At 41.4% G+C, this 56900-nt stretch overlaps 1 protein-coding gene across 1 annotated transcript; it reads left to right on the forward strand.

Annotated features, from left to right (window-relative positions):
• The first annotated feature begins 441 nt into the window (after window positions 1-441).
• Window positions 442-49952, forward strand: VPS33B (VPS33B late endosome and lysosome associated). The gene is made up of 24 exons (XM_056572025.1): window positions 442-505; window positions 3404-3520; window positions 8021-8101; window positions 8186-8247; window positions 11171-11220; window positions 12579-12646; window positions 12749-12794; window positions 13130-13224; window positions 15064-15168; window positions 16128-16224; window positions 17486-17563; window positions 19968-20041; window positions 30830-30916; window positions 31685-31775; window positions 32850-32924; window positions 37801-37865; window positions 37957-38011; window positions 39634-39680; window positions 40991-41123; window positions 41455-41528; window positions 41671-41772; window positions 46071-46140; window positions 46235-46351; window positions 48813-49952. Exons 2-24 carry the CDS (start codon window positions 3428-3430, stop codon window positions 48890-48892), a joined length of 1845 nt encoding a protein of 614 aa, XP_056428000.1. The 5' UTR covers window positions 442-505; window positions 3404-3427; the 3' UTR covers window positions 48893-49952.
• The last annotated feature ends 6948 nt before the right edge of the window (window positions 49953-56900 follow it).

A 56900-nucleotide genomic window follows, 5' to 3' on the forward strand; every position in this document is an offset into this window, starting at 1 on the left:
TCAGCAGGGACACCTTTCTTGTTGGTCTGATTCGTGGTAAGTAGCTGTGTCCCAGTGTAAGCAGCACAAGAAGCCAACTTGTTCGATCCCTGTAGGGCTGGGGTCAGAGTTCATCAACCTAATGGCTCCTGGCTGGGGTAAAACTACAATTCCCACCATGTCCTGAGCTCTGTAAGCTGTCCGGGCATGCTGGGAGTTGTAGTTTTGCAACAGCTGGAGGCACCCTGTTCGGGAACCATGGTACTGCATATAGTTACTCCCAGTCTGCGATATCACGGCTGACTTCTGAAGAGAAGCCAGGGGACAGTTAACTGACGGGCGAACTTCCGCTTCCTTCCGTTTCTATGGTGATTCACACCTTCCTGGAACGCTTTACTGAACCGGAAGATGTTCATGCTTTTTTTCCTTCCCCCATAGTATCGTGTGAATTTAGTTCCTGGCGGAGACTTTCCCCCCCCCCCCCCCCTTGTGGCTTATACATACACCTACGGAGGCTACCGAGTAGGTGAGTGCAGGGGCTGTAGTCCGGGACTAGCAGTGTTCTGTGAATGGAAGAATTGGGGGAAGGGTCCTATGGGTTATGGAGCTGGAGCACAGCCGGAAGTCATGTAGCGCTGTCAGATCTGTCACCTAGTCGGCACTACAATATACTTATGTACCCAGAGATTTGTGCTGTATACAATGGTGTATATGCTAGGGCAGTGGTCTCCAAACTATCGACCCCCATATGTTGCACGACTACAACTATCAGCATTCTAGGAGTAGTAGTTTTGCAACATCTGGAGGCCCACAGTTTGGAAACCACTGTCTTATAGGATGCGCCCTGACTTTTAAGGACAGTAGTCTACATCTGTTGCCAAACTACAACTCCCAGCATGCCCGGACAGGCAACGCCTGTCCGGGCATGCTGGGAGTTGTAGTTTGGCAACATGTGGAGGTCCACAGTTCGGAGACCACTGTACTAGGGCAACCAAGAAAATGTGATTGTTATAGATGACTGCTCAGTTTATAGTTTGTTATATTTTTGCTATGTTTTTTTTTTTTGTTAGTTTTTTTTAAAAATTATTCAGCTTTCTTATTAAATTGTAAAGCACATGCAGAATCCAGCATATTGTTAAAGAGACTAAGAAATAAATCAGCTGACTGGATTCTCTAGTAGTAATAATGAATGAAATCGCTATGTGTATTGTGTAAATGGCATCTATGAGAGATGTACAGTGACCTGTGGTGGATCTATTAGACTACTAACCATTCACAACAAAGGGGAAGTAATGGGGAAGATAGGCTACAGGGGTCTGACGTGAAGGGATGCAGTGCAGCGTACATTTTGCATATCGTTTTTTTACCCTGAAGAAAATGTCCCAGAAAATGTCCTTTTTTTGCCCTCCATGATGCAGTTATTCTGTCCCTTTTTCCCAAAATATTGTGCAATAGTACATGTGTTTTTGTAGCATTTTTTTCAGTTGCCTTTGTCTCATTAAAAGTCATGGAAGTCTTTGATCATGTGATTTAAAGGAGTATTCCAGATGTTAGAATTTTTCATTTGTTCCTGGGGCCTCAATGAGAAAAAACTAAACAAAAAAAATAAAAAATAAACAGCTGTTATGTCTTCCAGTCCTCTGCTGAACGCTCCTGCTTCCTCTTCTAAGACGAAGGAAGGGAATGTTAACACATTGGAATTTGCATGAGTAATCTGGCTGAAACATTCAGCTTGGAAATTCTGCTACATGAAGTTAACATTGTGGTAAATGGAATTTCCGCTGTCCCATATACATGGCAGATTTTCCGCTGTGGAAATTCTGTATTATGGATTACACAAAAATTATGAACAGTATCAGTGTTATTCTGAATTTCATCCAGAGCAAGAAATTCTGCATAAATTCAGCACAAATTCGGTGCACATTCCTTGCGGAATCAGCAAAACTAAAAAAAATTTGCTGCCAGCTTGGCAGAAAGGAATCTGAGCGGAAGCACAGAAATTCCACCATGTGAACATAGCCTTAGACGGACAATTACTAAAAGCAGAGTACCACTACAGCTGAACTGGCTGAGCGAGTTGTCACTACCAGGAGTTGCAGCTGGAATGCAAGTTATGTGGTTTTTTTTTTCATTGTGGCCCCTGCAACATATAAAATAATTCTAAAATCCGTAATACCCCTTTAAGGTACGTTCACATGTACGGTATCTGCTGCATATTTACCGCAGCTGATTTTGCTATCTATTGACTTCAAAATATGCAGCAGATACTGTACGTGTGAACATACTCTAAAAGGGGTTCTCCGGTGCTTAGACATCTTATCCCCTATCCAAAGGATAGGGGATAAGATGCCTGATCGAGGGAGTCCCGCCGCTGGGGACCCCCAGGATCTTGCACGTGGCACCCCGTTTGTAATCAGTCCCCGGAGCGTGTTCGCTCCGGGACGGATTACCGGCGACTACAGGGCAGGCGGCGTGTGACGTCACGCCTGTGCCCCCATGCAATGTCACGCTCCCCCCCTCAATGCAAGCCTACGGGAGGGGGCGTGATAGCTGTCACGCTCCTTCCCGTAGGTTTGCATTGAGGGGCGGAGCGTGACATCACACGGGGGCGTGGGCGTGACGTCACACGCCGCCCGCCCTGTAGTCACCGGTAATCAGTCCCGGAGCGAACACGCTCCGGGGACTGATTACAAACGGGGTGCCGCGTGCAAGATCCCGGGGGTCCCCAGCGGCGGGACTCCCTCGATCAGGCATCTTATCCCCTATCCTTTGGATAGGGGATAAGATGTCTAAGCACTGGAGAACCCCTTTAAGGATTTATATTCAAGCACACAAAAGCCACAAAAAACATACACATATGCATTTTTAAGGGTCTTTTTTTTTTTTTTTTCTTTAAACCTATGGACGACTATGGGAGAAAAATACAGTGTTTTTGGAAAAACTGCCATTTATCCCAAAAAATGCCACTGAAGAGAGACAAAATGAAAGAAAGTATATTTCTTTTTATATTTCACTATTGACTTCAGCCAATATGCCAGCAGGGTGTGCAAAAAAATAAAAAAATAAACCTCATGCATCATCGGGGCATTTTTAAGAAAGAATGCCATGTGTGAAACCACCATAACCTTTATTTCAGATTTATGTAGCATAATAGAAACAGATTGCAGACATTATCCCATATCGCACGATGAGGACTTGTGCGCTTGAAGTGACTGAAATGATTCTTATGTGGTGATACATATATACTCCTCCCATAACAAGACAGATTACTGTTGTCCATAATGGTCACCTAGATTTCCAGGATTAAAATACATAAGAGATGCAGTTTTAGTACTTGGTATGTTTAGTGTAGTGTGTACATCATAAAATATAAGTGTATTGAAAGAGTGTAAATGTTAACTTATTGTCTGTCTTTCTCTTGTAGGTGGATTTCTAGGAGAGATCAGTAATGGCATCAGAAAGACTGGATGCTCCAGAGCTTCCTGACTTTACAATACTAAAGAGGCTGGCACGGGACCAGCTTATTTATCTTCTAGAGCAGGTAAGTGTCTGTGCAGATCCTATACCTTGAGTAGACCTAAGTCTGTCCATCATTCCTGCTTCACTTAGCCACCCCATAGCCAGGAATTTTTTTTATTTGACTATGCTACAGGGGCTGTAAAGTTAGTGTAGTTCATAATATAGTGTCTGTACCTGTGTGTGACCGTTTTCTCACAATTCTTCTGTGATTTTCACCCAAATATTTATTTTTAACAGCATACAAAATGACTGTTGTCTCAGATTTTTCCCAGGCTGCAATGCGGCCGAGACCTGACTCACTAGTCAGCTGATGACAGGGAGCATGTCTGCTTCAATGGGTGGAGTGATCGCTTGGTGGGAGAGAGATGAACTGCAACAGCTGTAGGCACCCTGATTGAAAACCACACTGATTTGAATGGATGCAGCTCATTTATGTTTCAATGGGTGGGGTGGCTGATGTGTGGGATGGAGGAAAATGGAATTGTGGGATTCGTAGTCAAAAAAAGGAAAGTCAAACAGGAAATACCAGTTCACAAAAAGCTAGCCACAGTATTATGGTAATCTCACAACATAGCCATTTAGACCCAAGACAAGCGCAGATCCTTCCTAAGCATGTCCATTACTGCCTGCCAGGTACATACTAAAATCACCTTATGGTGGATAACCCCTTTAATTAGGAACTGGGAAGTGAAGCACATAACTGCCTGCTTCTCCTCACTGGTTGACCGATCAAAACGTTTGACATGTCTCTGTGAAATGTCAAAAGTTTTTTAAGTTGCAGGGACACTTTAATCCAGGCAACGGTTGTATAGCTGTCCCTAGCCTACACCCAATGAGCAGAGTATAAAGTATTGTACTCACCTATAGCCTACCAATGAGCTGCATCTAAATTACAGGCAGTACATGTGTGTGTATGTCTATATATATATATATATATATATATATATATATATATATATATATACACATACAGTACAGACCAAAAGTTTGGACACACCTTCCCATTCAGAGTTTTCTTTATTTTCATGACTATGAAAATTGTAGCTTCACACTGAAGGCATCAAAACTATGAATTAACACTTGTGGAATTATATACATAACAAAAAAGTGTGAAAAAACTGAAAATATGTCATATTCTAGGTTCTTCAAAGTAGCCACCTTTTGCTTTGATTACTGCTTTGCACACTCATTCTCTTGATGAGATTCAAGAGGTAGTCACCTGAAATGGTCTTCCAACAGTCCTGAAGGAGTTCCCAGAGATGCTTAGCACTTATTGCCACTTTTGCCTTCACTCTGCGGTCCAGCTCACCCCAAACCATCTCGATTGGGTTCAGGTCCGGTGACTGTGGAGGCCAGGTCCTCTGGCGCAGCACCCCATCACTCTCCTTCTTAGTCATATAGCCCTTACATTGACTGATGGTCCAACTAAACGCAAACCGGATGGAATAGCATGCCGCTGCAAGATGCTGTGGTAGACATGCTGGTTCAGTATGCCTTCAATTTTGAACAAATCCCCAACAGTGTCACCAGCAAAACACCTCCATACCATCACACCTCCTCCTCCACACCAGCACACCTGTGAAGTGAAAACCATTTCAGGTGACTACCTCTTGAATCTCAACAAGAGAATGCCAAGAGTGTGCAAAGCAGTAATCAAAGCAAAAGGTGGCTATTTTGAAGAAGAATATGACATATTTTCAGTTGCTTCACACTATATAATTCCACATGTTTTAATTCATAGTTTTGATGCCTTCAGTGTGAATCTACAATTTTCATAGTCATGAAAATAAAGAAAACTCTGAATGAGAAGGTGTGTCCAAACTTTTGGTCTGTACTGTATACATAATCATCTGAGATGCATTTTAAGGTCAGACTTAGCAAAATTTGTTCATATACCAACTTTTATTAACCTACACATTTATGAGTGGATTTCTGCTGCTTGTGAATGAGGTTTAGAAGAACCTCATCCTCATGTATTTAGTGTATTTGCTTCTAGAGTTCATGTAAAAAATCTTAACTTTAAAGGTACATTCACACATACAGGATCAGCTGCATATATAATGCTGTGTTCAATTATTTAGTTACATTGATATTTGCAGCATATTCTGTACGTGTGCATGTGCCCTAAATAGGATGTTTGGTTGTATATTAGTAAAGCTTAGAGGGGTCCTTTTCCATCTTTATTATGGAAAAGATATTATTAGGCCCTAAGCAGTCCTTCACTTCCTCTTTGGTAGAGGTACCTGGAAATGACATTCTGGGTGCATAACATATTTTTAAATATGGCAGTTTTATTTATTTTTTATTTTTTTTGAAAAAATAAAATAAATAAAAAGTCCTTTTCACCTTTCCCGATCACTGGTAGCTCTTGGTCTGATGTCATCCAGACCCCACTCCTCACCCATTCTTCCTGCTTCTGAGATCTCTCAGCAAGAACTTCTTCTCAGCCATTCATGAACTGAGGTGAACATCTAAGAGCCTATGCACACTACAGAAATCCAGTAAGAAATTTTCTTGCTGACTTCCGACAGCAGATCTGCACCGCCTAGAATCAGGGTTAATTTCACTCAGAATTTGCAGTGGAAATTAACCCCTGCAATCCAAAGTCCCATTAACTTTCTGGCAGAATTCTTCATAAAGAATGTGAACAAGTTATAACTTCCATAGTGTGCATTTAGCAGCAAAATCCCATTGAGATCAATGGAGTTATACCTTAAAGGGGTATCCCAGGCAAAAACATCTTATCCCCTAGCGAAAGGATAGGGGATAAGATGTCTGATCGCAGGGGGGGGGGGTCCCGCCGCTGGGACCCCCCGCAATCTCCCTGCAGCAGCCCGCATTCTATGCGTAGCTGCTTCTGAAGTTTTGGAAACCTCCAGGCTTCCGAGATGGGGACGTGACGTCCGCCACGCCCCCTCCATTCATGTCTATGGGAGGGGGCGTTGCGGCCGTTACGCCCCCTCCCATAGAAATGAATGGAGGGGGCATGGTGTGACGTCACGTCCCCGTCTCGGAAGCCAGGTGGTTTCCGAAACTTCAGACGTAGCTACGCATAGAATGCGGGTGCTGCAGGGAGGTCACAGGGGGGTCCCAGCGGCGGGCCCCCCGAGATCAGACATCTTATCCCCTATCCTTTCGATAGGGGATAAGATGTTTTTGCCCGGAATACCCCTTTAAGTGGATTCTGCCCGGGGTTAATCCCCAGGGCAAAATCCGTAGTGTGCATAGGCCCTAAGCAGTCCTCGGTGAGTAATGTATAACAATGGACCCATGTAACTGTATAAATCTGTAATCCATGCTCACGTAGGATAGCACAAATGCTGGAAGGCGGGTCAAGACAAAATCTATATGTGTTACATGTCACCACAGAGTTTACTCTTTAAATTACAATGTATGAAATACAGCGCAAATCAGTAACATTGTGGTGTGGTATAGCTTAGATTTTACTCATCATAGTTTAATTCTGATGAATTTAATAGTAGATTTAGAGCAACGACCCTTTGACAGAGAAAAAAAACTGTATTGATGTCTGTGTTGCATGGCCTTTTTTCAATCAGGAACACGCAGGGCAAAAATATCATAATCCAGTGATGGCAAAAATTTAGGAGGGGTGGAGTTTTGCATTTGCCTCTTTTGTACAGTCCTTTTTATGCTTGTAAGTAATGTACTTACATGCAATAAATTTATCAAAAAGTCACATGTTTAGTGAATTTGTTGTATGGGGCTCACTTCATTATTCAATGTGATCTGTTAAAAATATATAAAGTAGCACATTTTTGAGCAGTGAAGTGATTGCAACAAATTTATGCAAAACACCATTCGTAAACCCTTGATACATTTCTCCCTCAGTTTTTTCTTATCTGATTTAACAGGGACAAGTTATATGGGTATGTACATGTGATCTAAGGAATACAGATAATTGCCTTAACTAACAATAAGGGCTGCAACTAACTATTATTTTAGAAACCGATTAGTTGGCTGATTATTAATCAATTATTTGGATAAAAAAAAAAAAAGCGAGATTAGGGTTAACAGGGGGGGAAAGAGAGAGAGTACCTGAATGGTTAACATCGAAGACAGCACCTAAAGGGTAAACATATGAGTCGGAGCCTCGCTGCTGGGAAGAAGGAGCAGTCCACAGACCGTCATGATGGCATCCTCCTCCCTGTACCAGGAAGATCTGTCACTGCAAGGGGGCTCCTGCGATGTCAGGACCGTAGCCACCTAGGACCAGGAGGCGGCACCAGCTCAGAACTGCACTTCAGGCCATGGTCTCACTTTTGGAGCTAGGCCGCAGGCCAGCAGCATCTTCGGGGAGGCACCAGAGAGCAAGGAGAGGCGGAGGGGAATATGTAGGGGCAGGGAAAGTAGTAAATATAGTTACGTTTTTCATATTTCTAGGACATACCTCGTAACTACAGATTACCGTATTTCGTAACAATACGTTTTTTTCCCTTCTACTGTATGTCTCCATTTATACATAATTTATGCCTCAGTTTTATCTAATATGTTTTATTTACAGCTTCCAGGAAAAAAAGACTTGTTTATTGAACCCGAGTTGATGAGCCCATTAGATCGGATTGCAAACGTCTCGATATTAAAGGTACTATAACATATGTATGGGATGGAGCATGGTGGAATATTAATAAACCAGATTATTGAAATATATATTTCTGTTATGTTTTAGCAACATGATGTGGACAAACTGTATAAATTGGAGAACAAACCCATTTATTCCAATTCTGATCAGTAAGTAATAGACAATTATGTTCTTTTTACATTCTATGACCAATGGGGTAATGTTTTAACTTGAGGAGTCCTATCAGACAGGAGAGAGCACTGAGGAGTGCTATCAGACAGGAGAGAGCATAGAGGAGTACTATCAAACAAGAGAGAGCACAGAGGAGTACTATCAGACAGGAGAGAGCACAGGGGAGTACTATCAGACAGGAGAGAGCACAGAGGAGTGCTATCAGACAAGAGAGAGAACAGAAGAGTACTATCAGACAGGAGAGAGCACATAGGACTACTATCAGACAGAAAAGCACACAAAGAAGTACTATCAAACAGGAGAGAGCACAGAGGAGTGCTATCGACAGGAGAAAGCACAGAAGAGTACTATGAGACAGGTGAGAGCACAGAGGAGTGCTATCAGACAGGAGAGAGCACAGAGGTGTCCTATCAGACAGGAGAGAGCACAGAGGAGTCCTATCAGACAGGAGAGAGCACAGAGGAGTCCTATCAGACAGGAGAGAGCACAGAGGAGTCCTATCAGACAGGAGAGAGCACAGAGAAGTCCTATCAGACAGGAGAGAGCACAGAGAAGTCTTATCAGACAGGAGAGAGCACAGAGGAGTACTATCAGACAGGAGAGAGCACAGAGGAGTCTTATCAGACAGGAGAGAGCACAGAGGAGTACTATCAGACAGGAGAGAGCACAGAGGAGTCCTATCAGACAGGAGAGAGCACAGAGGAGTGCTATCAGACAGGAGAGAGCACAGAGGAGTACTAGCCCACCCTCACTTACTTGGACTTTGTCCATGCCTTTGCTTCAGCTTGGACAAAGCCATGATTTTATAAGCCATGATTTCTATAAAAAGGAAATAACATTTTTTTATGAAGTATATTATAAAGGTTAATGTTTTGTCAAATGTACAACTTATAAAAAGTTTTTGTATTTGACAGTACCCATTTAAAGATAATTCACTTTTCATGAGTCCACCATGACAGCACCCAGGGATGCGGAAATTCGATCGCCCGACGCCCGGGACATGTAGTTCCGGGCGCCGAGCAGGTGAATTTTTCATAGATTTAGCCCTGTATTGGGCAAGCAGGGCCTTCTTTTTTTATTTTTTTTTATGCCGTGTCAGGAGCAGGAACAGATGCAGACTTGCATGGGATGCAAGTCTGCACCTCACACTGGTGCTCGGGGTGTATGGATTGGGCTCCTGACCCGAGCCCGCTCCATACCCGACTAATGCAGGCTGCTATTAACCCTTTAGATCACCGCTGTCAAAGTTGACAGTGGTGTCTAAAGGGACCTTTTAACCATCCCTGGTGGTCTAGCAGGGTAGATCGCCCCCCTCAACCAAATGAACACAGATCAATGGAGTTCAATAGAACTGCATTGATCTGTGTGATCCTAAAAAAGTGTATTTAAAAAAAAAAAGTTTAATTAAAGTTTAAAAACACCCATTAACCCCTTCCATATTAAAGGTTCATATCACCCTCCTTTTCCATATAAAAATATGTAAACATAATAAAAATAAAAATATTTGGTATTGGCACGTGCGTAATTTACCGAACTATTAAAAAATAACATTTTATATCCCGTATGGTAAATGGCGTTAATGTAAAAAAAAAAATATCACAGAATTGCGTTTTTTATGTTTATGTAACATCATATCCCAAGTAAAAAAGTGTTCAAAAAGTCCGATCATTACCAAAAGGATACCGATACAAACAGCATATTACGGCCCAAAAAATTAGCCCTTATACAGCCCAGTATACGAGAAAAAAATGTTTTAGGGGTCAGGGATTTTTTTTTTTATTAAAAAGTTAAAAAAAATTATAATTATTAAAACATGATGGAAACTAAACAAATTTGGTATTGATGTAATCAGGCCGACCTAAAGTACCAAAATAACATGTAAGTTTGACCACAAGGTGAATGGCAAAAAAAAAGAAAACCCCCAAATTTGCTTTTTTTTTCAATTTCAGCTCACCAATAATTTTTTTTGTTTCAGAGCATAAGTTATGGAAAAATGAAAGGTGTCATTACAAAGTATACTTCCCCGCAAAAAAACAAGCCTCATATGGGTCTGTAGATGAAAAAATAAGTGTGAGGCTGGGTTCACACTACGATTTGTAACTACGGTTCCCGTATACGGCTGGGAGGAGGGGGGGAGGGGCTTAATCGCGGTGCCCGCACTCAGCCGTATAGGGGAACCGTATTTAATGCATGTCTATGAGCCGACCGGATTGAACCGCAGCCTCTGGTCGGCTGCGTTTTCGGCCGTATGCGGTTTGCCGACCGCAGGCAAAAACGTGGTCGACCACATTTTTGCCTGCGGTCGAGAAACCGCATACGGCCAAAAAAGCAGCCGACCAGAGGCTGCGGTTCACTCCGGTCGGCTCATAGACATGCATTAAATACGGTTCCCCTATACGGCTGAGTGCGGGAACCGCGATTAAGCCCTGCCCCCCTCCTCCCAGCCGTATACGGGAACCGTAGTTACAAATTGAAGTGTGAACCCAGCCTTATGGTTATTATAGGACGAGGAGGAAAAAACGAAAGTGCAGAAACTAATAAAGACCTTATTTACATGCTATTTTAGTTGAAATTATTTTATCTATCAGGACAAGTGGATTTTCTTGAGAGACAAGTAGATTGTGTTCCGCTTTAGTCCCTTGGACAAGTAGTTTTTTTTATTTTTTATTTCCACACCCCTGCAGCACCTATATATTTATATCTCTTTGATAGTGCTATTATCTTGATATTAATAAAGCATCGAGGATCAGCATTTTTAACCTCTGTGGTTCCTGTTCCTAGCAGAGTCAATAGACATTTGGTGCTGTCATGATGGACTCATGAAAAGTGAATTATCAGTAATTTATAATTCACACTTTCATACAGTTTAATAACTAATTTTATGGTCATATCTGTCTCTAGGTTGTGCTTTCTGATCAGACCACGTGTCAAGCATGTAAAGTATATTGCCAGTAAGTATTTTAACTTCTTCCCCCAGCAGATAACTGATATAATTGCATTCACTTGGATGCTACTTCTTGCCTTCTCATCAGAAACCTTGACCTTCAATAGAGAGATTATTAAAGGTTTTTTTGGGCTTAAGTGATTGGTGGGCGCTGCAGCCGCCTTGAACATCACCTCACCAATAAGTGATTGGTGGCCTATCCCGAGGACAGGCCAATAAATTATTTCTGCCCAGAAAACATCTATAGAAAGCTTGCATGAGAAGAGTATATGGCAGTGTAATGTACAATGTTTGGTACATTTGTAACTTGTGACTGATGAATACAGCATTATATTCACACAAGGACCTTCAGACGGTGACATCACTTTATCATTTTTTTTCAGTACATATGCTCTGCATGTTCTGCTTATTAAGGCTGGGTTTGCATAATGATTTGAGCCTCCGAGACACCGAGCCTCCGAGCAAAATCTCAAAATCGTCTGCTGATGTATCTTTGCTTGGAGTGGCATGGGCCCCATTCATTCCAATGACCAGAACATAGTCAGCTAGTGACTATGTTTGGGTCATTTTCTGAGCATATCTGAGTTTTGGCTCCAACCAAAAATCGTGGTTTGCTGCATTTTTGTTGTGAGCCATAACTTGTATGTGCTGGGAAAATGACCCAAAACGTAGTCCCTAGATGACTATGTTTGGGTCATTGGATTGAATAGGGCCCGTGCTTATTAGAGCACAGATATGTCGGCAGCTGATATTGACATTCTGCCAACGTATCCGTGTGTGGAAGGTTCTAATTGTGATGTCAACCCGGACATTCGGTAGTAAACAAGAAGTTTTAAATGTTGCACAAAGACATTTACAAACATCTCTGTAAATCTTCAGTAACTATAACCTGATGGAGTAGCTCCAATTCACATGCTTCTAGCATACTCCAGCAGGCATTCTTTCCATGAGTCTTACCATTTGTGAGATATCTGCTTTAAGCCTCGTTCACACCAAGTACATCGGGAAAATTCATTTCAATGGCCGAGTGTAGTCAGCTGATGACTACTGTCAGGTCATTTATAAGAGTATACATGTTTTGGCTTGGACTGAGAAACGCAACTTGCAGCAATTTTCAGTCTGAGACAAAAATCGGATACATTGGGAAAGTGACCTGAATGCAGTCATTAGCTGACTCTGTTCGAACCATTCAAAGGAATGGGGCTCGTGCCTGTCTGCACATGGACTCGTCGGCATGTCATCTTGACATTTTCTGATATATCTGTGCCTCAGAGGCCCAAATTGTGGTGTGAACCTAGCCTTGGAAAGGCCATTAAAACTGCGCCTTGTATCACAAATAAAATGTATTTGTTTTTTTCTGTTCAGATCTTGTCAATGCAGATAAAAAAGGGGGTGTGAGCAGGAAGTACAAGATCATCTTTAGTCCTCAGAAGGTATTTGCTGTAACTGGTTACATTATTAAATTGAGACCAGTTGATAATTAGAACTTTAATGGGTAATGTATTCACCAATAATAATGCCATTATTTTCTTTAGTTTTACACATGTGATATGATTTTGGAGCAGGAAGGAGTTTATGGCGGTAAGTGTGACCTGCAGATCATTATTTACACAATTTTTCTTTTATAGTATTTTGGTGATAGTGGGGAAAGTCTGCGGTAATAAACTGATTTTATCAGAACTAGGGCACCTAAAAAGAAAAAATCAATACATTGTCTTGATCAGGGTCCCTGTCACTAGATTTATGCTGCCCTCTAGTGACTGATTCCCTTTAAATCCCTTTACTTGTGTAGACATGAATGTGGCTTGGACAGTATAGCTTTTGGCTACAATAATGAACATTCTTACATATTTACTAATGAGGAGACTAGACTGGAATATCCTGACCAAACCTTTCGTTTTCCTTTTTTTTCATAGACGTAACCAGTGATGAATGGTCTTTTTATCTTCTCCCATTGGATAATGATATCATCAGTATGGAGCTGCCAGAATTTTATCGGGACTACTTTCTTGTGAGTAATACAGGGCTGACACATGTTAAATAACCACAATGCAAATATTTATCAGAAATTGAGAAAATATATCTACATTCGACAGTAAACAAACAGAACAAATGTCCAGTCCAGATAAAGTACAGATGCTTGTGTCCTATTTTGTAAAATTATTAATAGTGAGGTACAAAAAGTCACCTGTTTTTATACGTATTTACTGCTGAGTGCTGCCTAGCACTGTCTGTGATGCGGAGGAGCTTCTTGGTTGAGCTGAGCCTACTTCAGGGACTCATACATATCAGACATTTATGGCATAACCTTGATATGTTGTTAAATGTTTAGATAAAAATCTTGATTATCCTTCAGCACTGCTGGTCTAGTTCTTCCTGCCAGCTTTGCTTACAGGGTTGCAGTTTACATGACCGTATACCCACATCACTCTTGCAGGCTACCACTGGCCTTAGCACATGGTACAAGGCGACTAAGACCATTCATAGGCTACTGAAATCAGTATACAATATATGGGCATGTAAACTGCAGCCACAAAGCCAGGGGAGAGGACTGAGCCACATTGCTGGACACCGCAGATAGTAAACACGCGAGTATGGTTTATTTTAGAAATTTTAGCACAATATCAAGTGTAAGGAAAATTTTTATTGTGTCTGAAAACTCCTGTAAGAAAGGCCCACAAAGACATCACTTTAGAAGCTAAATGTTTCCCAGTTACTAAACAAGAATGATACGGTAAAAGCACAGAGCACAATTCAAAAGAAAATATTATGGATTATTAGTCATAAAAAAATTCATTAAGTACATGTGGAGGTAGAGAACATCCAAGAAGATGCTCAATTATAACTTTTGATTCTCTGCTGGGCCTTTTTTTTTTTTTAACGTTTATTTATTTACTAGCTGAGTACCCGGCGTTGCCCGGTTTTTCCTTCCTAATCCTTGTTGGGGAGGAAGCTTTTGACTTCATATCCCATCCTCCTATGCCGTCCTCCTATGCCGTCCTCCTATGCCATCCTCCTATGCCGTCCTCCTATGCCGTCCTCCTATGCCGTCCTCCTATGCCGTCCTCCTATGCCGTCCTCCTATGCCGTCCTCCTATGCCGTCCTCCTATCCCGTCCTCCTATCCAGACCTCCTATCCCGTCCTCATATTCCGTCCTCATATCTCAACCTTATATCCTGTCCTCCTATCTCGTCCTCATTTCCCGTCCTCCTATCTCAACCTCATTTCCCGTCCTATCTCAACCTCATTTCCCGTCCTCCTATCTCGACCTCATTTCCCGTCCTCCTATCTCGACCTCATGTCCCGACCTCATGTGCCGACCTCATGTCCAACTGATTTGTGATGGAGATATTGTAAGCTGAAAATAGAAGGGGAAGTGGCCTGGCGTTGCCCGTTTTTTCTTCCTAATCCTTGTTGGGGAAGAAAATCAACAAAGGAGGAAGCTTTTGACTTCATATCCCGTCCTCATATATTGTTGTCATATCCCATCCTCATATCCCGTCCTCATATATTGTTGTCATATCCCAACCCCATATCCCGTCCTCATATTCCGTCCTCATATCCCATCCTCATATCTCAACCTCATATCCCGTCCTCATATCCTGTCATCATATCTCGACCTCAAATCCTGACCTCCTATCCCCTCCTCATATCCTGTCATCATATCTCGACCTCAAATCCTGACCTCCTATCCCGTCCTCATATCTCGACCTCATATCCCGTCCTCCTATCCCGTCCCCCTATCTCGACCTCATATCCTGTGAATAATAGTCTTTTGTCTCATTGCTGACTTACTGTGTAGTTTCGTTGATAGCACGCGAAATGCTATTTTCTTATACTTTTTTCAAGGAGGGAGATCAACGATGGGTTGGAACTGTGGCGAAGGCTCTACATTTACTGAATTCTATCTTTGGACCAATGTCAAAAGTGTATGGGATAGGAAGGTGTGCTAAGGTAATCACTTTATTATAATGTTATGCACCGATGTATGGGGGCTTGTGGAGAATTCTAGGGCACACAAAACATATCTATAAAGCTTTATTCACCTGGCAGATGACAAAAGGATGTCCTTTTAATATAGATTGGTACATGCTGGGCATTCCAAGTCCACAATGCATGGTGACATCCGACCTGGATCTTCATAGTTAACACCCTCTTCCCCTGTGCTGATCTTCCTTCCCTGCAAATACAGAGATTTCACTTCATATTGCCTATGGCCGCAGCTGCCCATGTGTAATTGTTGCTGAGATTTCACAGAGGAGAAGGATCAGCCCAGGGGAAGAGGGCATTTACTATGAAGATCCAAGATGGAAATCATGGTGCACTCGGGCTTAGATATGCCTCACATGCACCAATCAGTTTCATTTGCATAATAAGAAAAAAAGGAATACCTGAAGAAAAAAGCCACAGATTAGCAAACAGTAAGTACCATTGTCATCAGCTTCACCCGCACTACAAACCTATACAGATTAGTGCATGTGAGGCTGATAACAGATTCCTTTAAGTGGAAACTTATAGATACATATTTGTATCAGATAGGCGTCAGACAAAAAGTGCGGTGCAAAACAGTTTTAATGTTAAGAAGACTATACAGGTTTTTATGTTAGTCACCAAACAACAACAGGTTTACATTAAAGAAATCAACTGAGAGGTCAGTCTAATCTGTTAAGGAACCTATGTGGGCCCTATTTTAGACAGGACCCCCACTAATTCCACTTTCCTCCCAATGTATTTCTGTCATTGGGTGGTAATGACGTCTCAGGGGAGATATAGAAGTAAAAGGGGCATAATGGAAAATCAAGGCTTTAATTATTGTTTGTTCACCTGGAGAAAGGGGATATTTCCTCTAATGGTAAACTCTTTCTTAAAGTAACAGTCCATTCACTTACCTGTGTTTTATATATTCATTACAGATGGTGTATGAAATGTGGAAAGAGCTCCTTGAAGATGAAGAAGGTGTTCAAAAGGAGAGAAAACCAGATCTGGGACTTGTCTTCATGATTGACCGAGGTTTGGATTGTTTTTTTAATATATTTTCATAGATATAGGCTGTGCAGAGTTCGAAGTGTGATCAGTCAGTGCTAGAGGTTTGTCTTATTAATGACACACTCCAAGAAAAACTGATACCCTGTATTCTGCATGAATTTATAGCCAATTCACTTCAATGGAAATTCTGCTCTGTGAATGGGACAGCGAAGTCCCATTGTATTGGCTATAAATTCATGCAGAATTTGGTGTGACATAGCCTAACACTGGGCTAATGTACAGAATCACTTGCCTACTATACTGACTGCTGCATGTTTTACTGTGCATTTTTTCTTTTTACTTTTTCTTGATTGTTTTTTCTTGATCAGAACACCCTGTGACATCACTTTAGATGCCCTTAAGTATGATTGTGTTCTAGAATTGTCCTTTCATGGGGAATACAAGTATTTACTAAAACACACAGTTCAGGAAAGCTGATAAGTTACCTTAAATTGCTATTATCATCTCTGTATGAGGTACAGAGCTGTACCCAAAAACATTTAAGGCATGAGATGAAATAGAAGGTACCTTTACTTACTGTGGCTGCAGTTTTTAAACTTCTATTGCAGCTGTTTTCTAATCCAGCTGAATAGGTGGAGGGTCTGGCAATGTTTCAGCGACATGCCCTCTCCCCGCCCCTCTCCCAGCATGGAGCCCTAGGCGTCAAGTAGCTATGAGACTGAGACTCAACTTGCCTCTCCGACTGTTCAACTGGATTAGAAAACAGCTGCGATATAAGTTTACAAAGTGACGCCACAGTAGGTAAAGTTACTGTATGTTTACTTATGCCTGAAAGGAAAACTGTCAGCCTGTTCCCCCACACTAAACCCAATATGCTGGGTTATAATGTGGGTGAACAGGAGTCCAATGAGGGGTCACTTACTTAAATATGTCCAGTAGGTCCTGAGATATGTCCCCCAGAAGATCCTCTGCTAAATTCAGTGAATTAAGTGCAGGGGCGGGGATTCGATGGCTCAGTTTACATATTCATTGTCTGTGACGCCACGTCCTAGTAAAGTGGAGTCACAAACAATGAATATGTTGCAGGATTCACTGAATTTAGAAGAGGATCTTCTGGGGGACATATCTCAGGACCACAAGCTGACAGTTTTCCTTTAACTTCTAAGGTGTGCAGCTCTGTACCTTGTACAATTGTGGCAGTCACACATTAAGTTGGCATTTTTGAACTCTACAGCTTCAAGTAATATTCAGATAATGCCAACATGTTGTTATCTTGGTCTTGCAGATGTGGACTACATTACCACCCTGTGCTCTCAGGTTGTATATGAAGGACTTGTTGATGATATCTTCCGAATTAAATGCGGTGAGCTTAATTTTCTGACATTAAGACTAAAAAACTAATTTTATCTACTGTGTTATCTACTGTATACTGACGTTATAAACAGCAGTCATGTTACCATAGTCACGAACATGTACAGCACTAGAGATATTGGAAAATGCTGTCAGATGATTGGGATATAGATTTAAGTTTTGTGGCCCAGCAGGGGGCCAATTGAGCATTTTTGATAAAGATATAATAGTAAGTGTATACCAACACAAACAAACCAACTGTAAAATACTCAATTTATTGAACATATATCAAAAATAGACATACATTTAAAATAGGAAGAAAACATAAAAATAAAGGCACTGAGAAATGACAAGTACAGATAAGTGGAGATAGTACATGTAGCACATATACATGGAATATAGGGCAAGGTAATCTACATAAGTTTAGCAGCTCCTTCACAGATATGAATCCACAATATGGTGGTACAGCAGTGTTACCAATTGTAGCATATAGCATTGGATATTAGCTTGCAAAAAGGGGGAGCAGTAGAAGAGAAGCATCTGGATATACCAAAGGGAAAAAGCCAGCCCACGAGCAAAAGAACATCCTGCCATGCATATTGCCACCTACCAACTCCAATCCCAACGTACGTTTTGCGTTGTGCTTCGTCAGTTGGGATTGGAGTTGGTAGGTGGCAATATGCATGGCAGGATGTTCTTTTGCTCTTAGGCTGTCTTTTTTCTTTTGGTATATCCAGCCGCTTCTCTTCTACTGCTCCCCCTTTTTGCAAGCTAATATCCAATGCTATATGCTACAATTGGTAACACTGCTGTACCACGTTATTGTGGATTCATATCTGTGAAGGAGCTGCTAACCTTATGTAGATTACCTTGCCCTATATTCCATGTATATGTGCTACATGTACCATCTCCACTTATCTGTACTTGTCATTTTCAGTTCCTTTATTTTAATGTTTTCTTCCTATTTTAAATGTATGTCTATTTTTGACATATGTTCAATAAATTGAGTACAGTGACCCCCCGACCTATGATGGCCCCGATATACGATCATTTCAACATACGATGGCCTCTCAGAGGCCATCGCATGTTGAAGGCAGCATCAACATACAATGCTTTTGTATGTTGGGGCCATCGCATAAACGGCTATCCGGCAGCGCAGACTGCTTCAGCTGCCACCGGATAGCCATTTACGGTGCCCCGTGTGGTCCGCTAACGATCACTTTCCTGTCCTCGAGGCTCCGGTGCGTCCTCTTCAGGATACCCTGCATTGTCGGCGCGCTCCTTCATCTTCATCATGTCGCTGCACACGCCGTCCCGTCATCCAATAGGAGCAGCGTGCATAGTGACGTGATGGCTGCGACGGAGAGCGAGGATGCTGGGGAAGCAGAGACCTTGCCGAAGCATTGGGACACTCCGGGGACAGCGATGGAAGGCGACATCCAGGGCAGCGGTGACGGTCCAGAGCGGCGGGGACATGTGAGTATAACCTCCAATGCCAGTGGTCTTCAACCTGCGGTCCCCCAGATGTTGCAAAACTACAACTCCCAGCATGCCCGGACAGCCGTTGGCTGTCCGGGCATGCTGGGTGTTGTAGTTTTGCAACATCTGGAGGTCCGCAGGTTGTAGACCACTGTCCTATACTTTACATTGCACGGATCCCTCAACATACGATGGTTTCAACAAACGATGGTCCATTTGGAACGGATTACCATCGTATGTTGCGGGACCACTGTATTTTGCATAGTTGGTTTGTTTGTGTCGGTGTACATTTCAAAGGTGAACCAACTGTGGCATCATTCTGATAGCCTATATATTGTTGGAGGTATATATATACTTGTAAGTGTCATCATTTACAAATATGTAAACAGCAACATTATTCCCATACAAAACAGTAATGACAAATATATACCGTATGTTTTATTCCTTCTATAAATACTTGAAAATATTTTTACATTTTAGTATGCTCTGAGAAAAAGAAAGGGGGAATTTATCTTCGGTTTTCTAGCTTTTTTTGTGTTAAAATGTTGCAAAATTACTGTGCAAATTATTTAGACTTTTTTAACAAAGCAACTTTAATATAGTGTGGCATGGTTAGCTTTTTGCACTGGTTGTTGATTTGTCAATTGCGACTTTTTAAAAATGCTGCAAAATCTTTGCGCAAACATTAAAATATCTGCGCAATCTCACCCCAGCCCGGACCACACTTAGAAACTTGTCTACATCTAAGTAACTTTGCTATTTTTGAAGAATGTGCACCTCTTACATCAACTTGGGGAAAGCACACATGAGTTACTCCCCAAATGGAAGTAAAATAACTTAGAAACGGACAATAAACAGACAAGATAAATTTCCCCAATATGTCAAACCAAAGATGTATCTCTAGCCTTCTGTGCATGTTATGTTATTCAATGTTTTAGGCAGTGTGGAGTTTGGGCCTGATGTGACCTCATCTGAAAAAAGTGTGAAAATTCTTCTAAATTCTCAGGATAAGGTAACACATTATCTAGTGACGTTTCTTTTTATGTTAAAACAATGCAGCCAAAAGTCTATTGATAATCTTTATATATGAATATCCTTATAAGAAATGTATTATAGCACTGTAATAGCAAATTGTCAGCAGTTCTAACCCTTCTCACCAGGATCACACCCTTCAGTAACCCTCCACAGGAAGTTCTTTTCTTTTTGAATTTCTTTTCTCTCTGACCACAGTGCTCTCTGCTGACATCTCTGTCCATTTTAGGAACTGTCCAGAGTAGGACCAAATCCCCATAGCAAATCTATACTGCTCTGGACAGTTCCTGACATGGACAGAGGTGTCAGCAGAAAGCGCTGTAGTCAGACAGAAAAGAAATTCGGAAAGAAAATAACTTTCTCTGGAGCATACAGCAGCTGATAAGTACTGGAAGGACTAAGATTTTTAAATAGAAGTAATTTACAAATCTGTTTAACTGGTTAATGACCAAGGATGTGTATACAAGTCCTTGTGCCATTAACGGGGTATGACGCGGGCTTCCGATTAGAGCCCGCACCATACCGGCTGGCCCTCAGCGGATGCTTGTAGCTGAGGGCCAGCATTAATAGCCGCGGGCGGCTATTAACCCTTTAGATCGCCGCTGTCAGCTTTAAACACTCCCTGGTGGTCCGCTGTAAATACTCCCTGGTTGTCCAGTGGGGTGGATTGCCCCCCTGCAGCGCGATCTCTTTATCAATCGAGTGCAGAGGAACCACATTGATCTGTATGATGAATCTAATGATTCCTCCTAAAAGTCCCCTAAGGGGACTAACAGTGTAAAAAAAAAAAAAAGTTTAACCCCTTAAGGACCCAGCCCAAATATACCTTAAGGACCCAGCCATTTTTTTTAACATCTGACCACTGTCACTTCAAGCATTAATAACTCTGGGATGCTTTTACCTTTCATTCTGATTCCGAAATTGATTTTTCGTGACATATTCTACTTTATGTTAGCGGTAAAATTGTGTCGATACTTGTATCATTTCTTGGTGAAAAATTCCCAAATTTGATGAAAAAATTTAAAATGTAGCATTTCTTTTTACTTTGAAGCTCTCTGCTTATAAGGAAAATGAATATTCCAAATAAATTATATCTTGATTCACATATACAATGTTTTTACTTTTGAAAGACATCAGAGGGCTTCAAAGTTCAGCAGCAATTTTACAATTTTTCACAAAATTTTCTAAATCGTATTTTTTCAGGGACCAGTTCTGTTTTGAAGTGGATTTGAGGGGCCTTCTTATTAGAAATACCCCATAAATGACACCATTATAAAAACTGCACCCCTCAAAGTATTCAAAATGACATTTAAAAGGTTTGTTAACCCTTTTGGTGTTTCACAGGAATAGCAGCAAGTTGAAGGAGAAAATTCAAAATCTTCATTTTTTACACTCGCATGTTCTTGTAAACCCAGTTTTTGCATTTTTACAAGGGGTAAAAAGAGAATTTTCTTAAAATGTGTAACCCAATTTCTCTCGAGTAAGGAAATACCTCATATGTGTATGTCAAGTGTTCGGCGGGCGCAGTAGAGGGCTCATAAGGGAAGGAGCGACAGTGGGATTTTGGAGAGTGAGTTTTTCTGAAATGGTTTTTGGGGGGTATGTCACATTTAGGAAGCCCCTATGGTGCCAGAACAGCAAAAAAAAAAACACATGGCGTACTATTTTGGAAACTAGACCCCTTGAGGAACGTAACAAGGAATAAAGTGAGCCTTAATACCCCACAGGGGTTTTACGACTTTTACATATGTAAAAAAAGTATAAAAAAATTTCACTAAAATGTGTTTCCCCCCAAAATTCACATTTTTGCAAGGGTTAATAGCAGAAAATACCCCCCAAAATTTGTAACCCCATCTCTTCTGAGTATGGAGGTACCCCATAAGTTGACCTGAAGTGCACTACGGGCGAACTACAATGCTCAGAAGAGAAGGATTCATATTTGGCTTTTTGAGAGCAAACTTTGCTCGGGGAGCATGTCGCATTTAGGAAGCCCCTATGGTGCCAGAACAGCAAAAAAAAATAAAAAATCACATGGCATACCATTTTGGAAACTAGACCCCTTGAGGAACGTAACAAGGAATAAAGTGAGCCTTAATACCCCACAGGGGTTTCACGACTTTTGCATATGTAAAAAAATATATATTTTTTTCACTAAAATGTGTGTTTCCCCCCCAAATTTCACATTTTTGCAAGGGTTAATAGCAGAAAATACCCCCCAAAATTTGTAACCCCATCTCTTCTGAGTATCGAGGTACCCCATAAGTGGACGTCAAATGCACTGCAGGAGCCCTACAATGCTCAGAAGAGAAGGAGTCACATTTGCTAATTTTGCTGAAATGGGGGGGGGGGGGGGGGGGCATGTCGCATTTACTACCAGAAAAGCAAAAAAAAACTTAAATTTGTAAATACATTTCTTTAGAAAAAGGACATACCTCATATCTGGGCGTAAAACGGATCTCCGGGTGCACACTGGTCACGGAGGAACAGGAGTGCAGTCAGGGGCCTTGAGCTTCTGCCTATGGAGCCAGAACAGTGGGACCCCCCCCCTCAAGGGGCATTATATGGGGTACACTAATAACTAACAAGGGGTACAGTGGGACATAAATGGATAAAAGGGGTTATGTTCCCAGAATGATGACCCAGAGCATAGCCAAAACTTAAAAATATGCCCACCCCAAACCCTATGCTCTGAATCATCATTCTGGGAATGTGATGTGTGTGGCCGTCCCTAACCTGTTGCCTCAAATGCGCACCCGCTCAGGTGGAGAGAGAGCGCTGCGCATTTGAGGCAACATAAAAAGTCCCCGATGATAGTGACTCAGTGACCCATGACCCAGAGAAAAAAAATACCACCAGAGGTCTTATCAGTTTTTTTTTTTTTTTTTATGAGAGTTTTTTGGGCAATTTAGTGGTTTTATGGGGTTAAAACTTGGAATGTACTCTGGACTTGGTACATTGGGGTCAAATTATGGAAAATTAAAATTAAAAGGGAAAATTTAGTACTGCATGGAAGTGTGATACTCCCTGAAGCAGTTCTAATGCAGAGGCCCGGATGATCAGGGCAAGTGTCACATTGATAGGTGGTGTCCTTCCGAATCCCCCTCCTGTTACACACTCTGCATTTTTTCTGGGATCGTCCCTTCTTTCCAGTGTTGGGGACCTCACCTGGAAAGTGTAGGCCTGGGATGATCCTGGCACCTATAACTTCAGTCTGGCCTGCTCTTTCCCGGTCAGCAAAGATCAGGACCTTTAGGACTTCTTCTTGGAACGGAAGGTATGTCCCTGTGTTGCCAGCGTTCTGGTACAGTACAAAAGAGTTGTACATGACAACCTGTACCAAGTAGACCGCAACTTTCTTGTACCATACACATGTTTTCCTCATGGCGTTATATGGCTTCAGGATTTGATCAGAAAGATCAACTCCCCCCATATACCGATTGTAGTCCAGAATACAATCGGGCTTGAGGACCGTTGTTGTGGTACCTCGCACAGGGACAGGTGAGCTGCCGTTACCATGAATAGTGGTCAGCATAAGGACATCCCTCTTATCCTTATACTTGACCAGCAACAGGTTTTCATGGGTAAGGGCACGGGACTCACCCTTGGGCATAGGTGTCTGAACAAGATTTAGAGGGAGGCCTCTCTGATTCTTCCGCACGGTCCCACAAGCGGACGTCGATCTGGCGGCAAGGGATGTGAAGAGAGGGATGCTGGTATAAAAGTTGTCCACGTACATGTGCTAACCCTTATCCAGCAATGGGTACATAAGGTCCCAAACGATTTTCCCGCTAACACCCAGAGTGGGGGAACAATCTGGGGGTTCAATACGGGAATCTCGTCCCTCATACACCCTAAACTTGAGAGTGTACCTGGAGGTACTCTCACAAAGTTTATATAGCTTCACGCCATATTGCGCCCGCTTCGAGGGAATATACTGGCGGAAGATGAGTCTCCCCTTAAAACTGATGAGAGACTCAACTACAGAGAGCTCCCTAAGCGGTACATAGGCCTCCAAAAATTTGGAGCCAAAGTGATCGATGACCGGCCTCACTTTGTAAAGCCGGTCATAGGTGGGATCACTTCGGGGTGGACATGCCGCATTATCTGCATAATGTAGGCATTTATGAATGGCCTCAAACCGCTTCCGTGCCATGGCCATACTGTACAGCGGGGTCTGGTATAGGACGTCCCCGCTCCAGTACTGCCTGATACTTGGCTTTTTGACCAGGCCCATGTGCAGCACGAGGCCACAAAATGTCCTTATTTAGTCTGCACTGACGGCGTACCATTCATTGGACCTGGCCGGGGATGTATGTAGTGTGTGTGCTTGGTGTATACTATATATAACGGTGTGTGATTAGAAATCACACACAGTTATATGAACAAAAATAAAAAGCTGCGGCCCAAAAAAAAAAGGGGGGGCCAAATGCAGTGCCCTGAACCCCTAATAGGGCCCGGGTCAAGCTAAAAAAAATCTCAGGCAGACCCTTGGGGACCTATTAGGGGGTCATGGGGGGTAATTTTTATTTTTTTATTTTTATTTTACTGTTTTGCACTATTTTTTCCTACCTTACCATGACCCGAATCGCGGCAGATCGTTAGTGTGAATTCACCAACAATCTGTCGCGATCGCCGACATGAGGGGGTCTGATGACCCCCCTGGGCATTTGCGCGGGATGCCTGCTGAACGATATCAGCAGGCATCCCGGTCCGGTCCCCGCCCAGCGCGCGACGGGGACCGAAATTCCCACGGGCGCATGGATACGCCCTGGGTCCTTAAGTACCAGGACGTCAAGGCGTATCCATACTCCCTAGGTCTTTAAGTGGTTAATAAAAGTTTTTAAAAGGTAGATTTTTTTTTTTTTATACTTACTGCAAAATCTATTTCTCGGCGCCTCGTTGAGGGACACAGGAACGTGGGGACACAGGAACCGTGGGTATATGCTGCTTGCTACTAGGAGGCAACACTAGGCAAAAAAGAAGTCTGCTCCTCCCAGCAGGATGTACCCGCCCACAGGCACAGAGTTAATCAGTTTAGTCCCAAAGCAGTAGGAGAGAGCCAAAAGAGAAAAACAACATTGTCCGGGGAACAAACCAGTCAAAAAAAATACTACTGAGCCCCTCACCGAGAGACCAACCGACCAAAACTTGGAAACCAACAGCTGATGGGTGGGTGCTGTGTCCCCCAATGAGGCTCTGAGAAATAGATTTTACAGTAAGTATAAAAAAAAATCGACTTTTCTCGGTCGCCTACATTGGGGGAACCGTGGGACGTCCTAAAGCAGTCCCTGGGTTGGGAAGAATAAAATCCCAGCATGAAGACGACAGGTCGAAGACTGAGCCACCGCCGCCTGCAGAATCTTGCGACCAAGACTCCCATCAGCAGATACAAACGTGTGTACCTGATAGAACTTGGCAAAAGTGTGCACAGATGACCAAGTGGCCGCCTTGCACACCTGCATAGCAGAAGCCCTGTTCCGGACTGCCCAAGAGGCCCCCACGGAGCAGAATTTCTGTCTGCGCCAGATTTTGCGCCAGAATTGAAAAAACCCCAACTAACTATCTATTTTGCTAAGATGAAAACAAAAAGGGGCGTGGCCAACATATTTACTAAGGTTTCCACATAAAATGTGGTGGATTTGAGCTGAGGAAAACCCGACAGATCAGAGGATGTGTAAAAAAAATTGTAGGGAGTTAAAATCCACAAAGAAACCTACACTCCACTCTTAGTAAATCAGGGCCAAGGTGTCCTTTTTACCGAAAAGTGCACTGTGTAGAAACGGAAGCCCCCAAAATTTATAAAATGTCGGGTTTTATTTTTTCAATTTAGCCCTACAAATATTTTTTTCTTGTTTCGCCGTAGATTTTGTGGTAAAATTATTGATGTCATTACAAAGTAAAATTGGTGGTGCAAAAAACAAGCCCTCATATGGGTCTGTAGGTGGAAAATTGAAAGGGTTATGATTTTTAGAACGTGAGGAGGAAAAAAACGAAAGTGCAAAAATTAAAAAACCTGTGATCCTTAAGGGGTTAACTTTCTGGTACCAGTTGATTTAAAAAAAATTGTTTTCCACCAGAGTACCCCTTTAACCCCTTCCCGACCTATGACATACCTGTACGTCATGGGTGGCAAGGTGTTCCCGACCCATGACATACAGGTACGTCATGGACATTACTGCCGCTACTCGCGGCATCCCGCAGCGCCCGGAAAGATGGTGGCTATCACTGATAGCCAGCCATCTTACCGTGCGACCACGGGGGGTTTCGTCCCCCACCCCCCCAGCGATCGCTGCTATCAGCTGGTCAAATCTGACTAGCTGATAGCAGCGTTTCGCTATCAGAAAACTTAGCAGCGCGGTGTGTGAGTCCCGATCACGGGGATCGGGACACACACCACTCTGCTAAGTGTCCCTGACCCGTCCCCCGGCGTCACTTACCCGTCGGAGCGGTGTCCCGAGCGGTCCCGGCGTCCTCCGTGCGGTCCTGGCTGCGCTGCGTCCCGGAGGTGAGTTTCCGGCAGCAGTGCAGCATCTTCATTGGCAGCAGTGAGATCGCCGTAAAGCGATCTCACTGCTGCCTCTGAGAGTTTCAAAATTGCAACTCCCAGCATGCCCAGACAGCCTTTGGCTTTCTGGGCATGCTGGGAGTTGTAGTTTTGCAACATCTGGAGGTCCACAGTTTGGAGACCACTGTATAATGGTCTCCAATCTGTGCTCTTCCAGATGTTGCAAAACTACAAATCTCAGCATGCTCAGTCTGTCCAGGCATGCTGGGAGTTGTAGTTCTCTAACATCTGGAAGAGCACAGATTGGAGACCATTATACAGTGGTCTCCAAACTGTGGACCTCCAGATGTTGCAAAACTACAACTCCCAGCATGCCCAGACTGCCCAAGCATGCTGGAAGTTGTAGTTCGGCAACATCTGATCCTTCAGATATTGCCGAACTACAACTTCCAGCATGCCTTGGCAGTCTGGGCATGCTGGGAGTTGTAGTTTTGCAACATCTGGAGGCACACTAGTTGGGAAACATTGTCCGTTTCCTACCTCAGTGCCTCCAGCTGTTGCAATTGTTGCAAAACTATAACTCCCAGCATGCACTGACAGACCATGCATGCTGGGAGTTGTAGTTTTGCAACAGCTGGAGGCACACTGGTTTGGAAACACTAAGTTTGGTTGCAAAACTTAGTGTTTCCAAACCAGTGTTCCTCCAGCTGTTGCAAAACTACAACTCCCAGCATGCACGGACAGCCAAAAGGCATGCTCGGAGTTTGCAACAGCTGGATGTTTGCCCCCTCCCCCCAATGTGAATGTACAGGGTACACTCACATGGGCGGAGGTTTACAGTGAGTGCTGCAAGTTTGAGATGGCGCAAATTTTGCGCTGCAGCTCAAACTTCCAGCGGCAAACTTGCTGTGAACCTCTGCCCATGTGACTGTACCCTAAAAACACTACACTAACACTAACCTAAAATAAAAAGTAAAAAACACTACATATACACATACCCCTACACAGCCCCCCTCCCCCCAAAAAATGAAAAACGTCTGGTACGCTACTGTTTCCAAAACGGAGCCTCCAGCTGTTGCAAAATAATAACTCCCAGTATTGCCGGACAGCCATTGACTGTCCAGGCATGCTGGGAGTTTTGCAACAGCTGGAGGCACCCTGTTTGGGAATCACTGGCGTAGAATACCCCTATGTCCACCCCTATGCAAATCCCTAATTCAGGCCTCAAATGCGCATGGCGCTCTCTCACTTTGGAGCCCTGTCGTATTTCAGGGCAACAGTTTAGGGCCACATATGGGGTATCGCCGTACTCGGGAGAAATTGCCTTACAAATTTTGGGGGGCTTTTTCTTCTTTAACCCCTTATGAAAAGGTGAAGTTGGGGTCTACACCAGCATGTTAGTGTAAAAAAATAAATTTTTTACACTGACATGCTGGTGTTGCCCTATACTTTTCATTTTCACAAGAGGTAAAAGGGAAAAAAGACCCTCTAAATTTGTAACGCAATTTCTCCTGAGTACGGAGATACCCCATATGTGTGTGCAAAGTGCTCTGAGGGCGCACAACAAGGCCCAGAAGGGAGAGTGCACCATGTACATTTGAGGCGATTTGCACAGGGGTGGCTGATTGTTACAGCAGTTCTGACAAACGCAAAACAATAAATATCCATATGTGACCCCATTTTGGAAACTACACCCCTCACGGAATGTAATAAGGGGTGCAGTGAGCATTTACACCCCACTGGTGTATGACAGATTTTTGGAACAGTGGTCTGTGAAAATGAAAAATAAAATTTTTGATTTGCACAGTCCACCGTTTCAAATATCTGTCAAACGCCAGTGGGGTGTAAATACTCACTGCACCCCTTATTACATTCCATGAGGGGTATAGTTTCCAAAATGGGGTCACATGTGGGGGGGTCCACTGTTCTGGCACCATAGGGGCTTCCTAAATGGGACATGCCCCCCAAAAACCCTTTCAGAAAAACTCACTCTCCAAAATCCCATTGTCGCTCCTTCCCTTCTGAGCCATCTACTGCGCCCACCGAACATTTTACATACGCATATGAGGTATTTCCTTACTCGAGAGAAATTGGGTTACAAATTTTAGGGTGATTTCTCTCCTTTTACCCCTTGTAAAAATTAAAAAATTGGGTCTACAAGAAAATGCGAGTGTAAAAAATGAAGATTTAGAATTTTCTCCTTCACTTTGCTGCTATTCCTGTGAAACACCTAAAGGGTTAAAACACTTACTGAATGTCATTTTGAATACTTTGGGGGGTGCAGTTTTTATAATGGGGTCATTTATGGGGTATTTCTAATATGAAGATCCTTAAAATCCACTTCCAACCTGAACTGGGCCCTGAAAAATTACGATTTTGAAAATCTTGAGAAAAATTGGAAAATTGCTGCGGAACTTTGAAGCCCTCTGATGTCTTCCAAAAGTAAAAACTTGTCAATTTTTTAATGCAAACACAAAGTAGACATATTGTATATGTGAATCAATATGTAATTTATTTGGAATATCCATTTTCCTTTCAAGCAGAGACTTTCAAAGTTAGAAAAATGCTAAATTTTCAAAATTTTCATGAAATTTTTAGATTTTTTACCAAGAAAGGATACAAATATCAGTGAAATTTTACCGATAAAATAAAGTAGAATATGTCACGAAAAAACAATCTCGGAATCAGAATGATAAGTAAAAGCATTCCAAAGTTATTAATGTTTAAAGTGACAGTGGTCAGATTTTCAAAAAATGCCCAGGTCATGAAGGTGAAAATGGGCTGGGTCATGAAGGGGTTAAGGTCCACTAAATCCAGTGTATAAAATACTTTACATTACGGCTAAATTACTTATGTTGTTTAATTCTGTCAAAGTAGTCAAGGCTGATGCTGACTGTAGTGTTATTTAATGGTAACTCTAACTTGTTTTCCCAGTTATTACTTTTATTTTACACATCTTTATTAACGCATTAATAATGATGATGATGATGAGTGTGACAAGGGAGTGATAGTTCACCTTGAATAGACTGCCAAGCTGACATAAAGGATGCAAAGTAGCTCTGCCCCTAAAGGAAAAGATCTTGTTTTTTTTTGGTGCCACCTATTAAAGGTAGCTTCCTTGTAAATTGGTACTCAACTCCTTTAAAGGGGTATTCCAGGAATTTTTTTATTTGACTATGTTACAGGGGCTGTAAAGTTAGTGTAGTTCATAATATAGTGTCTGTACCTGTGTGAGACAGTTTTCTCCCAATTCTTCTGTGATTTTCGAACCAATATTTATTTTTAACAGCATACAAAATTACTCGGGTCTTTTTCCAGGTTGCAGTGTGGCCGAGACATGACATCTCTAGTCAGATGTGCAAAGGAGCCTGTCCTGCTTTAATGGGTGGAGCACCTCTGGGTGGGAGAGAGTTCATTTTGCAACAGCTGGAGGCACCCTGGTTAGAAAACACTGGTCTTTTGAATGGATTGCAACTCATTTGTGTTTCAATGGGTGGGGTGGCTGATGTGTGGAAGGGAGGAAAGTGACCTCACACTTACAAACATGGAACTATGGCATGTGTCGTTTGAGAGAACAAACTCAAACAGGAGATACCCAGTTCACAAAAAGATAGCCACAGCGTTATGGTAATCTCCAAAAATTGCCATTTAGCCCTAGGATAAGCACAGATCCTTCCTAAAAATACCTTATGGTGGATAACCCCTTTAAAGTGAATCTGTCATCAGTATCATCTGACAATGATACTTACTGGATTCCGCTCTGTTTCTCCGTTCCTTGTTATATGCAATTCCCCTGCTTGGTACCCTCCATGAAATTGATGATAGGTTCCAAAGAGCCATAAATATGACTAGAAAGGGTTGTTTATCTAGTCACGGACTCTGGCAATCAGTTGAACTCATATCCCACAGCAGTCACTGTTTATTCCGGTAAGTGAGCCTTTATGTATTGTAGTGTATTGTGGCACTGAATCTTCTAAAACATCCATATATCCTAATAAAATGAGGCCTGTATCATACAACCCCTTTGCTTGAAAGTATTACAGTTTCTGTTCAGTTAGCCAGTTTTCAGAATCTTCTATCAAATGTGTAATCCAAAATATAATATGATAATTTTTTTCTTTATAGTTTACCTAAAGCTTACAATTTCTACTGTAACTTGTCCTGTGCTCTGTAAACACCTCCCTTGTGTAAATATGTTATATTCATTGGTTTAAAGTATTATGTAAATTGTAATGTCTTATACTGAGTTTCTTTTATTACTAGGTATTTGAAGAAATTCGTAATGAGCATTTTTCCAATGTGTTTAGCTTTCTGAGTCAGAAAGCCCGCAACCTGCAAACCCAGTACGATGTAAGTAATTAATATTTAAGGATTTTATATATTTATTTATATGTTTTATGTTGTGAGTCATTAAAAATGAAAGAAAACTGTTGTTGCAAATTCACCATTTTTTGATAACAGAAAATTTTTTACTTTCCATTTTCAATAAATGTCATTGATGATACAGTGAATAATTTCCACTTTTTCTTCCAGCTTGTATGATATATTTGGGGGAAGTGATTGCTGGATATCACTGTGATGCATAGTTTTTTTATTCTGTTACTAGACTGCAGTTTACGCTCCGCCCCCTCAGCTGTCACTCCCCCTCCCATAGGCTTACATTGACGGGGCAGAGCGTGATGTCACACTGGGGCGGAGCCTTGACGTCACAATGCTCCGTCCCCGTGATCGACAGTAATCCAACCCGGAGCGAAGACGCTCTGGGGACTGATTCTAACGGGGTGCTGCGTTCAGGGATAAGATTCTAACGGGGTGCTGCGTGGATAGGGGATAAGAGTACCCCTTTAAGTAAAGTAAACCATGCAGACAGGTTAAAACTTTTTATCAAAAGGTATTTTATTGCTTACCTATGGCATAACTTGTTTTCTTGAGGTGTCTGTTGTTTTGACATGAAAAAATCACACTGCGTGCAACACTATATTCCCAATAAAAACAATGGAATCTGTGACGGAGGCTTCTAATGCAGATGGGAACATAGCTTTATATGTGTATATTCATTTATCTTTTGTTTTTTAATAACCACATTGTTTATAACTGTTATTATTTTATTTATTCCAGAAACGTAGAGGAATGGACATCAAGCAAATGAAAACTTTTGTTGCCCAGGAATTGAAAGGATTAAAGCAAGAGCATCGCATGCTGAGTTTACGTATGGAGCCACCTATTTCTTTAGTTTTTTATTCGTATTTTAGCCAGCATCTTGTATAGACTATAAAACTCTTTTTCATTCCAAAAGCAGTAACTTCAAAATAGGCCATCAATACTTGATTGGTAGGGTGCAGACACCTGGCACCCTTGCTTGATCAGCTGTTCTGCACACCACTGCACAAAGAGCGGAGATGGCAGAAGTTGGCGCTGTACACTGTTTAGCGATGGCACCAAGGTACTGCAGCTACAGATTCTATTCACTTCAATAGAGCTGATGTACAAGTACCCCAGTGCCACCACTGCACAAAGTATGGAGCCAACTGCTTCAGGCTCTGTTCTTAGTGTAGTGCAGGTCTCTGACTGCTGATTGGTGCAGGTGCCAGGTGTTGGCATCCCAGCGATAAACTATTGATGGCCTATTCTTCTCCTTCAAACTTTATCAGTTCATGCCAAACACTTAAACTTGTTCATTCTTTCAGCATAATTCCACACAGCCTGCATTGCCATTAATGGTGACCGCATGTCTGTACGGCCCTAGCGCAAATGGATTTGGTGGCATATACGTCGCAGATGGAATCTCTGCCCAGAGTATCTCCGTCCAGAGATTCCATATGTGAATGAGCCCATATAAGTTTTCACGTACTGTATTTGCGGCACATTTTATACTGCACATTTTATGACTTAATAGCGTAAAATCTGTAGCATGAAATCTGCTGCAGAAATTCAGAAGCATATTAAGTATGTGTGAACGTACCCTTAGGTTAAATTCAGGTTAGCAAGCAACAACATCTGAGATGTAGTTTTTTTCTGTGTATAGCGGTAAAGCGCCCGTGATAAAAAATAGAGTACACTGTGCTAGTAGCTGAATGTGTGGCTGATAAGATAATGTAGCATCGCTCTTTAGCTTTAAGGGTGTGTGCCTGAAAAATATTCTTTGAAGTGACTTTAATTGAATAAAAGGAAAAAAAAGTTATCATTTAGCGCAGGATGTTGCTGATACAAGTGATCATGTACAGTTGGTAAATAGGAGTGATGCCAATGTTGTTGTTGTTTTTGTTTCTTCTTTTTTGTAAAGATATCGGGGCCTGTGAGTCTATCATGAAGAAGAAAACCAAACAGGACTTCCAGGAGCTAATGAAAACCGAACACTGTAAGAAAATATATTTTGTTTCTCACGGGTTCAAACTAAACTTGTGGATCTTTTACAAATTTATACCTTCAGACCAATGGCACTGCCATGGGCACCAGGTTTGTCCCCAGCTATGCCAATTTGTTCATGGCACTTTGGGAAGCAAATATCATCACACCCATGCTGGGGCAGGGTCTGGGGTCCTGGCACCGATACATGGATGATATTTTTTTAATCTGGAACAAGTCAGACTCCTTGAACAACAATGCTTTTAATTTTGAATTTACCCCACATGTGAGCACTTCAGCAGTTGCGTTTTTAGATTTATTAATTATCGTCACTCCAACAGGTCTTGTAAGCGGTACATATCATAAGCCAGTGACCAAAAATGGCTTTATCTTACACACACAGCTGTCACGCCCCCTCCATAGGCTTGCATTGAGGGGGCAGAGCGTGACGTCACACGGGGGCGGAGCCGTGACGTCACTATGCTCCGTCCCTGTGATCGCCAGTAATCAGACCCGGAGCGAGCACGCTTCGAGGGCTGATTCTAATGGGGTGTGGCGTGGAAGATCACGGGGGTCCCCAGCAGCAGGTCCCCCCACGATCAGGCATCTTATCCCCTATCCTTTGGATAGGGGATAAGATGTCTTAGCGACGGAGTACCCCTTTAAAGTTGCCCCTTCCATTAGAAACAAAACACAAAATATGTCCAATACCATCTAGATACTAAGGGCTTTTACAGGTGTGGCCATTGCCCTAGTTGTACGATCACAAAATTTCCTAAAAAAAAAAGACAAAGTAATTTCTACTACCAACATGTTTGAATCGAAAATTATGGAGTTTTTGCCTTACAATCGGTTAAACAAGACTGGCGAGGAGGCAATTACTTAGCTAAGATGTCTAAAGCTGAAACCTGCAAAATCTTTTTTTAATTCGATTCACTTACTCCAAAAGGCCTCAACATAGACTTTGAATTATTCGTTTTTTTTTAGATGAGGTCTGAATTTGTAGGATGGGGGCCTTTCCTCACGGCCCATCGTTGTCAGGCTGTTTTCTAGCACAACGGTTGACCCTGTCGATCTGTCCCATCCCCCCATTTTCCATCACTGACCTCTTGCTTCATCATAGCGTCTAGTTTTTTTTTTTTCTCATATTACTATTCTAGTATGTGTGTTTGGTGCATAGTAACTGTAGGCACCCCAGATATCTCGATTTTAGGCACACCAAATTGACATGCTTGGACATTCTTTATCTATTTTATATCTAATACCGATTCTGAGATTATTTACAAAAGTCATATACTGAATCTTATGCTCATAATTAATACAACTTTCCCTATCTATGTATATATATGTGTGTGTGTGTGTGTGTGTGTGTATATATATATATATATGTATGTGTGTACATATATATACATGTATACAGTATTTGTTTGATGTATCCATATGTGTTCAGCCTCTATAGTGTATGCATTTATGTTATCTACTACATATCTATGCATTCACTGCGTTATTTTTGGCAGACCATTCCTTGTTTGATTCTCAGTGGAAAGTGTGGATCCACACCAGTTTTTCCTTATCACTTTAAGAGCAGCACTAATGAGTAGGTCTATATAAAGCCTTTATCCGGTCCTATTAGCACCTCACTGCAAATATCTATGTTACTGAAGAAGGAACCTATGGAGGTTCCAAAACGCATCTAATATAGATATAGCACCACCACCACTGTAGTATTACTATACTACGTTCTACCATATTCCACTCCGCTAGCAGCCGCTCCCAGGGAGGACTTGCACTTACGTCTAAGGGTGAGCAGTACTGTGTACCAATGTCTACTACAGGATTATTTCTTATTTTGCTTTGAGCAACATTAAAGAACACTGTCAACAATCGCTGCAACCTCTGCATTCAAACCGCATGACAACTTTTGCATATAAACTGCATGACCATTCTATGAATTGCACTGTTTCACAGGACTAATTCTTTCCTCCTTTCTTATTGGAACATTGCTATTAGTATTGTTTTTACTGCAGCTGAGTGGTGGTAATTTTCAGCAATTTTTATGCCGCATATTTTAGATATACTTTAGATATATTATTTTTCTTTGCATTATTTGTACATCCATCTTGCCATAACCACTCTGTGGGTGGACTGTGTATACGCATTTGATTGTTTCTTTTATTTTATTCTATATAATAATTTATCTTTAAAGCGTACCCGTCAGATCCAACAAAAAACATTTTTTTTAAATGTATCACTCAGTACCTAATCCTGAATTTTTATGTGTCTCGCACCTTTATTTTTTTATTACACTTTAAATTTAGCTCACTAGTCTGAATTCCTTTCAAAGGGAGGGGGTGTGGCCTCACTGTGCAGGTCTCCGCCCCCTCCCTCAGTATGCTGTCTGCTTACAACTCCCAGCTTGTCCTCACTGACAGTAGCGGGACACAAGCTGACAGTGGGAGGATTTTTCCTCCAGCTATGAGCCCTGCACCCACAGCTGTCAATCAAGGAAGTGTGTCCATGATGTAGGTGATGATGCATGGACACAACAGGACTAGTATGTGTCCAAGCAGGCTGGGGGGCAGTTGCTTGACTGGCTTTTTCAGTATGAAATACAGAAAATGTTCTAATGAAAGGAATTGCAAAACCTATTGGTTATACATGCTTTACAATGTATAAAAAGTTTTTGTATCTGTGCCCATTTAACTCATCTTTACCCATATATTTTTAGACCTTGAGCTCCAAATTATTCTCCTTTTTTCTGTAAAACTCTATTGCACCTAGGGTATTGGTGTACATTTTGGCCAGCTCGGTCTCTCAGTCTTGGTCTTGATCTGTGAGCTATCCCATCAATCCTTCTTTTACAAATGGAATGGTTTCTTATCACACCACATGATGTCTTTCTCCACTAGTGTAATATACTGCTCTGGATAAGTTGGGTAGATGTGCAGCACACTACACAGCAATCTTCTATTACAGGCTTCTATGTGTTTTGTATGGTGCTATTCTCAAGGACAAGGCTACACTTAATGAGTACTAGTAAGTCTCTGTTCACATCTGCATTAAAGGTTCCATTAGGAACCTTTAAGCGTGCAGTGCTGTCCTGTTAAATGGCAGATACTGTGATGGAAACCTAATGGACCCCAGTATATTCAATGGGGTCTGTTATCCCTTAGAGGACCAAGGGATGTATTTATCCCATGTTTTTAATTGCCTGATACAGGCAATTAAAAACATGGGACAAATACGTCCCTTGGTCCTCAAAGGGTTAAGTGCCATTGGTGTTTGGATTTGCCATCATTTTTGTTCTACTTCTATGACTAAGCAGAACAAGGAAATTAACAATGCAGATGGGAACAGAGCATTAACAAAATAGCCATCACTAGTCACTTATCTCCTGCAAAAGTAAACGCATTCACATATGCTATGGCAGACATTTACTTTGTTTAAAGGGTTTTTCTGATACTTTTTTTTATTGAAGGCCTAATCTCAGGATAAGGCTACACTGATTAAACTGAGCAGCTGGAATGAGTATGATATGATGATGAAATAAATAAAAAGACAAAAAATACCCAGCCCTCAAGGAAGGTGTAGTAAATATATATATTAAACTATAATAAAAAGACCAAGGATCGTGCTTCAATTATAATAAAGTATAGAATTTTATTAAAAATATTGTAATAAATTGATTTAAAAAAGTTCCACCTCACAAGGGGCTCCTTGTGAGAGGGGTAAACAATTATCTAAAAATATAAACTGAACCTGAAAAATAGTGTGAACTAATTTTTTGCAACTATTTCTATCACATAATGCACTAGTCAACACAACATATGTTCGTATGTGCTGAAACAGCAAAAGGCACTTGGTTGCTGGATAGTCTCTTTAGGATCTATCTTATTCACTGTAAAAATGGTTAAATGCAATATTGTGACAACTTCCTCTTAATAGATGAAGATGTAACAATGTTCAGTATGTTATAACTGAGGAGTAGTCAAAGTTCGCTGTTACTGGATTCTCTATGTCACTGTATCTGGACAGATAGCCAACAGCTTGATGTACGTTACCGGTCCTGAGAGCGGAGATCTCCCGTGAGGCTGGATGGATAAAGCACTATGATGGTCACTGCGGGTGGGCTACCTCCGGGTCCCGGCGCTGGCAGGCGTCGGGGATGGAATATTCAGAGCTGGCACTCACTGATGGAATAGCCTGCCGTCGAGGCCAGGTCTGCAAACGACCGAAGATGGACACCACTCTCACGAGGTAGAGGCATCCATCTTCGGTCGTTTGCAGACCTGGCCTCTCCTCAGTTATAACATACTGAACATTGTTACATCTTCATCTATTAAGAGGAACTTGTCACAATATTGCATTTAACCATTTTTACAGTGAATAAGATAGATCCTAAAGAGACTATCCAGCAACCAAGTGCCTTTTGCTGTTTCAGCACATACGAGCATATGTTGTGTTTACTAGTGCATTATGTGATAGAAATAGTTGCAAAAAATTAGTTCACACTATTTATCAGGTTCAGTTTATATTTTTAGATAACTGTTTACCCCTCTCACAAGGGGCCCCTTGTGAGGTGGAACTTTTTTATCAATTTATTACAATATTTTTAATAAAATTCTATACTTTATTATAATTGAAGCACGATCCTTGGTCTTTTTATTATAGTTTAATATATATATTAACTACACCTTCCTTGAGGGCTGGATATTTTTTGTCTTTCTATTTATTTTAACATTGGCACCATAGGTATAGGTGCATTACCCGATTGTCCTCGGTAGGTTATATAATTGTGAGCTGCACATACCCATTCCTTTTTTCTTAGTGATATGATGATGAGTTATAGCATTAAATGTTTTTTCTTATATCATTTTTTCTTCCCAAAGCATTACTAGAAGGATTTGAAATTCGAGAATGTATCAATTTAATAGAAGAACACATCAACAGACAGGTGAGGGCATTTTCAATAGCAGCACGTGTCATAAGTGTCAGGCAATGCTGATATTTAAGAGGCATATAACTGGCTATTGTTGCATTTGCAGATTTCGCCCATTGAAAGTTTACGTTTGCTTTGTCTGCTGTCACTCACAGAAAATGGTAAGCCTTATCTCTTGTGTCAGAAATGATAAATACTTTTACATAAACAGGAGAATGCAGCAGCACACTGCTAGCACAAAGATACAGATAAAACATGAAATGCTATACAGTGATCCCTCAGCTTACAATGGCCTCAACATACAATAGTTTCAACATACAATGGTCTTTTCTGGACCATTGTAAGTTGAAACCAGACTCAACATACAATGACAATCTGGACAAAGACAGTCCAGATCAGTGAAACTTGTCAATGGCCAAGAGAACTGACCAATCAGAATGGGCAATTTACCAGTAAAACCCCTGTATTACTGAAGCGTATGCACTGACTGATGTCTGGTAGCACCCCCTACAGTACAGGAAGGTATTACATGTTCTGTACTCTTTACCTGTACCAGGGTTACCTGCTCCTTTGGACACCAGGTGAGGGAGACTCCATGTTACTTTTTTAGGACATTGCGTGTTCTGTACAGGACCCTGAAGAAGCTCCTGTCCTCTACATAGACCAGTGTTTCCCAAGCAGGGTGCCCCCAGCTTTTGCAAAACTACAACTCCCAGCATGCTCGGACAGCCTTTGGCTGTCCGGGCCTGCTGGGAGTTGTAATTTTGCAACAGCTGGAGGCTCCCTGCTTGAAAAACACTGACATGAACAGTGATTACAGCTCCCAGCAGATCTTTCTTACTTTTATATGTAAGGACTTGCTTTATCTGTATTAGTTATCTACTTATTTTTCTTTAATTCTCACTTTTTCCTATTTTTGGATGACATTTTGGAGCTTTAGAACCAATTACTAGGTTTCCATAGAGTTCTGGTCTCAACTTACAATGGTTTCAACATACAATGGACGTCCCAGAACGAATTAATATTGTAACTTGAGGGACCACTGTGTTGCTGCAATGCAAAAAATGAAACAATTGAAAAGTTTTAGGTGCTTTGCTCAACATTTGGCCAAATAGTTTGGAACATCCAACCGCGATACTTTTATACATGGAACTCTTCTAAGCGCCCCTGAGGAAGTCACTTTTTGGTGACAGAACAGGTGGGGACCTTTTTTGGGGGGACACCTGCCCTCATTTATGATAGTGTGATGTATTTTCATCCTCTCTCCTGTCTGTGCATACTTTGTATATTGACACTTGACTATATAGCTGCTATTTTGCACTTTGTCGTATTTACAATATTTGCATGGGGATTTTATCTTCTCTTTTGATTGTGCCCTTTAATATATGAGTATATGACCGTATAGTTGCTATTCTTTATTCTGTGACTATACTTATATACTATACATAGGAGTTGTGGGTCTTGAGAGATTCCTTATCTGTATCATTGAGAACAGGCGGGTGTCCCTTGGGGGGAGTTCCCAGGTAACTAGGGGGTAATAGGTTATTTTGCCCCCTCTTTTTAAGTGCTTTTAATTGTGTGCGGCTACTTTTTGTGATTTATATAATAATAATAATTATTATATATATTATATTCGGTGTGCACCTTTTTCTGCCTTGTTCATTTTTTCTTGCTTGTTTTCTATATATTGGTCAATGGCATTGGTAGCACCCATGTGGTTATTATTAGGTTGAGCCCACTGTCTTTGTGTTGATTCTTCTAAGTGTATCATCTATTTGTTTAGGTTTAATAGCAAAAGATTACAGATCTTTGAAGACTCAATACTTACAGGTTGGTGCGATAATATGTATATTATAAAAGTTGTCTTTAAAGGGAATGGAGTGAATTTGCTACACGTAAGTCTTAGGTAAAATGCCACTGGGGTTAGATTTGCACTTTGAAATGAGCTGGCGTAGATTTCAGCTATGATTTATGCCAGGTAACTAGTATAAGAATAATAAGAATAGTAATTTTGCTAGGAAGCTGTTGCCTTACCTCTTTTACGCCAAACTCCACCCACTTTTTATTAAGTGGCAAGGGCAGCGTAAATCGGCTAAAAAAAAGTTGCTAATTATTGCACAACTGAGCAAAGATTTGCTAAAGTAGACAGATTTACTTTAAGAAACGAGTCTTCCTCAGGAATATGTTTAATTCGTGATTTGATAACGTACTGGGAAAGGATGCAGTAAACTGAAATTTACTGACATGGTACGGATATGTTAACATATAGTAGATTTCTGCCACTGTCCCTTTTATCTGAATGGGTCTTGTGGGTATTTCTGCACATGCTACAGAAACAACCCATTTCTGCAAGAAATCTGTCATGTGAACGTACCCGGCACAATAAATTATGTGCATTTAAAGGGGTATTCCAGGCCAAAACTTTTTTTTTTTTATATATATATATATCAACTGGCTCCGGAAAGTTAAACAGATTTGTAAATTACTTCTATTAAAAAATCTTAATCCTTCCAATAGTTATTAGCTTCTGAAGTTGAGTTGTTGTTTTCTGTCTAACTGCTCTCTGATGACTCACGTCCCGGGAGCTGTGCAGTTCCTATGGGGATATTCTCCCATCATGCACAGCTCCCGGGACGTTACATCATCACTGAGCTGTTAGACAGAAAACTTCAGAAGCTAATAACTATTGGAAGGATTAAGATTTTTTAATAGAAGTAATTTACAAATCTGTTTAACTTTCCGGAGCCAGTTGATATATATAAAAAAAAGGTTTTGCCTAGAATACCCCTTTAATTCAAAATTTTACAAGCTAAACTAATAAAGAGTTCTTCTTCCCTAGTTTATGTCTTAGGTGAACTCATTTAACTCTCCAAAACAGTTTATTTATGGAAAGAGCCTTTTAAATACAATACTAATGCAATCATTTGGAAGAACCGGTTTATTAACATTAGGAAATGTAGAGTTTACACAGTTACAGCTCAGAGTAATTGATGTCTCATTTGGTTAATTTAACATAGTTATCTCCAGTTACATTGATTTGCTGGTGCAGAATAAGCAATGATAAATAATTAATTATTGAGATGCTTTTAGGTAACATTATTATTGGCTTGAATTGAACTCTTTTCTTGTGCTTCATGCAGAGCTACGGCCCTGAGCATCTGCTGACATTTTCCAATCTGAAACGCGCCGGCCTGCTCATTGAGCAAGCTCCAGGAGAGACTCTGACTGCTGTGGAGAGCAGAGTGAGCAAACTGGTCACAGACAAAGCTGTGGGTAAGGTGTTTTTTTCTACTACACAGCATCACAAGTTACACTATAAGTATATGATATACTATACCCTATACAGTATAGGCTGCTCCAATCCCACTACTAGTACTGGAGTTTAGTTTTTATTCTTTTGTATTATAAGTCAGCTTATCCCACTAAACAGCATATTGCAGTAAAAACAAGTCCAGTAAGTGGAAAGGATTTTGGGGGTAGTATTAATGGCAGCTGCTTAACATGCCACAATAATTGATGTAACTTTACAGATAGCTTCAGAGAAACGTAGTGAGAAAATTTGACATTTCTCTTAAACTATTGTATCTTTGCGTATGGTTTACAGGAAAGCTTACTGATGCTTTTTCATCTTTGGCAAAAAAGAGCCATTTCAGAGGGATCAGCAGAAAGCTGGGACTAGTAAGTAAAGTATTGATAACATGATATTACTATTATAATTATTATTTCTTTTCTTTAGACATGTAAATGAGTGATATCTATACATATTCCAAATCTTTGATGAATCCGCTAACAATCCTGAATTTTAAATTTTTTTGGGTAGATTCCTCGTGTAGATGGAGAGTATGACTTGAAGATCCCAAAGGACATGGCCTATGTTTTCAGTGGTGCTTACACACCCTTAAGTTGCAAAATAATAGAACAAGTAAGTCAGTCATTTGCTTTGTGCGAATATATATATATATGCAGCAAAGTAAATTGTTTCTAATGTTCCTGGAACCATGTTGTGAAGACCTAACAATTGTGACATGGGTCAGTGTCTTACTGCAAGTGCCTGGCAGAACCTAGATATTATTTAAGGAGATGATCTTAGTCAGGAATAATATTTGGTAACCCATATTGGAGTGGCTTCACACCCTGTCATTAGGATTAGTGTAAATGAGGAGAAAAGCTTTAAACGTATACGTCAAAGGCAGGCTGTGACAGATACCTAACAACAGTGGCATTCCTCACCTGTAGACCAATACAGGATCTGTTTTAACAGATACATTGTAAGCTTTATCATGAAATATCTGGAAGCATAGTAGACTATGCTATTCTATCCAATGGGATCCTTTAAGGCCTATGTTTGATGGATGCCAACTTATGGAACAGGTTTGTTGAATCCACAGGCATGTGTTAAACATGAACTTTTCAGTAGCTTTTTATAACAGATGTCATTATAGCCAGGGTGTCTCAAACATTTTATACTCAGGACTCACCAGCCAATCCATGGTGATGCTGGGGCCTCCCTGATGAACACATGCTACTGCGCAGCACCAAATATCACTGGGTGGCACCCATATTACACCAAACCACTTCAACCAAATTTATCCACACACAGTATCCCTTATCAGTGTCAAACCAACACCACAGTGTAGAGTAGAAATACATACATCTCCTCTAGTGACTACCAACACCCCAGTCAATACTTATTTACTCCAATTGTATGTAAAACTATTTCAGAATTCCTCACCCATTCACACAAACTCCCACCCAACATTGCACAGTAGATTGGTGTACATTTCTTTACATAACTTCCTGTGGAAGATACATCATCCAGATATATAGATTACAGCATGTAACCTGCTTTTTCTTTAAAATTATTAAAAGAAACAATGCCAAATACATATAGGACATATGTGGCAAATCTTTTGTTAACTGCCAAATACATTCAAAAGGAGGCAATCCTTAATAAGTCAGAAAGAGGCACATTGAGGGTAAATTAGCCACTTTGACCAAAGAGATACCAATTTATTGCCTTGATACATGCATTTGTGCTAGGACCTTCCTAGCCTGATATAGTAATCCAATGACAGGATTCCCTTCCATAGGCAATGCATCACAAGGACTGAGTAAGCCCAGTGCAGGGTTAGGAGTTATTTTCAGTTAAGATGCTGAATTAATTAGATCTAAAATTACTCCAGTAGCGTCTTAAACGGAGACAATTTCTGCCTGAGGCCATTTACATCGGTTACAGTTTGTCAGCTTTCATTCCAATGTTATAAACTCTGTGCACAAGGTATATAGTGGGATGCAGCTTCAAATCCTTTTCCAGACTTCATCAATAATAAGTCCTAAGTCACACTTTCTTACAACCCCTAAAGGGATTGGGAGTAAATGTTTGATCACAGGGGACCAAACTCTGGGACCCCTGCGATCTCCTGCAGGTTCCCACCCGGCTCTCGCCATCTCCAGCTCTCCCATAGAAATGCATGGAGGGGCCGCGTCAACCACCGCTTCGTGGTGGTCCACACAGCTCCGTGCACAGAGCAGTGGTCGCTCCGTGCACCTGGCAGGAGATTGCCAGAGTCCCAGCGGTCAGACCCCCCACGATCAGTCTCTTATCTCCTACCCTGTGGATAGGGGATGAGTTGTTTAATACCGGAGTACCCCTTTAAATAACATTTGGAACACCTTCACTCCTGAATAGTGGCTGGTTGACTGTATCAATAGGCTACTTTAACATGACTGCTGTATCCAATATGTTGCTCAGATTATGTGTTTGCCCAGAAGTTGGTGTAGCCCAGAATGGAGTGAGTATGGTTAGATTTACACTGTGTTTGAGCAGTATTTTAGAGATATATGTCAGGATGAGATAAAAGCAAAAAATATGCAGATGTATACTGTGAGGAGCTTATTGAGTTTATTGGACTGAATGTCATTTGCTAATGTCTACATTTAGCTCATTTCCTGAATGTGTTCTTTAATTTTGCAGGAAGAGCAGCAGACCATGCTTTTAGGTGCTGCAAGTATAAATTTAGGAAATGGATTGAACATTGTCATGCGTATACTACATTTGGTCCATTAAAATGAGTGGGCCTGCAGCAAGTATGCCACAGTATAGCCTTTTCTGGTATCTCAACGTAGTGGCCAAATGCATCATGAACGCAGCTTTTATTTGTCAGAAAGCCATGGTTATCACTCCTAAAAGCTCCATGCTCGCTGCCATCAAAATAGTCATTTCAAGCAGCACTCGCTCCTTCTCAGTTGGCTTAACCCCTTAAGGACCAGGCCCATTTTGGCCTTAAGAACCAGACCAATTTTATTTTTGCATTTTCGTTTTTTCCTCTTCGCCTTCTAAAAATCATAACTCTCTTACATTTCCATCCACAGACCAATATGAGGGCTTTTTTTTGCGTCACCAATTGTACTTTGTAATTACATCACTTATTTTACCATAAAATGTATGGCGCAACCAAACAAATATTATTTATGTGGGAAAATTGAAAAGAAAAGCAAATTTTGGAAGGTTTTGTTTTCCCGCTGTACACTTTCCGGTAAAAATGACATGTTTTCTTTATTCTGTGGGTCAATACGATTAAAATGATTCCCATGTTATATGCTTTTCTATAATTGTACTGCTTAAAAAAAAATCTCAAACCATTTTAACAAAATTAGTGTTTGAAATTGCCCTATTTTGACCACCTACAACTTTCTCATTTTTCCGTATATGGGGCGATATGAGGGCTAATTTTTTGTGCCATGATTTATAGTTTTTATCAGTACCACGTTTTACTTTTTATTCATTTTTTTGGAACAAAATGTGACAAAAAAGCAGCAATTTTGGACTTTTTTTTTTTTTTACATTTACGTCGTTCACTGTACTGGATAATTAACAATGTATTTTAATAGTTCAGACTTTTACGCACGCGGCAATACCAAATATGTGTATTAATTATTTTTACGCTTGGTAAATGGGAAAAAATGGATGTTTCATTTTTTTTTATTGGGGGAGGGGATTTTTCACATTTTTTTGACTTTTTTATTTTACATTTTTTTACACTTTTTTATGTCCCCTTAGGGGACTATTCATAGCAATTAGTTGATTGCTAATACTGTTCAGTGCTATGTATAAGACATAGCACTGATCAGTATTATCGGTGATCTTCTGTTCTGGTCTGCTCGATCTCAGACCAGAGCAGAAGACCCCGGGAGACGGCTGGAGCCAGTTGAGGGGACCTCCGGCCGCCATGCTGGATGATCGGATCCCCACGGCAGAGCTGCAGGCGATCCAATCATCCATTCAAAGTACCGCACTGCCGCAGATGCCGTGATCTGTATTGATCACGGCATCTGAGGGGTTAATGGCGGACATCCGCGCGATCGCGGATGTCCGCCATTACCGGCTGGTCCCTGGCTGCTGATAGCAGCCGGGACCTACCGCGCATGACGCGAGCACCGCTCCAGTGCTCGCGATAATGAGGGGTGCGTAAATGTACGTCATGGTTCGTTAAGTACCACGTCACCATGACGTACATTTATATCCATTGTCGTTATGAGGTTAAGCAAAATGTCAAACAGAATGGATAACAAGGTATCGCCCATTACAGTTGAATATTACACAGTGTATGCTTAGGTTACAGAAGTAGGCATAGCATGACACAATTGTAATGAACCTTTTTGCAAAGTTACTTTAATATTAAGATTGTAGTGGCATTTTAGGTTAAAGGGAATTTGTAATCTATAGATAATGCTCAGAACTGCAGATGTGCAGATAGCCGATAGGCGAATAAACAAATAATATGACATGTATTATTTGTTTTTCTCATCTGGTGGATGTTTGCAAAGTTATACAATCATGTTTTCCTTCCAAGAGATGTAGAGCCTGGGCTGAGGTGTTACATGCATGCCTTCTCCCTCCCCTACTCCTCCCTGCTTTGTGTGATTAAAGTACATTCTTTGGCTTCCAGCACTAAGCCTTGTACATTAATCATGCAGAGGGAGGAGGCGTGCATGCTACAGCTCAGCACCGCCTCTACAAAACTTGAGCTTGGAAATCAAATATTTTATAACTTTGCAAGCAGCCATCAGCTAAGAGGCGGGTATCATTTGTTTTATCTACATATCAGCTATCTGTCCATGTCTGCAGCTCTGACAGATTCCCGGTAAGGACAAGCTCTTCAGTACATATGTAGAATGTATATCAGTATGCCATATGCTTACAAGTGTGTTCATTTATAGGTTTTAATACGTAAAGGTTGGACAGGTCTTGACGAAGTGATGCGTCTACTTAATAGTACTGAATTTTCAGGTATTTCACTTTTCTATAAAATTAAGTTGAAAATCAGCCTGACAGGAGTTTGTGAACCTATTTAAGAAATGTTTTATTTTGCTTTTATATGCAGAGCAACTCACGGAGAGAAATTCTTTAGCGGATTCTCATAGGACCATTGTTGTGGTTTTCCTTGGAGGATGCACATTTTCAGAGATCTCCGCTTTGAGATTTCTAGGAAAAGAATTAGGTACAGTATTTGTGATATAAACCATTAATAGTCTAAATGTATTCAGCTGAATTTAGTTGTAATCTGCAGTGCGCTTGTATGATCATCACATGACCAGGCAGATTTTTATCCATTGGATGTAAAACCATGGTCAAATCTGCAGCATACAAGCTGCAAATCTGCATCAGAGTTTGGTGATGGAAAAATACGTGAAAAAATTTGAACATGACCACGTAGCTACTGGGAAGTCTTCTACCACTTTCCTGGCGCTTCCAGAACTGCACCACCTAAATCAGTGTTTCCCAACCAGGGTGCCTCCAGCTGTTGCAAAACTATATCTCCTAGCATGTCCGGACAGCCGAAGGCTGTCCAGGCATGCTGGGAAATGTAGTTTTGCAACAGCTGGAGGCACCCTGGTTGGGAAACACTGACCTACATACTAAAAATGCCAGTTTAATGCCTTTAAATTCATTGATCCTCTGTTTGTGTGGTACATTTACAGATAACAGACTACATTACGTAGCCCCTGACAGTGCAATGGTAATTCTGGGAATTCAGACAAAAAAACTTGAATGAAGGCTGCATTGTTGCTCCCTATGTGCACCTTTTCAGTTAAGGAAGAGTAAAAACAGCTTCTCATATGGGTAGCAGACTACAATACTCATCATGCATTTCTGATTTTTCCTCCACCTGTATTCCCCAAATGCTAAAGATCAAGTCTCCACAATATTGTGCAGATCATATTATGGTCCATCACTACTGATACTGTTACATTAGTTCCTAGTTCTCATCATCTGCTGTTTCATAGACAGCTCACCTTCTTATACCCCATAGTGCTGCAACTGAGCATGTATGACCAGCAAGCTAACCTACAGGTCATAACTTTAAAGGGGTTATCCAGGAAAAAAATTATATATATATATATATATATATATATATATATATATATATATATATATATAGCAACTGGCTTCAAAAAGTTTAACAGATTTGTAAAATTCTTAATCCTTTCAGTACTTATGAGCTGTTGAGGTTGAGTTGTTCTTTTCTGTCTAAGTGCTCTCTGATTACACCTGTTTCGGGAACTGTCCAGAGTAGAAGCAAATCCCCATAGCAGACCTCTTCTACTCTGTGCAGTTCCCGAGACAAGCAGAGATGTCAGCAGAGAGCACTGTTTCCAGACAGAAAAGAACAACTCAAGTTTTGTCCTGGAATACCCCTTTAAGCAAAAAGCTAGAAACATCACATTTAGTAAGTTTGGTAAAGCATTATAGAGGAAACTACTGAAAATATTTAAAGGAGAACTCCAGAATATAAAAATAGTCCCCCATACTGCCGGCAGTAAAAAAATAAACATGTACAATCCTTCCTCCGCTCCCCCAGGGCCTCCGGTAACCTGCTCCGGCCTCCGCCGCGATCCTCTTCCTGGTGGTCGGTGAGTCATACTGCACTCAGCCAATCACCGGCTGCAGCAAAGTCCCGACTCGGCCGGCGATAGGCTGAGAAGCAGTGTGATGTTTTCGGCCCCGGCAGCAGGTGCCGGTGTAGTGAAGAATTGTGTGTTTTGAAGCGTTCTCACACTGCTGCTCAGCCTATCGCCGGCCGAGTTGGACTTCGCTGTGGCTGGTGATTGGCTGAGCGCAGTATGACTCACCGACCACCGGCAACCAGGAAGAGGATCGCGGCAGAGACCAGAGCCGGTTACTGGAGGCCCCTGGGGAGCAGAGGAAGGTATGTACATCTTTATTTTTTTACTGCCGGCAATATGGGGGACAATTTTTATATTCTGGAGTTCTCCTTTAAATGGTACCTGTCATTTAGAAAACATTTTGATATGTCATAGTTTTTATCTGAATGTTCAGACCTCAACTAATGACAGAATCACGCTTAGCGCATAATCAACCGTCTCTGTGTCAAGTAACTTGGACGGACTTGCATTGCAAGTCTATAGGGGCCGTACAGGTGTCATAAACACATATAAGTGAGAGGAGCGTCTGTCTCCCGGCCCATTCACATATAAGTGCTCAGACCCAGACTGATTAAAATTTTTGACATGTCCCTAGGACATGTTTATTTTTTTTTTACATTTTTTTACTGGTACACTTTAATTGCTGTATATTGAGGATTTTTCATTAGTATTATATGCTTTAGAGTGGAATAAAGTTTTGTTCACTGTAATACCCCTTTAGGATATATTCACACGTACATAATCTGCCACAAAAATTCCAATAAGTAGCAACAAAATCTTAAAATCTGCAGTGAATTATGTACGTGTGAACGTGCCCTTATGCCGTGCAAAATAATATTTTCCCTGTTGCCCTACTCTTAAGGGAACAGATGCATTTTGTTCAATTTTTTCAGTGATTTAAAAGGGAAAAATACAACTGAGAAAACTGCAAATGAAGTCTTTTCATGCCATGGAAACAATGCTAGGGATATTTGGTAGAACTGTATCCTGTAATTTTTTGATTTTCATTTTTAGGATACAGATTTGTCTTTCTAACCACAGCAATTACCAATGGGGCACGTCTACTGGAATCAATGACAGAGACCAAGTCATGAGCTGTCAGTGTTGCCCTTCTTGTCTACACTCTATAATGGTGGCAATTGTCAGACAATGGGATTTATCTTACAAACTAAAAGCTTTGGTGAATCAAAAATGATCATTCCTAGAAATACTTCTTCTAGTGCTTGTTGAAGGAAGTATGGGATCAGAGCAACAGAGAGATGACGCACTGTCTTACATAATGACTATAGGGATTCATCTGTTTGCTGACAGAAATTGCCTTTTTATTCCAATTTTCACTGGATGAAGCATTATTATTAGAATTATTATTATTATTATTTTTTTTTTGCTAGTCCTTTAGAATTCTTGTAAATTGTTTAAAGGCCTTTTTGTGTTCTATATTGCCCAATATTGTTCTCATGTGCCAGTGGACCACTCAGGTAAGTGCAGGTAATGACAGCACACATAAATCATTGTCTCTATAACATCCCTTTTTCCAATTGCCAAAAATATTTGGGGAACACACCGTTGCCAATCAAAACAATCCCTCATTGCCCATCAAGAATGAAAGCTTGTTTATTTAGTTTTCTTTGGCTTATAATGCAGTAAATTAATATATAAGAGGAAAATAAATCAATTGCAAAAGAAAAAAAAAAGAATATACAGTAGATATTTTAATGTAGTTAGGTTAATGAATGAAATAAAAAAGAATGGTAATTAGACACTGTATACATTGCTTCAGGTAATTCATATACCTGATGTTAGGTGGTCAAAGAAATAATGTAATTAAAATTTGTACATATTTAAGCTTTTTAATACAACTAAATGTTTGTGAAAGAATGTTCTTTTGTCAAACATTGGGTAAAAGCAACCTTATGGATGCCAAAAGTCTCAGCTCCATCATGTGCTGGGTGAAAATGTCACCCAACAAGTTCGTTGGGCCTCTGTAAGTAATTTCCGACATTTTATTGGGAAGAACAGTGCTGCATGCTGCTGTATGTTCATCAGTCTGATAGAACTGTCAATAGAGGCGCAGAATGGACCCTCTGACGGAAGGGTGTACAAGTTGTTAAAAATAAATAAATAAAAGGTGATAGCCACTTTAAAGGGGTATTCCGGGCAAAAGCATCTTATCCCCTATGGAAAGGATAGGGGATAAGATGTCTGATCGCAGGGGGCCCGCCGCTGGGACCCTCCGCGATCTCCTTGCAGCAGCCCGCATTCTATGCATAGCAGCGTCTGCAGTTATGGAAACATCCGGGCTTCCGAGACTGGGACATGACGTCATGCCACGCCCCCTCCATTCATGTCTATGGGCCGTTACGCCCCCTCTCATAGAAATGAATGGAGGGGGCGTGGCGTGACGTCACATCCCCGTCTCAGAAGCCCGGCGGTTTCCATAACTGCAGATGCTGCTACGCATAGAATGCGGGCTGCTGCAGGGAGATCGCGGAGGGTCCCAGCGGCGGGCCCCCTGCGATCAGACATCTTATCCCCTATCCTTTCCATAGGGGATAAGATGTTTTTGTCCGGAATACCCCTTTAAGTTATCACATTAAATAATATATGCATGTATATAATTCCCATGTTATGTTGCTTTTAATTGTTGCTTTGTTTAAAGTCTGCAAAACGTATGACAAGACCTTAAAGTTATGCAGTATGAAGGTGTGTGTGGTTACATGTATGCCATTTAGTGACTTCAAAAATATAGCCAGAAGTGGTTACAACCAAGAGGCACCAATCTGTAATCTTCTAGTTTTGTGAAGTGCAAGGGTAGCCAGCTGCTTATAATATAGGGTTACAACAAAAACAAGCCAGACAGAAACAAACACGGGTAAGAGGTGTGTAGTGCTATAAAAAAAAACTACTGTAACACCCCCTGAAAAGGTACTGCCCAAAGGTATTTTACAACTCCGAACTAAACACAAACCCAAAAATAAGAACAAGTGGAGTCATTATAAGAAGCATAAAATAAATAGTTTATTGGTTATACATTAAAAACCAAACACACATGTATGATGGGGAAACAATACATCAAGAAATGCGCCATCACCGAACACCCTGCACCAGAGATGTAAATCATGGGGCATAAATCATACTACAATAGTAATATAGATGAATGTGTATGAGCACCAGTCAAAGCAAAGTTGGTAATCTCAATACAGATGAATGTACATGCATAAAGTGCATATAGAGATAAGGTGCTACATACAGGTAATCATATAAGATACCAAAAATAAAGTGCATAAAGTAATGAATGGCAGTCTTGGACGAAGGTCAGTGTGCCGAAACGCGCGTTGGAGTGGCGTCATCCCGGCCCCTGCAGCCTTGTAGTGACCACCCGGTCCTGTGTGGGTATCATTTTGTTATACTGCCATTCATTACTTTATGCACTTTATTTTTGGGTTAGTTTTACTCTGTGTATGTTTACATTGCCCATATATGAACTTATTGTGATCGCTATGCATATATGTGACTTTTAAGGGCTACACAAAATTGCAGACTAATTTGTTTCTTTTTATTAGGTAATTTGTCTAATAAACATTGTGATAATTATTTGGTGATGTTATCTGGTTCATAATAAATATAATGAAGGCATTGCCATGAACAGGACCAATTTTTGGCTTGCTTATTGTATGAGACCAAATTCTTGAACAGTTGAAGGGCCATGCATGCAACAGAATTTCCACCAGGTAAAATAATTCTGAGCAGAGATTCTGTGTTTAGCAGGCGCCAGTGGAATCTGTGCTACTCCGACATTAAAGAGGTACTCCGCAGCTAGACATCTTATCCCCTATCCAAAAGATAGGGGACAAGATATCTGATGGTGGGTTTCCTGCCGCTGGGGCCAGCCGTGATCTCCTGCAGCACCCAGTGTTCTAAATAAACTCGGGGTTCCAGCGCAGTGGTCGTGATGTCACGCTCCACCCCATTCATTCATGTCTAAGGAAGAGGGCGTGATGGCCAACACTCCTCCCATAGACATGAATGGAGAGGGCATGCTAGGGCACTGGAGTACCCCTTTAAAGGGGTATTCCGCTCCCAGGTTTTCCTTTGTCTTATGCTGTGTTAATGCAATTTAAGTTAGTTTTAACTTTCATGTATTACAATTTTCTCTAGCATGTGTGTTTTTTACTCACCTCTTTGATGCTCCGGAAGTTCTGTAGTTTTTTACCCTTCCTGTGACTATTGTCCACTTAGCCCCCCCCCCCCCCCCCCTTTGTGTTGCTCCTTGTGGACAAGACGTCTGTTTGGCGGGCGTTTCTAGGATCTGTCTCCCTCCTCTTGCGCTTGTTTGTTTCCCCGCCCTGGTAATGAGTGTTAATTTCCTTTTTTTGTGCCCTGCTTTGATTCGTCTGCCCGCCAGCCAGCTCTTTACCCATCATTTGGCCTCCACACCAATCGACATCATAACCGCACGCATGCATGTTTATTTGTTTTCGGCTGTGTGACGCGGATGCTGTGTCTCCAGTTGTTATAAGCTCTGTGCGCCTGCGTACTTGATTCTCCGGCCGGCGGTAGTGTGTATGAAAGACTTCTTGTGCTGCGCATGCGTGGTGTCTGTGTGAAGTCTCCTAGGGAGTGAAATACGATTCCACACAAAAAAACACTCTACGTTCGCTAGCAGGACAAGAATGCAAAGCACAGGGGGTGTTGACTAAGCAAATTAGCAGGGCGGGAGACGGGCAGAACATTACAGAGAAGGAGGTGGAAGCAGCGTGGACACTAGAGGTAAAGGGCGGCATATGACCAGACCCAAAAACAAAAAAACACAGCTGCAAAGACCCTTGGGAAACGTAGTTTACAGCCTTGGCGAAAACGGAAGAGGACACAAAAGCAACATGCCCTCCACAAGAAAATGAACGAAAGTAAAATATGCCCGACACAGGCAGACATCACAGGCAGGAGAAAGATACACCACAGAACAAGGCAAGATTAAACCAAAGAAAAAGCAATGAGCAGTGGAGTACCCTTTTAAGCACTGTCCATACTGACGGCAATGCATTTCCAGATGGAATTTCATCAAGGGAATCTGAAAATTCCACTACAGAAATTCTACAGTGTGCACAGGGCATCAGAATCCTATTGAAAGAAATAGGAGGCTGCTGCTAATCAAAATTCTGCTCAGAATAAATTGAAATATAGTGATGTAATGCCAGGTTGAATTAACACATGCAACTTTTTATATTTTTTTTCCGCCAAAAGTAGATACATCTTATCTCATCTTATTCGTTTAGAATGCCGGTTGCGGCACCAGAGGCATGCCCCCTCGTGATGTCACGCCCCCTCAATGCAAGTCTATGGTAGGGGGCGTGGCCATGATGTCAGCACTGCATCGCTAGTCGTCAGGCACAGAGCGAAGCTTGCTCCATGCACCAGTTGACTGCGGTGCTGAAGCAGAGATCACTGGGGGTCCCAGCGGTGGGACCCCCGTGATCAGACATCTTATCCCCTATCCTTTGGATAGGGGATAAGATGTTTAGGGGCGGAGTACCCCTTTAAGTTATCGACTTCTCTCATTTCTACTTTTCCTCCCTTTCATGTCCACTTCTGGGTTTGGCTCAGAAATTCTCCTCAAAAGCTCCTTGTGTGAATCCAGCTTTAAAAAGCGCCATATGTACAATGTCATTTTTATTTTATTTATTATTTTTTGTCAGAGATGTATTAATATAATTATGAATAGTTGTTGGGAATGTGATTTTTAAGATCCTAAAAATGTATGTCAATGTGTGCAAATGAGAATATTAAAAATCTTTCTGTACTGTAACTTGTGCACTTGTGTATATATCATAAAAAATCTTATTTCGCCATAATAAAGAGTAATTTTCACAAGAGAGTATTACATTATGTCTAAAAATGTATCTGTATATCAATGTTTCCAATTATTTTAAAGAGGACCTGTGGTTCTCTTGTCCTTTTGTAGTAAATGCTTGTATTCCCCATGAAATAATTTAGTATTTTGTCATTCTTGTCTTGGTGTATTATGTCATTCTGCTGTCGTTCCTACTAATTTGAGAACATGTACCTCGGCTCTTCAAAAATAAAAAAAAGAAATGGCACCTATCCACAGAGACCCAAGGCAGTGATGGCTGCTTCCAGAGGTGGGGATAAATATTTAAGAGCTTCCTGGAAGTTTGATACCGATGACCCATCCTTAGGATCAGGTGACTGAAGGGGCCAGTATCATAGTGTGGCTGGGGCCACAGGGTCATTTGCCTGGGAACATTTTTCAAAAGGTAGGCTTTGTATGGACCAGGAACAAGTAAAATCCGGGAGGGATAAAATGACTAAAGATGTTTGTTTTTTTTGGCACACAAAACAGGTCTAAACCTGTGCATTATATGAAATGATATACTTTTTACTCCTTTACCAACTTTGCTTTATGGGAAAAACCCTTTAATTCCTCTTCCTCTACCCCTCAAACAGATGCTGCCCTATTCTTGACATGACCCACTTCTTTAATAAAAAACAAAAGACAGCCTCCTTCTGCTCTGTATATGCTCACAAGACTCGCTGTATATACTCACAGGACGTTATCATTGATATTAGAAAGTGTATTATTACTGTAATATTCACATAGTGACTGCACCAGACTACACCCATCCTAATCTGTTACAAGTCACCACTGGTTTAGCGCACTGACTGGCAACCCATACAAAACTACTGAAGGGGACCATGACACTGCTCAGAGTGCCACATGCTCTGCATTGTTTACCAAGCATATAACTGTATATTTTGTAGTGGCTGTGCCTGGTATTGCAGCTCAGTTCATTTTCAGTCAGTTGTTTCAGTATTCCAAGATCTAGGAGTAAGACTCTGACCGCAAAGTCCTACAAAACCCCTTTAAGGGTAGAGTCACACCTATCGAAGGGTCTATAGTAGGGTCTTGTGATGTCCCCCAGGCTTGCCATGGGTGTCTGTGTACTCTGCTGTGCGGTGCAGCATGGCAGGTATATTACCTGTCAGCATTATGTTGACAGGCTAAATACACTGCACTAGTATACTGATAAAGGCCGTGTTCACGCGACTTAAATGCTGCACATCTGCATGATTTCTGCATCCACATTGATTCGGTGCAGAATTCTGCAGATGTTAAAAAGATGCGGAATTGATGCAGAATTTGTGCGGAATCTGTGCGGAAATGTATACATGGATTCCGCATGTTTTCTTCGCAGCCACCCAGGACTCCTGCACTGCTGCGGTACTACTACAACTACCATCATGGAACAGACTTGTTTCCATGATAGGAGTAGTAATTCCCTGGCTGCAGGAGTCTGTGGGTGGCTGGGGAGACTACTGTAGTAATAGTACTACTACTCCCATCATGGAAGATAGTCTGCTCTATGTTGGGAGTAATAGAGGAGCTGAGGAATTGATTGCATCGGGTTTTACTTCTGAAACTCAATGCGGTCAAAAGTTATTAACCGGGGGAGTGGGCGGCATGTCAGCCAAACCGCTTCACAGCTATGTATTTTTTACTGTCAAAAATTCATATTCAAATCCCCCGCCGGGAGCCCTGAATGGCCGGCACCAAGTAGCCATTCAGGGCTCCCAGAGGGGTTTTTAAAACTCTATAATGCGGATCATGGTTTTTAATATAGATGACCAGCAGGGTATCACGGCGCAGTGCCGTCCGCTTCCCCGCCAGGAGCCCCAGTGTCTTCCATGATGGGAGCTGTAGTAGAAGAGATGGCTCCTGCCGGGAAAGCGGACGGCGTTGCGCTGTGATCCCGGCCAGCCATCTATATTAAAAATCCGCACTATACAATTTTAAAAATCCCTCCGGGAGCCCTGAATGGCTACTTGGTGCCAGCCATTCAGGGCTCCTGCCAGGGTATTTGAATATGAATTTTTGACAGTAAAAAATACATTGCTGGTGAGCAGTGCGGCTGACATGTCACCCACTCCCCCGGTTAATAACTTTTGAGAAGTGAAACCGATGCGATCAATCCCTCAGCCCCTTTACTACTACTACTCCCAACATGGAATACACTCTGTTCCATGATGGGAGTAGTAGTACCCCTGCGGGGTTCTGTAGAAATTTTTTTTTTTTTTTTTTTTAAATAAACGAAACGGTAGTTCGTGCAGATTGCGTGTAGAATCTGCATGCATTCTGCATGCATTCCATACAAATTCAGCAGAAAGTTGGCCCCATTGACTTCGGTGGGATTCCACAGCCGAAGTACGGAAAAATATAATACCTGACATATTTTACTGGACCACGGAATGCAGAATTTCAGCAGTGGAATTCTGTGTGAATGAACTTGCGGAATCCCATTAGGCTAAGTTCACACTACGGAATTTCCGCCTGCAATTCCGCTTTGAAATTGCAGGCAGAAATTACGCTTGCTAAAATGTATAGTGTGAATGGTTTTCCGTTCACAAATTCACACTTCGGAATTTGGGAATGGAAAATCCGCTTGGAAATTTCCGCCTGAAGAATGGTGTTGCTAATTCTTCAGGCGGAAATACTCACGAAACACATTGCAGTCTATTGGAGACTGCAGTGTCTGTGCGGTCCTAGTGCCAACTAACTCAGACGATGCTGGCCCCACTCTGAATCTCCGGATTCCATAGTCTGAACCTAGCCTTAAAGGGGTACTCCGGGGAAAACCTTTTTTCTTTTAAATCAACTGGTGGCAGAAAGTTAAACATATTTGTAAATTACTTCTATTAAAAAATCTTTATCCTTCCAGTACTTATTAGCTGCTGAATGCTACAGAGGAAATTCCTTTCTTTTTGGAACACTGATGACATCACGAACACAGTGCTCTCTGCTGACATCTCTGTCCATTTTAGCAACCATGCATAGCAGATGTATATAAATAAAGACTTATTATTATTATAATAATAACGTCAGCAGAGAGAACTGTGCTCGTGATGTCATCAGAGAGCATTCCAAAAAGAAAAGAATTTACTCTGTAGTATTCAGCAGCTAATAAGTACAGGAAGGATTAAGATTTTTTAATAGAAGTAATTTACAAATATGTTTAACTTTCTGCCACCAGTTGATTTAAAAGAAAAAAGGTTTTCACCGGAGTACCCCTTTAACCCCTTAAGGAC

Source organism: Hyla sarda, chromosome 4 (assembly GCF_029499605.1).
Source record: "Hyla sarda isolate aHylSar1 chromosome 4, aHylSar1.hap1, whole genome shotgun sequence".
In the NCBI taxonomy this organism is placed as follows: Eukaryota; Metazoa; Chordata; class Amphibia; order Anura; family Hylidae; genus Hyla; species Hyla sarda.

Excerpts from the sequence above, each read along its gene's own strand:
- VPS33B (XM_056572025.1), top strand. The coding sequence starts at position 3,428 with ATGGCATCAGAAAGACTGGATGCTCCAGAGCTTCCTGACTTTACAATA. Across the intron at positions 17,564-19,967 it reads TATCTTCCGAATTAAATGCG|GCAGTGTGGAGTTTGGGCCT; the intron begins GTGAGCTTAATT and ends TCAATGTTTTAG. Across the intron at positions 31,776-32,849 it reads GCATCGCATGCTGAGTTTAC|ATATCGGGGCCTGTGAGTCT; the intron begins GTATGGAGCCAC and ends TTTTTTGTAAAG.